Source organism: Phalaenopsis equestris, unplaced genomic scaffold, assembly GCF_001263595.1.
Source record: "Phalaenopsis equestris unplaced genomic scaffold, ASM126359v1 Scaffold000773, whole genome shotgun sequence".
NCBI classification, from domain to species: domain Eukaryota; kingdom Viridiplantae; phylum Streptophyta; class Magnoliopsida; order Asparagales; family Orchidaceae; genus Phalaenopsis; species Phalaenopsis equestris.
This window is the reverse complement of record NW_018165213.1, coordinates 1-69495: the sequence shown is the minus strand read 5'-3', so window position 1 is coordinate 69495 and position 69495 is coordinate 1. Positions and strand designations below refer to the sequence as shown.

Below are 69495 nucleotides of genomic sequence, written 5' to 3'. Positions count from 1 at the left end.
CCCAAGTTGATTCTCAATATTTCTAATTGTAGCTCCTTGACTTTGTAACTGATTTCCCATTTGTAACACCGCTTCTTCTATAGATAACTTATTCTCCTTAAATTGTGGATTACTGTTGAAACCTGAAGGATAAGTAGATCTATAATTATTATTTCCTTGGTTGTTCCAATTTCCCAATGAGTTTACTTGATTGTTCTTCCATTGCTGATTATAATCATCCGTAGTATTATTCCAATTGAAGTTGGGATGGTTCTTCTAACCCGGGCTATAATAATTTGAATATGGGTTATTTTACTTATTATTTATGCAATCCAAAGTTTTTAATGATACTTGAGAATCTATCATTTGTTCTAATAAATTCTCTTCAATCATAGGAATTGGTTGAAAAAAATTCATTCCAAATTGGTCAAACTTTCTTAAAAATACTGCAACTTGATTTGCTAGCATGACAAAAGCATCAGTTTTGTGCATATTGGATACTTTCTTAAGATTTACCCTTTCAGAAGTCCATTGAAAATTATTTGTAGCCATCTCTTCAATTAAAGCATAAGCGTCATGAAATGGTTTTGATCGATAATAGATCTAAGAGATCCAACTAATCCATTATAAAAAATTTGAATTATTAACCAATCTGGTATAGCATGGTGTGGACACTTTCTTAAGAGTTCTTTAAATTGTTCCCATGCTTCATAAATAGATTCCCCTTCAAACCTCGCAAAAAGATGTAATATCATTTCTAAGCTTCACAATTTTTTTATGGCAGAAAATAATTAGCAAAGAATTTATGTGTTAAATCACTCCAAGTTCTGATAGATCCAGGTGATAACAAATGCAACCATATCTTAGCTTTATCCCTTAGTGAGAAAGGAAATAATCTAAGTCTTATACCATCATCTGATACACCATCATATTTAAATGTAGCACACAATTCTAAAAAATTGGCAAGATGTAAATTTGGTTCTTTAGCTGGTGCTCCCCCAAAGTGATTATTTGATACCATTTGGATAATAGTAGGTTTAAGCTTAAATGAATTAGCCACTACAGCGGTTTTTTGAATACTACAATGAAGTTCATCCACCGTAGGGTTTGCATAATCTCTTAAAGGTCTAAACTCTTCAACATTTTGATTATTTTGATTTGCCATTTCTTGAATTTTTTTAGTAATTTTTAATTTTTTAATTTTTCTAATAGTTCTTTCTAATTCAAAATTGTAAGGCACAAGTCTTGTGGAACTTGAACTACACATACATTACTATAAAACACACAAAATAAAATGAAATAAAAAATAAAAACACTCAAACAAGAACTTTATATAAAAACTACACTACAACATTACTAAAATAAATCTTAAAGTTTAAATAAGTCTTACTAAAAATTTTGTTTCCTAAAAACTTCTTTTGAAAATATTTTTCCAAATTACTATTATATTTCTACTCCTCCCTCGCAACGGCGCCAAAAACTTGATCCCGCTTTTCTATATATATATATATAGATGTAAAATGTGATGTATGCGATTATATGATTAATTTCCTTAATAATTATTCTTAATTTACAACAAAGCCAAAAAATTGATCCAGAGCAAAAGCTAGGTAAATTTTTCACTATGAAGCAAATATGGATGCAATTATAATATTTCAATATGGGATACTACGCAAGTATACGTATTGTTATCAAGTAATATAGAACTTTATGATTAAGTCTCGAATATTGAAACTATAGGAAGGACTAAATTTAGATAACAAAATTTTACTTAGAAATATATTCGTACTTAAACTTAAGATGCTAAAATAAGAATGAAAGTTTGATTCTTTTTGTAATTTTTGATAATTGAAAATAAAGTAAGGAACTAATTAACTTAACTAAAATACTTGCAAGATGAAGGCAATATAAATAAAATATCTTTTTCTTTATTATGAATCAACGATAAATATAGAAATTCTGTTGTGGAAGTATTTTAAATGTGTTATGTCAATGTCAAATATGAGCAATAATATTATTTACCCTTACTAGAGATGTTGTAAGGAACTTTGGCTAATCTATAGTTTGAATAGTGTTGAAGAACGACTAGGCAAGGAAGATAGTAGCTCTCACTCTAGAGTCCCCCCTTCTCCCTCCACCTGGGGGCTAGCATCTCGTACTAAAATCTTAAACTATAAATCAAATTGGTGGTTTTAGCCGATCACTTTAAACTCCTCTAATTCTACACCATTGAAAAGTCTATTTCCCAATTTATTTGCACTCAACCCCATGAACTACATTCTCATTCATAAAATTAATATGTGATTCAAACCATTTGTTGACAGTGACAATGCTATCTCAGATCTTTCATGTTCTCACAACAGGTGTTATTTGCCAAATTAAGAAGTAAATTAAGTGCAAAGTTTCGAATCATCACAACTTCTTCCAACAATGAGGTCTAATACTTCACACAACTTCCTTTATATATTTAATCACTTATCATTTTAAGGAAAAAGATAAAGAAAACTACAAAAAATTCATGGAGAATACACAACCACACATGAGTTTAAAAGTAGAAATCATGCACACAAACAAGAAATCTAAATTAAAACCAAGTGTAGACACAAAGATAAACACTTATCTCAAATTCTCTCCACTAAATGTCTTGAAGTTCTATCAAATTCTCTTCCTTCTCTCACAATACAAACTAACACTCAAAATAAAATAAAATAAAATAAAGGTGGACAGCGGAGGCGGCGATGGTGACTGTAAAGTTTGATGGGTTACTGGCCTCTTTCTTAGAAAATCTAAGCCTTTTTTTATAAAAACCCAAGGGATGTCTTGGTGTCTCTTGGAAAAGGTGTCTCCACTCAATGAATTTTCTAGAATTTGCCTCCTCAAAAGCCAATTGAATGAATTTTTCTGTCCATGAGCTATTTCCCACGTTTTTATCAAGGGTTGCTTAAAACATCTCTTCAAAAGTCCGCTCCAATTAAATAAATCATCAAGTAACTACTTATGTCGCTTAAGCATGGGGTACCTACCGCTTAGACATGGAGCCTCTGATGTTTAGGCGTCACACTTGGGCGCTTAGGCGCCCCAGTTAATTTTTGCACCTTTCTTAATTTTTGCTCCAAACTTGACCCTTTTTTACTCCTTTTAGCATTTTTCATCCATTTGATTGCACCTGTAAGAAAAACAAACAAATATCTTTCATTAAGGTACAATATCTAAAAAATAGGTATAAAAATATGTATAAAAATACTATATATTTTAGATGTATCACCCCTCCAAAGCCCTCCCTTTTTGCTGACTTTGATTTTAGAGGTCACTTTTTTATGACACTAAAAAAACGAAGGCTCTGGTGCTTCTATCCTAAGACCTGTTTAGTGGTGAAGGTGTGTTTAACAGGGTACCTAGCCACCAACCCTAAATTAAATTGATGAATCTATCAATAAATATTAACCTAGCCGCCAACCCTAAATTAAATTGATGAATCTATCAATAAAGATCTATTGCACCTGCTACTCTTGGAAAGCATAGCCTGAGATTGACACTACACTCATATAATAAGCTAGTTGCATCACTCCTTGACTAAAGGGACCCATGAATTACAACACAACAATGAAGGGCTCAAGAAGGAAGTTGTTGAATTAGGCCAGTGAGAAGTCAAACAAGGTGTGATCAAAGAATCTATTTAAGGAGAAGCCTAGGATGTAGGTTGAGCTGACTAGGGTTTAAGATTTAAAAAAGGAGCATAAGAAGACCTTCAAGGGCTTTGTTACCAAATTCAAATAGATGAAGGTCAAAGAACACATGTGGTCAACTTTGACTGAAAACGTCATAAAAAGATAAGGAAGACCAACCAGTGATTGATGGACCGGTAGATAACATCTTTAAATTGAGGAAAGAGTTGGAGGACAAGTGGATGCAAGAATAATTGTTCAATTTTCTCCTTGAGATGACAACTTACTTGCATCTAGTACAGAAGAACATCTAGGAAAGAGTGCACTTATGTCATGATACGTTAGTTATAAGTGGTAGGATAAAAATTTCTTCAAAGAACTTGCCGAGGGGCCTAGCCGAGAAAATGGAGAAAGTGAAACTTCTTTGAATACTTGGCTTCTTATTTTTGTGTCTTTAATTACTTGATCTTCTAATATAAAACTATGATGAATAAAAATTGGATAGTATCTACTATTTGAGCATGGATAGTTATCTTACTCAAATCACCTTTTAGATTATTCTTATTCATATGTCCGTGTCTTCTGATTTGTTTAGATTCACTGTGAAAGCTATGCAAAATATCCTTTTAACTGTTGTCAATGTGTCTTTTGGATTATGTTCAACATGTATTTTAAATGTGTCTTCTGATTTGAAGGCTATGCAAAATATCCTTTTAACTGTTGTCAGTGTGTCTTTTGGATTATGTTCAACATGTATTTTAAAAATCACTTAGTATATTTTTAAAATTTTTTCCAAAGTATTTTCTGTGTTCTTCTCACATTGAAATTTACTTCAACAAAAATTGTTGAATTCTAATTTGTCTGGCTTACTGAATAATGCTTAGTAAGTCTCACGAATCCACATTAATTTGACTTACTATATTTCCATTCATTCAAGTCCTACACCATCCTTGAGCTTAATAAGGATTCCAAGTAAATTTCATCACCTTTAATAGATCATGCCTTACACTAAACTTATTAAGTGAATATTGTTATTGTCTTCACGGAAGTAACTATTTCGATTAGTCTCATAAGGTGACTTGCACTCTTTTCATTGCAATCTTCATGCAAAAGGGGGAGTTTATCCACCCCAGTTGGACATCTAACCAAGGAATGTGATAAGCATACAAAAAAATAATCATGGCTTGAATGTTGAAATGAAGAAAACTAGAAGATATACAAGATTATTTCCAAAATTTTCCCGAAAGATCATTTATCTGAAATGTTGTTCATAAGATCACCCAGTTTTTAATTCATATAATGGATTTATAGTTCCAATCATGAACACGACATAATCAATATATAAGAGGTGGCTATAAAAAATCCCATTTCTAAATAATTTGATTTTGATTAAACCCTTTCATAATTTAGGGTTTGAGTGAAAAAAATGATTGCATATCTCTTGAATATGATTGCTCATAATAATCTCTTAAATAATGGATATGAAAGGTCTCTTCTTAGAAAAGACGATTTCTCTTTATGAAATAAAAATCTTCATTTTTGTATTCATGCATCTTTCTTTTTTATCTTGAGTATGTAGGATGTTTTGGTTTTTGTTTTCATTAAACTCACCAAGCTGATTTTGGCATCGCACAATCATTCGTTGTTTGATCTTCACAAATTTGGGTTTAGGCTCTTGTTTAACTAGTGCTCTCAAGAATTTTGACTTTGTTCAAGCAAGTTCCCCATATTATTTGTATGGCAACTTATGGATATCTAGAGATTTCAGGAAGGTTAATTAGTTCCTATGTATAAATATATAATAAGAGAATAATGTTGAATGTTGCTTACATCTTTGAACATTACTTTCAGTGTCTTCCAAAGTTTACTTAATAGTCTTTCTTATTCTAAATAATTTCTCTTAGAAAAATGGAGGAACTACCTTAAGTGAAGGCTTTTCTCCACTTGAAGGGTTTTCAACTCTCCTACAGGTTTTACCTTTTTTAGGGCTTTTGAGTTACACTTGTAAGGATTTGTTGCTTGGGGGCTTTCAACCTTCTTAAGGGAGTAGTCGACTAATTTTAGCTTAATATTTTTTCTTTTTCATAATTGTAATGATTTATTTAGATAGAATCTAGGCAAAAATATACAATTCTTAAAAAACTTTCCAAGCATATGAATTGATAGAGTAATAGACTACATGGATTTTTTTTCTTGTTATAAGGGTAGAAAATCTTCAAGCCGCCCCCAAACCATATTCTGGAAACTTCTTTGCCGATATGTGTAAGTAGTTTTTATGCTCTCGATCTGACTTGTTATTTGATGATATATAGCCCAATCCATGAAGGATTGAGTTTTTTGAGTGCATGATTGTGAGCTGTAGCATCAACTTTCTTTAGTACTGTTGACCTCACTTTTGGTTGAGGTCTAGTTTTTCCTCTTTAGTAGCGTAGGATCTATCCATAAGACATTCCTATTGACTATTCCTAGAAAATTAGAAAAGGAACCCTCACCATCAGAAATTCTAAACCCTTCTTTGCTCAACTTGAAGTTCCATATATTAGTCCTAACCTCTAGCACTTAGTAGGTGGGTAGTATGGAGGAGCTCAAGGGGAGTCCCCGATAGAATGGTTAGACCTTAGGACTAACCCTGGGTGAGCTGGTTTTTGTGGGGCTAACTTGTACACACTACACTTTTTCACTTACCCCAAACCCTAGGACCCCTTAGATTGGTCTTTTGACTTCTTTTGGAGAGCTCATATGCATGAACCTATACTCCTATTCTTTGGCTAAGAGGGTTATAACCAACATATTGAGACTCCAAAATGAGTCTTCATATGACTCCTATTGGTTTAGTATGGCTTCATGGCTTGTTGGCCCATTCTGGCCCAAAAATCACCAAATTACCAAAATACCCCTATAACTCTAATTTTTGCCAAAAATCCCAAAATTACCCAAAATAACCAAAATTTCCCAAAAAAAATCTCAAACCCCTCACCACTATCTAAATTTATCAAAATTCACCAAAATCACCAAATGCCCAAGATACCCCAAAAAATTACCAAAATTACCAAAATGTCCTTCATGACCTAAACATTTCAAAAATTTCCAAAATTCTCAAAAATTTCAAAATCATCCCAAATATTCCCAATTTAAGTTTTTGATCATCAATTTCACCAAATTTGACCAATTTTACCCAATTTTACCAAAAGCCCCAATTTGCCCTTAAATGCCCAAATGTCCCCAAATTAGCCCCAATCTTAGCCCAATTGACCCCAACCAAATTTCAATTCCAAATTTAGCATCCCCAATCATAATCTAAACAAAATTCAAGCCCAATTTGGTCCAATTGCAAGCCCAATTTCATTCAAATCAAAAAGGCCCAATTTTGACTATATGCCCAAATCCACTAATTTGGCATATCAATTCAACTTAAAATCATTTGAAATTTTGTCAAATCCTTCATGAAATTCTCCTACACCAAATTCAACATTCAATTAGCCCAAAAATTTAGCCTAAGTTCTATTTCAATTTTAAAATCCCAAGCCCACCACATTTAATTTTAAAAACCTAAATCCAAAGCCCACATGACAATTCTTTCTCTTCATCATCCGTTTAATTAAACTCATTTCTAAACTCCTAAATTCAGAATCAAATCATTCCAAATCAAGAATCATGCCAAAATCCACCAAAATATTTCATAAATTCAAAAAATTCCTCCTCATGAAAGTTGATCAAGCCAAGGACAAGCCATGGAGCCACTCCTAAGCCATAGATGTGCCATGAGAGCTATGTCGTATCACCATACAATTAGTGGCAAGAGGCCAAACTACTTTCAAATATCCTTAAGATTCTTTTAACCCGTCCCATGAATCACCTAAACCCCATACTTAACCAAATCACTTGGATTGGGACCTTACTAAGGATTAAGCTGAACCATTTGATTTCCCCCATCACCCAAGCCAGCCTTGGTGGCTGAACCCAACCCAAACCATGCTTTGACCCAATTTGACTAAAAATATCCCTTCCCCCATACTATTTCAATCCCATACTTTTACACATGGCCAACCACAATTGACTTCACCAAGACCAAACCCTGACCTCTCTACCCTGACCTCTCTGAGTCAGATGGTGACCTGAGCTTGGCCGATCGCTGTTAGGCCGACCACCTAGGCTGCTTGAAAACCCAAAATAAAAAACCAGACCCAGATCAAAACTCAAAATTAAGCCCATCCAAGCTGTCTCATCCCAATTGGATTTTTGCACATTGTTGGCATCCACATAAGCAACTTAAAGCACCCACCAATTGGCAAGCACCCACCAATTGCCCCTGGTGGCCTCTCCTTCCCCATCTATTTAAACCCACCCTCTATGGCTAAACCAAGAGAGCTTCAAATTCCTTGGGGAAACTCTACCAAATTGCTTTAAGAGCTTTCTTGAGACCTCTTGAGATTAACCCAACCACCCTTAGCCACTCAAACCCACTACTCGAGCTCAATTTGGAGTTCAAGTTCAAGGCCTAAACAGGACCCCCCCCAAACCTCTATCAAATTCAAATTAATTGCACCCACACCATCCCCACAACAAGAGAAGAAGATCTCCCACAAAAGCCCCATCAACAAAGAACCCTAAGGTGGACTTTGATCGAACCCCCAAATTGAATTTAGTCGAAATCATATCTAGGCGATTCACCATAGCTCGAGGCTCCATCCCTAGGCTCTTGGGATCCTCATGAAGTTTCCACAAGCATCCAACGAAGGTTCCCCTCTTGGACCAAGGTATTGGAACTTAACCCTAAACTGAGCATCATTTCACTCTCCATGAGCATAGAGTTGATTTAAGGGTTGTAAGGGTTGATTAAATTAACCGCATGGATATATTTTCCTAGTCAATATGAGTCTATAGGGACAAACCACATTTGATTTGGTTAAGAATTGAGTGCGATATTAACGTTTGAAAATGGATGATTTTAGTGCATGGGTCATTGGGGCGATGACCACGCGCCATCTGATGCAGTGTGTATCCATCAGACGGTTGTGATCAAGTTGGACGATCTGCGGTTCGAAAAGGAGGATCTGACGTGGACGGAGGCGCCCAATCCAGTGACGACGCTCGTCCATTCGATCCATTCGAGGATCCAATCCGCGCTGACTGGTTTAAGTAGGAAATTAGAGGATTTTTTGGATTTATTTAAGTGCCAAAACTTCTAAAATCCATAACTTTATGTAGAAAAATCATAAAAATAAACTAAAAATACTCTGTTGCTCAGTGAAAAGATGAGAACAATATGGAAATATTTTCATGTCCATTTGAAGCATGTATGATTTTTAATTAATTAAATGGTGTTTTCCTTATTTTGATTCTCCATTTGTATAGACATCTCACCATGATTTGATTTTTGGGGCTTTGATTCTTCATGTTATGAGGATGCTTTCTCTGATTTTTTAAGGATAAAGGAGATTTTTAGGCATAGATATCTAATTTTCAAATTAATGGTCCCTGTTTTGGTATAAAAATTATAATAATTAAAATACTTATCAGAAAAATACAAAATTTATTTTAGTAGGTTCACTGTGGTCAGAGGATCCTAAGAAAAATATAAACTTTTTTTAACTCATTAAAAATAATCATAATTGTCACTAGCCCTAAAAATGAAGAGAAACTTAATTTGGAGTAATTATAAATGTAAATGGCATAAAAAACTATTCCACACTGTAATTTAATGTTAGAGGAGCTTCTCGTAAAAATGTCAAGTTAATTGGAGTTAATTTGACTATTCAAATGGATTAATTAAGTGATCATATTTTTGGCATTAAAATAATTATAATAATTAAAATATAACTCAAAAAATTACCAAATTGAGTTTGGGAGCTCCTTATAACTAGGGGAACTTAAGAAAAATAAAATTGGAATTAAAATAAATATTTCATCTTTAAGCTATTTTTGAACCTTTAAATAATTAAAAAATGAATTAAAAGTCATAAAAATTGTAAAGTTGTAAAAACACACTAAAATGTCACATTTGACTTGCTGATCACCTAGAACCAATTAAAATAATTTTCCCAATTTTCTAAGTCAAGATATTAATTTCTAAAGGCTTAAAACTAAAGGCTATTTCTAAAGGCTTAAAATGAATTTTCTCTAATTTATTGCTAAAATAATTCCAATAATTAAAATATAAATTACAAAAATATGAAATCTATTTCTTTGATTCCCTGGACTCAAATATCCTAAACTTAGAGAGATTTAATAAAAAATATAAAACTTAATTTCCACTTAAATAATATCTTATATTTAATTAATGTTCAAAACAAACAAATAATTCTAATAATCAAATTAAATCTCTAAAAATCATGAAAATGGGTCCAAGCAGTCCTCTCACGTAGGTGAACCTCTAATAATTTTTTTAAGGATAGAAATTTTATTGTGATTGAGTTATTAAATTTTCATTGAAAATCCTTATTCTTGCATTAAAAATAATTATAAAATTAAATAAATTCAGAAAAATCACATTTTCTCCTCTGATCTTTTAATTAACCCATGAGTGAGGTAACATAAAACTTTCAAGTCATATGAGTCTAATTTATTGAATTATAGGGTATTAAGGCCTTAGGGGCAAAAGGGTAATTTTGAAATTTAAGGCTTAATTAATATTTAGGCTAAACGAAAGGACTAAATGGGCAACAAATGATCTTAATTGATATGTTTTGATGATTGGAATATATAAGGAGTAAGTGGTAGAAACCAATTCCATTTTGGTCTTATAAAGGATAAATTTCTAATTTCTTAAAAATTAATGAAATTTGGAAGAGTATTTAAATAAGGAAATACTAAGATAAGGGCTTTGATTTTGGAAGATCATAACTCACTAATTTTAAGACATAATTAATAGTTTTAAAATGATTTATAATTCATGATAAGGATTAAGAATATAAATATTGAAAAATATTTTTTTAAAATTTACAAATCTACCCATTAAATCTTAAAGGCTTAGTAGTGAGCTGGGCTTAATCAAAATTTTTTCTAATGAGGTTTAAAAAGTAACCTATAATTAATTTAAAACCTTTCAAAACACTACAAGCCCATTCTTTAAAAATTAAATTAATTAAATTCCTTAATCGAGTTGAGTTGCCCCCACGGGTCTTTACATATATAACTCATAAATGAGACATCAAGTGATGATTACCCTACTTAAGGGATAATTCAAACATCAAAATTCACTGAGCATAAGGGCATTAACTGGATGAACTATATAATAAACATAATAAGGTCAAAATGAACTCTATAAAATTTCAGGGACTATGAAATGTCTAGGGTATTACCCGAGACTTCTTCCTGATCCTTTGGAAAGGACATATGTACTTATTATGATTTGCTTAATAGAATCATCCTCAAAATTTGGAACCACCAAAATATGACGTAGGATCTGGTAGACACATCTCAAACCTGTATTTTCTACTTTCCTTTATAAGCATGTTTTAATTCCTATAACATTATATATATATATGCCTTACAAAGATACTAAAGTTTCAGATGGAGGAACAAGAAGACTCGATAGGCATGCTTTTACAGTTTACAGTATATTATTTTCTTGTATTTTTCTTACTGCTCATTTTATTTCTTGCTTACAAACTTGCATGTTAACAACGATGTCACCCTGCATGAAAACAAAAAATCTTTAGGATAGCCACAAAACTAAAATCAAAACTAAAATCAACCAAGATAAAACTCACCGCCACAACATTCAAAATCAAAATTTAATCACAAACATCACAAAACAACAATTGCAACTAAATTAAGACGTCTCTATCGGATGATCGGGAATCCCTCGGAGGAGGTAACCTATGGTTGCTAACGAGGTTTCCCACGATCTAAATGAATATGGGACTCATTGAGTTGAGTTTAGTAAATTCATTTGGACTAAGTGAATCCGATAGAAAATAGTGGTACCGTAACGAGGGAACTGTAGGATCCTAATCGGTTTCACTCTAATCAACTTTCTAATCAACTTTAACATTCCCCATAGTATTTAAAGAACCATAACCATAGGGATACTTTTTATGATATCATAAATTGACACATTAGAAAACTTAAACTTGTCATGACAATGAGCTTGGAGCTAGCATTGTGAGCAGCACGACCATCTTCAACAACAAAATGTGTCTGCACTGGCTATGTGTCTTCACTGGCTAAACCATTCCTTAGAATTAAACAACAAGCTATAGGATTTCGAGATTATTTGCCTAGTGCGACATAAATCCTCAACATCTCTTTAGGCCTTTGTATAGCTTTGTTCTACAATCTAAGCCTTAACTCATCTTAGGATTCTGAGGTTGTCGTTCGTTACAACATAAATCCCCAAATCTTCCAGGCTATTTGTGCGACTGTCTCGTATAGATGTAATCCCTAATCAATAAAATTTGCAGGATGAAACACTTGAATAATTTCTCTTCTAAATTGAAGCCAAATAGTAGGATAATTTTGGAAGTCACCGAGGTTCTCCTCAGGATCTATGATATTCCATAATTCTGCCTCCTTTGGATTCTATAATAAATGTTCCAAATTTGAACAATTCTCCTTTCACACATCTTTGTCAGATCTCTTTGAAAAGACTTATTCCTTTAACCTCCTTGAAGATAATATCCCCTAATTTTTATCGAGAGTTTTCTTAGGTGACTTCAGTTATCTAGGATGTAATTAACTATAGGGGTTTGTAATTATAGGAAGCATTCCCGAACCCAACTTAATATAAACCCTATTTAATTCTTCGTATTAAATAGAGATATTTGTCGGTCAACATAAAATGGTTTCGCAGACTTAAACGGATCTCATACAATCTTTAGTTTATTTAATCGAGCCTTCACTAGTAAGTAATATATCTATCCCTTGGGATAAGTGCACTACTTGCAGTATTAGGCTCATTTATTTAAACTACTGGGGATATGAGATCGGTTCGGTCTTGTATTTTAAAAAATTTAAAATATTATTTTTTCCAGATTATATATATTAAATTAAATTAAAACGAGTGTTAGGATATCCATCATAGCAGCCGACAACTTAACAACTCCTTAACCAAAATAGTGCATAAAAGTACTAGGTCGCCAACTTCAAATTATTTTCTTTGACCTGTGTTGTAAAATTTATCCATTCTTTTCTTTATTTCTTCTTTCTTCACTAATGATTAAACTTTGTGTTCTTCTAACAGGTCAAATATAGTATTAAGTTCTTCATTTTTTATTGTTTGCCACACTTCCAATTAGTTTTATTCAAAATTCGTAGTAGTGATAACTCTCTAACTTTGTATGTCATATTCTACTAGTAACATAGCTTCAACCCTATGGGATAAGAAAAAAGAATTTCTCCAATGAGGGTTGAAGAAGTAGCTCTAAGTGCGCATAGTACCGAGGGTAGCAATTTAACCCATTTACTTCTAAAGCCTTTTATCTTTTTTTAGTAAATTTAATATGATCATATTGGTGGCTTCCACCAGTTCATTCATTTTGGGATGGTGCACTGATATGAGCTTCAAGTATATTTTTGAGTTTCACATAAATCTTTTACCTTTTATTTATGAATTGGGTTTTATTATTTATTATAATTACCATGAGCAAACCATGTCTACAAATAATATTAGACTAAATGAAATTGCAAACGACATCAACAATGATTTTGGCTAGAGCATTTGCATTAGGGTTTGTTTAATTAAGTGAATTAGTGGTGTAGTGTAATTCTTTTGCAGGGATTAAAGAAAATCATGTATTTGACATGAAAATTTACAAATATAATGTAAAGTTTGGATGAACTTATGTAAAATGTAGTTCATTTTGACTTAATTTAGAATTTGGCCAATTTGGTCAAATTTGAATTACATCATTCATGTAAAATGTTATTCGACAAGTTGTTATCGCCCGCCACCACCATCGTTGTCGCTGCCACCGCCAAGGTTCACCACCACCTCCTGTCGATCTAAATGATTGCCATGTTCTCTGGAGTCAATCTAATTCAGAATACAAATCATTTCATTTTCTTTTACATATTGAAGGTATAAAGATGTTACTAATTTTCTAAGCAGCTGAACGTTCATGATTATGTACTGCACAAATTTAATTCTAAACATTCTTAGATCTTCAACTCTTAAAGGGATGATTTTTGTCTCCAAATAATATTTAATTTGATCAACTAACTCAAAGATGATTCATCTTTAGTGCTTAGGATTTCACATTCTTCTATGGTTGGGTGGTTTAACGTCATGAACCACCTACTAATGTAGGTTTCTTGATTATATAAGTGGTTTATGAATTTAATGGAATATATTCATGAACACACTGTCTATGAACAAGATCTATAACTTCTTGTCATGGACATGTATTTCTTTACTTTTCATTCCCTTTAAGAAATCTATCAAAAAAATGATGACTAGTTTGGCCTTTATTTATGTTCTAGACATGTGAGATATTTCTATTCACTTAGTTCCACTAACTATTTGAATAACCTTAAGGTGATGTCGTTTGGCATGTACTGATTTTAGAGGATGATTGGTTATAAGCTGAATTGGATGAACGTAGTGCTCATGTGAGTTTTTTTCATTATTATGTATCTCAATTATGCTCCGCATAGGACCTTACTAACATGATATATGAAATCATTCTTCTTGTTTTCTTCTCAAACTAGCACAGAGCTTACTGCTTCTTTACTTACTCCCAAGTAGGTGAATAGGTCCTCTCCCACCCTTAGACTTTGCATTAATGGAGGTGATGATAATAGAGTTTTGAGCTGCCCGAATGCTTGTTCATACTCTTTTATTAAAGTAAAATGCTTAGTACTTCTGATAGCTTAAAAGAATGATGAGCATCTATCTAAGAATCTAGGGATGAATCTGCTAAGGTCACTATTTCGCTCAATCAGAATTTGTGACTCTTTCATGTTTTTTGGCTATGACATATCTAAAATTACCTAAACTTTCTCTGAATTTACCTTGATTCTTTAGATGTAACCAGGTATCACAAGAACTTTCCCAAGATGGCTCCGAAAGTAGAGTTCAAGTTGACAAAGTCGACACACATTCTCCATTTGCTATTCATCTTTAAGACCATTACACCATTTATTAACTAGTCCAAATATTTATACTTTTCTAATGAAATGGACATCCAATAATTTCTGGACTTCCCTGTCAAATAGCTTCAGCCAAGGCAGTTGATGCAGGCCTCATCTTCTGCTTGATTGGTCTGCCCTTGGATTGATTTTAAATTGGTGACAGGCTACATCAATACTCATGCCAGGCATTTTGTCTAGTGTCCATGTGAATAAGTTTGGAGGCTCTCTCAAAATTAAGTGATCTTTGTGTTCTTCACTAAAACTAGAGCTAAATTGGAAGGTCCTACGCATCTTCCTTAAGAACAGACACCTGCTCTACAATCTTAATTGCTTCTAGGATGATTCCTTTATGCATGTCAGCTGGAGGACATCTTCCTATACGCTTTCTTAAGGGTAACACGTATGAGACTGCATTAGGTCTCCTCAGATAGTAATAACTTTTCTCCCTTCTAAGAACTTTACAACTACATAATATGTGGAGACAATGACCTTGAAGTTGTTTAACGCCGGCCTAGCGATGATGGATTTGTAAGTGGTAGGGGTATCTTCTACAATAAAATCTGCCAACACAATGATTTAGCTTTTTCTCTCTCCCCAAGTCACTGGTAAAAAAGTCATCCTGCAAATTTCCGCCCTCTATCTAAAGATTCATAAGTGGACCGAAAGTCGGGATAAGCTGCATATTTGACATGTTTATTTTCTTAAAAACTCTCTTGAACAAGATGTTGATCAAGTTATCGGTGTCTATGAGGGCGCTCTAGATTTGATAATTTGTGATTAAGGCACCAAACCTATAAATTTGTTGAAAAGATTGCCCCCAATGGGAAAATTAACATCTGTAAAATTAATGAGGGGATGGGTTGGAATAACTAATCTGCAAGAGTTATTGACTTATATATTTATCCACTTTAAGCTAGATCGACATGGAGCTTCATGTCCATCTCTTTCGAAGATGTTCAGAACTACTCCGATGATATGCATGACTCTTGTCGAAACAGGCTCATTGCCTGCTTCCTTGATGGGGGCTTTTTTTATCCTCTATTGTTCATGTATGGGGCCACAAACTTAAGCTTCCCAACTATGGTTCGTTCCTTAATTAGATTTATAAGGCGCTCACACTACTTTGTGATATGGTCATGATCCTTGTGGTAAGAACAATATTTATATGGATCTATGTGACCTCCCAATTGTATTGGCATGGGCTTCCTAAAAAATTTCTTGTTCTGGATAGCTTCGACGATCCCTGTCATGAATATCCTTAATGATAGAACTTCTGAAGGATGATATCAAGGTGATTTAGACCTTCTTTTTTACCTTCATCCAATCATATATTATTAGAATATCCCTACTCCGATTTGCTAGTTCATCCTTTTATGAATGCCTGTGTGAATTGGTCTCTTCGCACCTACGATCTTTCAGGTGCCATCATCTGAATCAACTTTTTGGTTCTCAAGTTCAAGATGAACTAGACAGGGAATTGTATTCTTCGATCGATATATGGTTGTTGACAAAGTCCAAGAGTTCAAATAAAATTTTAGGCCTGTTCTTTTTGCAGGGCTTGAGCTAGCGCTGCATGGGCAACTTCTGGCTCTAAATCTCTCGCTTCTAGCATCTCTCATTAAAATCTAGTGATAATGCTTCTCAAACTTTTGGAAGCCTCTTGACAAATCTTCAAAATGTACATTGAATACTTCAATGACTTCTGTGCACCGGTAAAATGTGTTATAAACACTCACTTGAGCTAACTAAAGAATGTAATGATTCAGACAGGCAAATTGAAGACCAGCAAAGAGCTAACTCTTTCAACATCATAAAAAATAATCGGCACTTCAATGTGTCGTTAACACGTAATAGGCATGCAACTGATTCAAATGAAGTTGAATGGTCAACTAGATCCGTTCTTCGCTTATAAGACTCCAAGGCTAGGATCTTAAATTTCGTTGGTGTCTCAACTTCTATAATTTCTCTTGAGAAAGCATTTTTCAATAATTTACGATTCCTTCTCTTCTCACTTTTTCTCTCTATGTTTTTGTTCAAATATGCACGCATTTCATCCTCTGAGATGTACGTTGCATAAACTTCCTTTTCAAGCATCGATAAGAGAGATCTTCTTGGCATCATCCTTAATATTTCATATATGAGAATCATAGATTCTGAGGAGGACCCTATGTGAGTCCTAGAGTGGGTAATGAAGACAGTTTCTCTTATCTTCGCTATTATCGTCGTCATTTATTTCTTTAGTTAACTAATTGTTGCATCATAAATTCTTTAGTAGAATCCAGTGTTCTCTTCTAGTGTTTTTTCTCATACGAAATGTGTCTTAATTTGAGTATGAATTTCATGCTCACCACAAGTTTTAGAATATAGAATCCTTTTCAGACTTTATATCCCAAATGGTTCGTGGCTCACACAACCTAGGCTAAACCTGTGAAGGACGAAGATGGGAATGGACTGCCCGACGACTTTGCAAAGAACAAGAATAAACTCTTTCAATCAAGAGAAAAGAAAGATGATAGAAAAAGGATGTGACCCCTTAAAGGAGAGAGATCATATCAATTTATAGGGCTTGAGATGATGACTCTATCTCATCAAGTTACAAAGAAAATGTATTAAACGATTTTAATATAATATGATGTCTATCCACATCATGTGTTGATGTTAAATTGTTACGGTATCGATATGAAATGATCATAATTAGACACGACATGCCATCTACTTGTTGGTAGTTGAAACCAGAGAATTGATGTGCAGTAGAGGTGCTCAGCCTGTAAGACTGGTTGGTCAACCCGTCCCAACAGCTAGTACGTAACACTAGCAGCTGTCAGGTGAGTTCGACAGGTCAACTCGACAAATCAATGCGACATTTGGCCCTCATCAGGTGTGTTTGGCATGTCAACTCGACAGTCGATAGACAACTTTGTTTTGAAAAAATAGACTTTCTGAGCTCATGTGACCTGTTAAAAACCCCCTTCAGCCTATGACAACCATTTGTGTATACAATAAAAAACAGACTTCTGAGCTCATATGACCTGTTAAAAACCCCTTCAGCCTATGACAACCATTTGTGTATACAATACATAATAGGAAAATGTCAACGGTGCTTATATGATCAAATCGAATAAATAGTTAATGATTCAACGTGGTTCAGAGATAGTATGCTGCCGATCAAATAGGAGCATAAAAAATAAAGAAGCATTGAACTTAATTGGATTACAATTACAATTTAAGAAGTGTTGCATAGAAGAACTAGAAGGGTTATGAACTCACAAACTAGGATACAACAAGATATACGCTGTTCTTATGATAAAAAGGCATATATAGTCCCGCACATTACACAAATGAATCAAATATTTAAGGCCCTCTGGGTTATGTTTTATAATCAGGTGAATTGGAGAGCATGTTATATTTCAGTCGCAATGCATTGACATCTATTGGGAAAAAAATTTTGGCCCAAATCTCATGATTATAGACCATCAAAATCGAGAGGCAAAAAACATGGTTATAGTTTGCTTCATCACAATAAAAATTAGAAAAAACAAACTGTGAAATTGAACAATAATTTGAACAGAGATCCAAACCATAACAGTCAATAGTTTTGGTAACCAATGCCACAACCCTCTTACTGATAAGATTGTCAAATGCATCATGAAAGGCTTCATTTGATAATGATACTCCCAAAAAGACACAACAAATCTATAAACAACAAGCAGACAAGAAGCTCTCGGTAACAATTAATAAATACAGATGATATAGATCACAAAGCTGGAATCAGTCTACAGATGCAAAGCAAGGATACAGCCTACAAACTTGTTTTATGTTAATCCGCACGAGATTGACCAGCCCGAGATGAGAGGATGATGCCAACAATGAGACCGTAGAGGGCGAGTGCTTCGGCAAAAATAAGAATAAGTATCATGCCTACAAAGAGTTTTGGCTGCTGAGCATTAGCCCTGTGTCAATGAACATCATTAAGCCATAAAAATTACTTAGTATTAAACAAAAAAAACATTATGTATTTATTCTTGTGAAAAAAAGCATTGCTCAAAAATAAATTAAAGAAATCTAAAAAGATATGAAAATAAAATCTATATTTTCTCTCCATCACTGTGTGAGCCCGAAAAACGCAAAAAAAAACCATTTGGTTCTCACGTCGCGGCGGCGGCGTTAAAAATTTTCATTAAAATGCGGCCGCAGGTTCGACCCCACGGCCCACATTTCTTCTCTCACGGCCACGAGCGTATTTATCCGCGACCCCTGTTCTCACATTACCCCTCTCCCGCGAATCTTCTGCCCTAGGTAGATATCTCGCGTGGATCCGATGGCTATTTTCGGTTGTGAGTGGGTATTCCGGTGACCCTTACATTCCAATCCCTCTCCTGTTCTTTCCTTCCGCTAGAATTTTGGTGGTTTGTGCACTTTGTGCTCTGCGTGGTAGAGGTAGTCCTTCGTTTTTATAGATCATTTTGGGTGGTGGTTATTTCAGTTGGTGGTTATTCCGTTGAGGTGTGTATTCTCTCATCCCCTCCCCCTTTTCTTTTTCGGCTCGGTTTGGTGGTTGTGCGGTGTTCCCTCTTATTCATGTCTTCTCCACTCTTTACTTCTTTTCTCTCTTCTCTGCGTGGTTGTGAGCACTACGCTGGTTGGTTTCATCTCTTAGCTCGGTTTAGATGGTTCTTTGTTTGCTCATTTCTGGTGTTTTTCGGTTTGATATTCTCGATTATGTGTTTTTGATGTTTTATGGTGATCTTTGGATTTTTGGTGGTTTACCTTGTCAGCAATGCTTCGGGTCCCCATGTAAGTGGTCTGTTTGATTTTTTGGGAATTTGGATATTTTTATGAACTTTGATATTTCAGTGGGAAATGGATAATTGGATCGAATTTGGTGATGAAATTTTAGGTGGTTTTCGGTTTTAATTGGTGCTTTGCAGTGATCTTTGGATTTTTGGTGTTTTACCATTTAGCAATGCTTCGGGTCCCCTGTAAGTGTCTTTTTGATTTTTTTTTTTTTTGTGCTCATACTGTGGGTAATTTGGATATCTTTATGAACTTTGATATTTTAGTGGGGAATTTGAAAATTGGATGCTGGATGGAATTTGATGCTGGAATATTGGCTTGGAGTATGTGGTGTGGTGTGATTTGTGTTGTGGAAGTTGTGTTGTGGTGCGGTGGTGTTGGGCTTAGAGTTTTTCATATGGTTTGTGGCGTGGAGGTTGTGGCGTCGAGGTTGTGGTGTGGAGGTTGAGTAGTGTTGTGGTTTGTGGTGCGGTGGTGTTAGTTTTAGAGTTTGTGGTGTGGAGGTTGTGGTGTGGAGGTTGTGGTGTTTGGAGTTTGTGGTGTAGTGTGGTGTGGTTTATGGAGTGGAGATTGTGTTGTGGAGTGGTCGTGTTGGGCTCGGAGTTTGTGATATGGTTTGTGGTGTGGAGGTTGTGGTGTGGTGTGATTTGTGGTGTGGTGGTGTTGGGCTTGAAGTTTGTGGTGTGATTTGTGGTGTGGTGGTGTTGGGCTTGGGGTTTGTGCTGTGGTTTGTGGTGTGGAGGTTGTGCTGTGGAGTTTGTGATGTGGTTTGGTTTGTGTTGTGGTGTAGGTTGTGTTGCGGTGGCGTGGTTTGTGGCGTGGTGTGGAGGTTGTAGTTTGGATTTTGTGGTGTGAAGTGGTTTGTGGTGAGGAGATTATGGTGTGGTGTGGTTTGTGATGTGGAGGTTGTGGTTTGGAGGTTGTGGTGTAGTGTGGTGTGGTGAGGAGTGTGTTGTGGTGTGGTGTGTAGATGTGTTGGTGTGGTGTGTAAATGTGTTGGGTGGTTGTGTGGTGTGGAGGTGCTGGTTGTGGTGTAGATGTGGAGGTGTGGTGTAGAGGTGGTGGTGTGATATGTGGTCGTGTTAGTTTATGGCTTGGAGCTTTGGGTGATGATATTGTGACCTTACGATTTTTCTTTATTTTGAGATATTGTTCCATTCTTATTAATGTTAAATAGTTCTTTTCATCATAGTAATGCAATGATTAAGACCAAAGAGGCTGGTGCACCTGCAATATGGGACAAAGAAACAAATATAATATTTTGTGACATTTGTCTCAAGGAGATCGATATGGAAAATAGGCCTACAACCTATTTCAACAAGTTGCGACCTTACGATTTTTCTTTATTTTGAGATATTGTTCCATTCTTATTAATGTTAAATAGTTCTTTTCATCATAGTAATGCAATGATTAAGACCAAAGAGGCTGGTTCACCTGCAATATGGGAAAAAGAAACAAATATAATATTTTGTGACATTTGTCTCAAGGAGATCGATATGGAAAATAGGCCTACAACCTATTTCAACAAGAAAAGACGGCAAAATATTATCATAAAATTTATGAAAAGTACAAATAGAGAGTACGATATGATGCAATTAATAAACAAGTGGGATCAGCTCAAGAAGGATTGAAAAATCTACAAAAAATTGAAACGAGGGTCAACAGGCTTGACGTGAGATCTGGTAAAGTGAATGACTGATGCTTCCGAGGAGTTGTGGGTAGAAAGACTTACGGTCAGTATATTTGAAATGTCTCCTAATTTTGTCAATTTTTATTTTGTTTTTAATTTGAACTAGATATTATATGAATTTGTAGGCAGTGTCTGCTGCAAAAAAATTTAAACTCAGTGGAATCAATCCTGCGCATATATTTGGGGTTGTTGTGGCAACGAGCAACAATACATGTGCCCCTAGTGAGATAAGGTTTTGGTAACACCCCTGACAGTTTGGGAGCCGACCAATCAGGTGATTTTGCCCAAGGCTCCAGCTCAGACCTCTATGAACTTTTCCATGAGTCATTCTAAGCATTGACGGGTTGAAAATAAAAAGAAAATGGGAGCTATTTTCCTTAGAAACCAGATATTACAACTGGTGGCTTCATGCAACAATGAACTGAACACATCTAAAGCAGCTTCTATTAACGAGGTTCTGCAAATTTTGAATGCAACTCCGAGAATTTTGAGTATTTGTTGTAATTGTTTTCGATGGAGTTGCTTAAAGATTTAACCTGGAGAGATTTTTTCATCAAGACGCCAAATGACTGTAGGTGGCGAACCTATTATAATTTTATGAGCTTCTAGAACATTTGAGAGACTTTTTATTTACAATCGTATGAGACATTTATATTTGTTTATTGTTCTTCATTTTGCTTTGATATTTCAACTGCTTGGAACATGAATTATATTTATTCATTGATGCTTATATCTTTATTGTGTTATTTGTAACCTTGTATGATTGTAGTTAATTCATTGATGCTTCTCTATTAGCCACTACGATACCGATCTACATGGATGTAACCAGAGAAATACACAGAAGGAGAGTTGCAGCTATCGTATGATTGATGTATGAATTTTGAAACTCATACATAGAACGCTCTCCTTGCATGACATTCTCATATACTGAGGACAAATGGGTTGGGGAGTTTCATGTGGGCCACCAAACGAGATTTAGCGATATGTTCCACATGACACAGGTGATATTTAATGATCTGTTGGAGGAACTACACAGAAAACATGGACTACATGGCTCTTTCAGAATAACTTCGTCAAAGGTGTTGGCGATAGCCCTATACATATTATCGCAATGATTTCAACACACCTTCAAAATAATTTATAGATACTTCTCAATAGGGTTGAATGCACTTTTAAGTTTTTCTTCACAAGTCATAAAACCAACAAATTTCACGTTCAGACGACCCCCACAGAGATTTTACATGATGCACGAGACATGTTCTTGAAGGTAACTTTTCCAAATTATTACATTAAATTAAAAAAAAAACATCATAATCATGTAACCCCTTCGTTATCTTTTTAGAATTGTATCAGAGCAATCGATGGAACACACATTAATGTGTATTTTCCAAATAATGAGAAGATCGCATTCATCAGTCGTTGTAGGTCCCCGATGTAGAATGTCATGGCAGTATGCAACTTCAACATGTGATTCACATCATGACCAGTTAAGAGGGCAGTATACATGACAGTCAATTTTTCAAAGCCGCAATACGGAATAACAAGTACAACTTTCCACATCCACCTATAGGTATACTTGAGATTGAGCTACTCTCCTAATTCATTTTTCTCGCAATCCTAATACAAGACTCAATAGTATAGTGTGGTAGAAAGAGCTATATATAGTTCTTTCTACCACACTATCTCAGATACTTCTGATTCCACATTTCATTTCAAACTTAAATAGAGTTTAAAACCCTTTCATTTCTTCAATCATTGAGAAAAATGAATAATTCAAGTTTCATTCAAATTAATCATTTTGGCTGACTGTTTTGACGTATATGATAAGTAAAAAGAATACAACTCATTTCAAGTAAATACTAATTAGTTGATGTTGGATATCCATTGCAGCGAGAGTAGCTCAAACCCTATCCTAATACGAGATACCGCATACCTGACTTTGAGCGATCCAGCAATGTAATGCGAGACAAAAAATGTTCAATAAAAGACATTCATCATTACAAAGTGTTACTGAGAGGATTTTTGGTGTTTGAAAGAAGAAATGAGTTATACTTCGTGATATGTTATCTTACCTGTTTCCCAAACATGTGAATATTGTGATCGCCACAATGGTTCTCTACAATTACATTCGGCGGCTCCTTTCCACAACAACATCGACTTCCATAGGACGTACAAGGATCATGAGCATGTCTCTGTCGATGCATTTGAGTATTGTCTTGGACATTTATTGTCATAGCTTGAGAATGATGCTCCCGAGACTTATAATAAAGATGGGGAAGGTGTACGGGAGATGACAGAGTTGATGGAACGAATTATGAATGCGACAGTAGGAGGGTAGTAGGAGGGTAATTTGAGTATTCAATATATTATTATTTGCATTTTATTCAATATTATTTGTATTTTATTAAGTAAATGTTTATTTCATTTCCTATTTTATTTGATATTGGTTGTTTATATTTTTTATGTTATTTATAAGTGTGTTTTTTTTCATTTGCATTTCTTTCGTTTTTTTTATGGGTTTGAGAGGACCATGATGAGACGTTTGATTTATTTCTTTTCCTTTGTGTTACATGTGAAATTCTAATTAAGACAACCAAGTTCCTCTTTGATTTTCGGTGATGTTGTTTTTGAGATTCTTCTGGATGATCATTTTTGGTGATATGCATATGTGATACAGACGAGCTTGATATTATGTAGATCAAATGCAACTGATACACCAGAAAAATGTGCAATTTTATGTATACATTTTATGCTTAAATTTAGTGATATTGCACTTTAAAAAAAAATTTCATGTTTTATTATAGGTATATTAATTCTAGGTATTTGGAGCAAAAAACAAGCAAAAATAAGGAAATTCGAGATCAAAATGCACTTGCGCCAGAATCTAGAGAGGAGCGTTGAACTCCAGTAAACAGACGCCAGAAGCCCCAGAGACGGTTATGGACAATTTTTTGGCAGTTTTGACTATTTTTGAGATGTTCTAGAAGACTCTAAGTAATTAAAGCGCCCCATGGAGTGGTTTAATGTATCTAGACATATAGAGAAGGCTCTTGAATGAAGAGATATGTCTCTTGGATGAAGGGATTTATCTCTTGGTGTGAAGAGATGTGTCTATTAGGAAAAAGGAGGGATTTTTGAATTTCTTTAGAGGAGGGGCTGGCGCCTCTTAAAAAAAAGGAGTCTTGTGGAGTCTTTGAGGGAATAGTCTAGTCAAGTCTTGTGAAGTCTTTGGAGAGTCTTGTCTTGGTCGAGTAGAGTGAGTGAAGAGTCTAGGGTTAGGTCTTGTGTGTGGAGAGGATTTTCTTCTACAGTTGTAAGAGGAGAGGGAAGGTGTGAGGTTTCTTTTTCATTACACTTCCAAGAGAGAATTCAGTATTGATTGTAAAAAGAAAAAATGCTTCAAGGAAATATCAAGGGATTTGTTTGAGGATGAGTCTGATATAAGTTGAATTTTTTTCTTTCTTGTTTTGTAAACTTATTTTTATATATAAAATATATGTTTTGTTGTATCTTTCTCATGAATTCTGAGTAGCTTCTTTGTTTTTTTCCCTACTTCCCTACCATGAGATGATTTTTTAAAGAATTAATATTGTTGTGCAAGGTTTTAAATGTCAAAAAATTGTGATGATTGAAACTCTGGTATTCATTTACTTTTCAATCTGACTAATTGAAATGTTAAAACTTGTTGAAAAATATAAGATCCGAAAGAGCTATATTTTCTATAACAAAGTGATAATCACATTCAATTTCATGGATGAGAATGTAGTCAATGGGGTTGAGTGCAAATAAATAGAAAAATACAATTTGATGGCGTAGTATTTGAGATTTTAGGGTGACTAAAATCCCCAATTTGGTATAGTTATTTGGAAACTAAAGCGAGATGTTAACCTTCAGGCGAGCGGAAGTGGGAGCTCTGAAGTAAAAGCCAATATCCTCTCAGTCTAACCACGGATTTAGGGATCACTCTGGATTAGTCAATAATCTTTATGCACTCGATAGAGGGTAAAAAAATATGATTTCTCTTATTTGACACAATACAAATTTATATAATTTTAAATAATTTTAATTACTTCACTAACCATAAACTCATTGTAAATGGGTAGAATGTTTTCTTAAATTTGAACTCTTCATCACAAAACTTCGTTTAGTCTTAGTAAATTTAACTTTGAAGTTCAGAAGATAATTTAGGCAACTTAGTTCTTTTAGTTACATTACCATTAACACACATTAAACTTATTTTTGACCTGTTTTTATTGAGACTTTATAGTTTGAATATTGTGTTTTACGTTATTATCATAAGAATTTCCACCTCCCTGTGGGGTCGATACTTGGGACTCCATTATAGCCCTTTATTACCTAAGTGATATGTATACTTGTGTTTGCAAAGTAGTCACTATTTTAAATTGAGAATATACATTAAATCACTAGGAATGGTGGCTCAAAGATTTTATAAGATAAAATATAATGAACTGAAGTAACTATTATTGTGATTGATATGCATATTTTCTTGTTTAGCTGCCTTGTGTGTGCTGAAGTGTTAAAAGACATTTACAACACATACACATAGTCTTCGCCAGCAAGTTTTCTTTTGTGTCGCATCAGCAAACAAGAACCCTTTTTTATAAGGTCTAATGTCTTATTGTAGTGATAGATTCGATGGTTGATAAACTGAGTTTTCTATGCCCTCACACCAGCACAAAACTGCAATTAATTACTTCTTTTATTAATTTTTATTTATTTTAATACTAATGGATTGTCTTTTAAAACATTCAGGAAAGATGAGCTCGAAGATTTCTGGTACCTCCCCAGGATTGTTGTGCCACTTTGGTAAGTCACGTCAGCCACATAGTTACAAGAGACAGTTTACAAGTGCCCACGGAGAATCACGGTTGTGACTTCTTCCGGTGAGCGGATAGGCAAGACGATTCCACTGCCGAGATGATAGGATGGAGAGCATCCCAAGAGAACGACCTTACTCATGACATACACCGTCTGCATTTTAAAAATAATATTATCATATTAATAAATATTATTTTAATAGTCTTTTTTATTATTTAGTAATCATGATACTCACTGCTAACTGATGTGTATATCTTATTTTTTGTACTGTTTCAAAAAGAATTTTTCCTTCTAAAGTATGAAATATATTGCTATGACAGTTCTGCTGTAAACAACATTACTACAGGGGCAGAATAATATTTGTCCAGAAATAGTTGCAACACAGCTGTTTTCAAACTGTAAAAAACAAACAGTCAGTCAATTTATCCGCAGCAGCTTCCTGTGGTAGCTTCTGCGCAGCAGCTTATTAATAAGCTGCAACTGCCCCCAACAAACCCTAAATCCTATATAAAAAGCTAGAGATTATTTACTTTAAATGTCACATCCCGAACTCAAACCTATAGCTTTTATCATGAGAACTGCATAGCATGCCATTTTGAAAACTCTTTACTTAATACTCAAATTTCAAAGGAAAAAAAAATTGTTCATTATAATGTCTTTGGTACAATATAAAGCTTCAATGATTTCAATTAAAAAAATCACCTAATCTTATTGCGGCACCATAAATGATAACCATTAAGGTGAATCATACTAAAATACACCAAAAGCATCCAAGGATCGCATTACTCTACTTTCTACGCCATTTCGGCTACATTACCAACCGATAAGACATAGACACCATGAGTTGCAAGCACAAGTTCTTAAAGGCTTGTCTCATGAGCTCGCAGGTACTATAATAGAGAGAAAACCGATAGCAAAAATGCCACTAAAGCCATCATATTTCAGCTATTTTTTCAAGTTATCATGACAAGTATTTTTTTGATCTCGTTTTTTTTTACTTTCTGCCCATAGAAAAATTGCCACTGTAACTCTTTAACCAATAAAAGCGTAACAATGTTGACAATCACAAACTATAAGAAACTCACAAAAAGAAACAAGCAGCTCACTAAAAATTTTTAAGGATCAAAACAATAAATACAATGCTGCCTCTAAATATGTAGACATGCGGCCAAAACAAATGATTGACACACCAACAATAACACTACAAAAAAAACCACAACTAATCTCCTTTTGATAATACCCCGATATACGATTATTTGCCTATTAAACTTCAGTTCCATGCATAATCACAGTTATTAAAGCATGAAATATCAATATCCCGTAGCTTCCAAAAAGATGATTGAGGGTATATTAATTAACTTTTTAATAAAAGCACAGAACAACCATTGCCAGTCCCACAATGGACCAAAAATATATACGAAAATTAATGTTAGATTGATAGCTAATTATAAAACATATACCAAATCTCTTGAAGTGAACTTTTATTTAATATTTTATTATTCTCATTCCTTAGAAGGGACGCCATAATCAAAACATGTTTCGGCAAGAAGTAGGTAGGAGTTTCCAAGGAAATCAAGTGTGAATGGCTTGCCACAACTTGCTCCTATTGTGACATTTAGATAGGCCAATTACGGCATGCCTCTCACGTGACAATCACTAGCCCAATAGTAGTAAAAGGTACCAAGGGTAACTAGACTTAAAATAATATAAAAACGATCATATGGAATTTAGGGACTTTGAAATGGGATGGACAGAGAGTTAATGAAAAATATGATAAAAATTGAGAATTCATAAATTTGGACAAAACTAGATGAAATATGTAAAAATACACAAGAAATTAGGGGAAGATTAAAAGCTATTATAAGCTAAGAAAGTTAATGACAGTATAATTGTAGATAGAGAATTTATATGTTAAAATTGTTGAGGCAGATAAAGTCGGTAATAAGGCAGCCTAATGTTAGTAACATTAGCATCAATAGAAATATTAAAAATATATTTATTGCTTGGGCTCCTCAAACTTGATTAGGAAAAAGTTCGAAAAAGTTATTTTTAAAAACAGATGGATGAGCTAATACAAAATGTAAAAAGGGAAAAGAGGATATCTATTGCTAGTAGGGCTGTAATTGAGCCGAGTCGAGAATTATATCGATTGAACTTGACTTGATCGAATTATAAGTTGTTCATGTTCAATTTAAGCTTGAGCTAAGCTTTCACATATATTCTCATACTTGTTTAAAATTATTAATGATCATAATTAATTTCTACTTGATTTGTTTATCTTAATTGAAAAAAAAATAAATTCAAGTGAATAATTAATTTTTTATATAAATTTAAGATTTTGATTTGTCCTTAATTTTTCATATAATGATAGTAAACAAATTAAAAATTTGAACGAGTCCTTGATTTTTTCTATAAAATTATTAACAAATGATTTTACAAATATAAGTAAAAAACAAATAAAAAAATATTAATAAACATTTTATTGGTTTATACCAAATAAATAAAATAATATATAACTTGTAACTAAGCTTTCTTGTAATTAAATAACGTATATAATTAAAAAAAAATTAGTTCATTGAAAGAAAAAAATAAAAAAATTGTATTAAATTTATGTACATAATGATATTAAATTATGTTACTGTTAAATATATTAAATAAATTCTAGTTAATTAAATTTTATTTAAACAAATTTTAGTTAATTAAATTTTATTTAAATAATATATCATATAAGTATAGAATATTTAACAAGTTATTTTTTTAACAACAAACGAGTTTGTTCAGAAACAATAATAAACGAGTCAACTATGTTCAAATTTAGTTCATTTAGAGTTTTAAGAAAATGTTCAAACTTGTTTAGTTACTAATTTGAACAAACATGATCTAGTATTAATCAAGTTGAGTTCAAGATGTTCATCAAGTGCATTAGTTTATTTACAACCCCAATTGCGAGTCACTAAAAGAAATATATAAATTTTAGTAGAATAAACTAAAGATTCACAATACATTCAAAAAGAGAGAAAAGTAGTATGGGAGAAACTACATCTGATTTTGTGGTTGCATTAAATCATCCAGCATTGAAGACATACTTTAAGAAGCAAGACGAGTGTTAATTTATTTTCAAATGTGCAACCACCAAAATCTATTTGCAAAAAGTATAGAGAAAGAAATAAAAAATAAATGCCCGAGAAAATGCTGGAACTTGAGAGAAGAAAAACATTGAAGATGAGTTCTTGAAAGACAAACTAGAAGTCTATAGTTGGAACAAACTAGACATGCAACAAAAAAACTAGTTAGGTTATGAAAATTACAGCTGAGGTTTAAGAAAAGTCCATAAATAGATCATAAATAAGGAAGCTAAGTGGTGGAGTGAAATTGAACAAAAGATAACCAGGGCAAACAAATGTACTCTTTGAGAATAATAAAAAGAATTCAGCTGAGGCTTTCTGATATAATAAGTATAAATATGATAACAACCGTGGATGCATTGATTGGATTTCAATTCTATACCTGAATGGATGCCACGGTCAATTATGTAAAGGACTAAGGCTGTCAATTTGGCTCGTTGTTAGCGAACAGCTCGTGTTCTGCTCGTTCGTTAAGCCTAACGAGCAGAACACGAACAAATTTTTAAGCTCAAAATGTAAACGAGCCGAACAAAACACAAAAAATTGTAAATAAAAGTTTGTTTGCTCATGTTCAGCTCGATTTGGCTCGAAAATAAATAAGTAAATAAAAATAGAAATAATAAATATTCGTGAAATTAAATATTATAAATTTTAATTAATTAATTTTTTTAAAAAGATAAATTGTCATATTTTATAAAATTAAATCCAATAAATAATTATAAATAAAAAAAAAATTAATAATAATATATTACTATTTCTTATATGAGTATCTAAACATGTTATATAGTAATACAATATAAGTTTTATAATTAAAAAAATTTTATATACTATCTAAAGAAAACCCTAACCCCTTCGGTTGCCTCTCCCTCTCGTTCTCCTCTCGAAACCCTTTCAGCCGCAATAACTTAGGTTTGTCGTCTCCGTTCGGCTTCTAATATCGACTTCTATTTCTCTTCGGATAGTCAGTGTTGGCTTGATTGCTCGGTATTCTTGCTTGGTCGCTCGTTTGGCCACCTAGGTGTTTCTTTGAGTATCTTCTCTCTAATAATTCATATTTATCTTTGAGTTCGCCTTTTATCTTATATTTTCTTAAATTTCTTTTTAATTTATTTAGATTTTATTTGTGAAACCTAACTTTGTAGGGTTTTGGCAGTGCAGTCTCGAAATATGTATATATATATTCAATGGATGAGATCTGATATAAGAGTTTTGTTGTGAAAATTAATTCAGTGTGCGTTTGTGCGGTGATTCATATTTGATTAGCCTCTTACCTATATATCAGATTTTTTTTTTTTTTGAGAAGAATACAATGTTTCTTTCCTTTAGTTTATCAAAATAATATCTCTTTTTCAAGCGTTATGTAAGATGTAATGAAAAATTTCGCTACTCCTCTCCTCTTTTATCTCTTTTCAAACATAAATATATGTACAAGATAAGCCATAGGAGAGATGATCCATACTAGAGGCTATGTATCATCACAAAAAAATAGATGTGCAGTTATGATAGTTAAATATATTAATTAAAAAATTTATTGGCATGCTAAGATGATATTCCAACAAAAATATGTCGAAAAACGGTTCTGTGTAATAAATATTATAGTAAATATAGCTGATTTTGGAAATTAAATTTTCCAAACAAATATGTGAATAAAATTAACATTGAAGTAACTTCACCAACTTCACATTAAACCAAATCTAGAAAATATACTTTGGATATTAAATTGATAGAAGGTTCAAACATCTTGATTCAACCAGTAGATATTGGCATTTCTTCTAATTGAACTTTGGACATGCTTTGTTGATGGGATTATAGTTTAGCTGGACCATTTGCAGATGTATTTGTTTTTTGGAGTGAAAAATATCTGAACTTGTATTGCTAAATTTTATGTTTGCTCTAAGCTTTTATTCACGCAGGTTGAAGATGTTTTGTAGGAACTTTTATGCTTGCTAATTTCTATAGGCTTTTATTCATGCATGAAATTATATTTTAGCTGAAATTTCATTCATGAACTTTTATGCTTGCTAATTGCTAAAAGCTTTTATCCATTGAGGTGTTTATTGTGTTTTTAAGTATTCTATAATGGTTAATCATCTTTGGTTTTCTTTTTAACTTTTTAAAATAGATTGTTTCCTCTACAACACTTCTTCAACTACAACTATCTTATAGGATTTATGCAACTATCCTAATTTAGATTCTTTGGAGTGAAAATTATCTTCCATTGATGTGTGCAAAGTTCTTTTGGGAAATTTGCATGGCAATGGAAAGAATATAATGGAAGATGTTTATTCATGTAGATGTTTTTTCATTTCAAATTATTCATTTTCATAATTTTGGAAGGCAACGCAAGTTTGCAACCATTTTAAGATAAAAATATAAAAAGTTGCCTAAGATGATTATTTTTACACTTAATTTTGGAAGGCAACACAAGTTTGCAACCATTTTAAGATAAGAATATAAAATTATGCCTAAAAATTAAGACGATTATTCTTACTCTTAATTTTGGAAGGAGTTGCCTAAGATGATTATTCTTACTCTTAATTTAGAAGGCAACACAATGTTGCAATCATTTTAAGATAAGAATATAAAATGTTGCCTAAGAATTAAGATAGTTATTCTTACTCTTAATTTTGGAAGGCAACATAAGTTTGCAACTATTTTAAGATAAGAATATAAAAAATTGCCTAAGTTGATTATTCTTACTCTTAATTTTGGAATGCAACATAAGTTTTCTGTGTTGTTTAGTGTCTATTGTAGGGATATTTTTGTTCTATCTGGCCTCAAGCAGTTTTCAATAATGAACAAATTGGAGAATATGGCTTTGGGGCTCCGACTTCACAACTGTTGCAAAGCAAGATTCTAACTTTTATTTTTGTGAAAAGTAATCATAATACTAATACTCATTTCTTTCGTACATATATATTTGTTATGAGTCCTCCAATAAGAAAAACGAGACATGACAAAGCCCTCTAGGATGCACTAGCGACAGGAATTTACAGCACACAATTCTAATGTATTTATGTAATACATAAGAATTGTGTGCTAGGTATGTAAATTTCTCTTAAAGATTAGCTAAAAATAGATGATCTAGTTGAATTACTTATTTTACCCCCCTAACGTTTTATTATTGTTTTTTTTTTTGTTTCAAGTATAAGCAACTTGGTAAGGAAGTTGCATCAGCTAACAATGTCTTTTCCTACACTTCCTATGAAGGGATAATTGACATTGATAAAATAATAGACCCGGTAACATAATCAAGTTGTTATTTATTCAAATTTTAATATGATGCTACGTGTCTCACGAAAGCAGATAGCAAATTTTGAACAAATGTCGTCACAGTTATTTGCTGGCCCTCATTTAAAGAGGAAACCGTTAGCTGAAATCCTAAAGTTGCAGGTATATGAATCATTTCATTTTATCAATTGCAAAATGGCTTAACTATATTTCATTTTATCAATTGCAGGGTTGCCTCTTAGCTTGTCTACCTTTGGCTTATCATTATCAGATTCAAAAAATATTTATTAAGAGGATACCACTCATTTTCTCTATAGTGGAAACATAGCTAGTCTTGTCATGATGATATTCACTCTTCACTAAGATGTATTTCTACTTTTAACCAGGCTATTGATGTGTTTGTGGCTTTCTTGCCCACATTTGAAAGTCGGTCATTGAGTGTCAAAGAAATTGCTAAATTATGGGGTGTTCCTCCTGAAAGGGCAATGTTATGCTCTTCAAATAAGCCTACCATACATGTTACCCTTTTAATTTTTATTTTATAATGGTTGCATATTTTGATTTGTTTCACCAAAAGAACCTTAGTTCTGATTCTTCTTTGGTCACAGATGCAGCTAGCAAGTCTTCAAGTTGAGCGAGTTAGACTCCATTGTATTAAGAGAAATGTGTGTTTACGAGTATGTTTTATGAGTATGGTTTTATGAGTATGTCACTTTGTTGTTGTGCAATTTTTTGTTTTCCATATTTGTAATTGTTTTTTTTTGGTCCAGGATATTCTTAATAGGCAGTCTTTTGTTATTATTTGTAGTGTACTACGGTCGCTTGAGTGTATTGCTTGTTCCGTTAAGTACAATGAACCTGTTCTTCTAGTTGTTTGAGCTGTATATTTTTTATGGATGTCTGATCGTTGTCTTAGTCTTAAACGAAAATAATCAATTTTGCCTTGGTTCTATTTTGTAGAATCTAAATCGACTTTTGATCTGGAAATCAAGAAGAACAGAGTAAATGTGGCCGTAATGGTAATGCATCTTATCAGGTTATGCTTCAAAGCTACGTGTTTCAACTTTTAAGCTTCAAAGCGGCGTGCTTCAAATTTAAATGCCAAGAAGTTCAGAGCATTTAAATACATAAATTGAAACAAAGAGCTCATAGTAGGGAACAAGAGTTTGATGCTTGATTCTTGTAATTTGTAAAAATGGTGAATAAATGCGTAAAATAGTTTTTATTTTGTTAATTTTTGTACAATAATATTAATTTTTTATTGCAGAAAATTTTGTCTTCAATTTGTGAAATAATATTAATTTTTAGAGTTCTTATTTTGTCTTAAATTGTGTTCAATTTGCGGAAAATTGTCTTCAATTTAACTTTTTTTTAGTTAATCATTTTTTTTTTGTTAATAAATATTTTGGCCTTTTGTCTCAAATTTGCTCTTCAAAAATTTTACATAAAATTCTTATTTTATATTAAAAAATTAAATATTATTTTAATAATTTTATATTCTAAAGGGATAATTTTTAGCCGAACACGAACAGGAAAATATTATTCGAGCCGAACATGAACACACTGTTCACGAGCCATTTCGAACACGAGCCCATTTCGAACACGAGCCAATATCGAATGAGCCGAACACGAGTCGACCTGAGCTCGCTCAGGCTCAGCTCGTTTACAACCCTACAAATGACCACAGCATCACAACATCAAATGACAAAAGCGTCATAAGATCATCATGATCAATCACAATGGCAACATTTCAAGAGTATAATGATTAAGGTAAGTTAAAATGATTTTAGATAAAGCTAGGATGGACAAGAGCATGCTTGAATTTCCCACTTCAAATTCAAACTTGGTTGATCTTCCTTCACCAATCAAGAATGGACTTAAAGCTTCCTCCACAAATTTGGCATATTTCCACAATTCAATGAAAGTTCAAAAACTCTTTGCAAGAAACATGGCAAGTAGTCATCAGCTCCTCCCACTCTCGTATTTTGAATTTTAGTTAGCTTCCTTTTAGCTTGATTTAAATTTCATATAATCTATAAATAGACATTAGAAGTATCCATAAATAGAATATTAGCTGAAATAATTTGGAGCAATATTCTATCTAGCTTGGCTTAATGGCTGAAATTTTCAAGTGCCTTTGGGGAGAAATTTTATTATTTGCTCTCTCGCTTACAAACTATAATTCTATATCTCCTCTCTCCGCTAAACCATAAAAGAGCACTAAAAACCCTAGCTATCTTCTTGACCTCACCAACAAACCCAAAACACTAAGAGAAACCTTCAGATTTTAGGCCAACATCTAACCTACAAATCCATTCCAACTCCACCCATAGCTTTTCTCTCCATCCTAAAGGTTATAAATCCTAAATGATCAGGGGAGCTTGGCTGACCCATTTGATCTCTCACTCGAGCTCTTCTTCCCAAAAAAGCCCAACAAAATAGTTCCCTTCACAACATTCCACCTCTCAGGCAACTAAATGATACATATAAACCCGGATTTTGTTATATCATAACCCTTCCACAAACCAATTCACAAACTTGCCACACAATGACAAGGAAGACTGCCAAACAACCCGCATAAACACCACAACCACCCCCATCAAGTTTCATATCAGAGCGTTGGTTCCACTGGTGCTTGTAGATAAGGCATCAAAAGATTTAGAAGGCCCCATCAAGAAATCAATAATTAAGGTAATTCCACTTCTCTATGAATCATCAAGTTGTACTGGTCTCCATTAGAAAGAAAAGTTGGAACAAAACCATTTGCTTATGTATGCTATTATCAGTTGATAACCATGAATAAGAGCTAAGAAAAATTTAAGCTTTTATATTTGATTGTTTGAGGATTATCATGACAGCCAATGATACATGAAGCATTGTCTTGAAAATTTCAATATGATGGGAGATGAGTAATAAAATAAACTCATTATGATAAAATATATAGAAAATCAAGTAAGAAAGTTAGTAAACTTAATGCATAAAAGCTTTCTCATCATCGGGACTATCAAGACTCGACCCGGGGGCTAAGATTTAATCAAGGCAGGAACAAATTATCGGGCGGTGAAATTAAATTTTTTATTATTCCAATTCTATCATCACTAAAAGTTTACTATCTAAATATTAATTGAAAAAGTCACTGAAGAAAATAATTAAATTGATGAAATAAAAATAGTTACCATTTAGGTTACTGACCTCACTTTCTTTACATATTAGTTTGTCTTCTATTCATCTAAATCAAAACCTTAAATTTGAAAAAAATATTAAAATAACATGAGTTATCTAAAGATAACCCAAGAGGAATCACACTTCTAAACTACAATAATTCATGAAAAAAAAACAATATGCATTATGGTCCTTCATATTTCACTATATGAGATCTTATAATAATCTAATATAGGTGTTCATGATATTTATTTAATAGAAATAACTTGAACTTCTATATGCGTTAACTTTAACTTTACTTTCCAAAGTTTAGTCTTTAACTTTACTTTTGCTTCACACAATTAATATTCATATGTGTCTTAGAAGCATCGTCAAAATATAACCTCACACACCCTTGACTGATATTATCCCATCGGCACAACAGTTCGTGATTTTACATGACTATCTAAGGGGGAAAAGCATCTACTAGCCCTGGCTGATATTCTTCTGTCGGCACAGAGTTTAATAATCTAAACATCACAATTGTCTGCGATGATAGGATAATATTACACACGTATCTAAACTGGCATCCCTTGCATGTACCATAAAGGGGCAAACACCTCTTAACATGCACATATAAACAATCATATATACAATATTTCATTTTTAATATATACATTCTTTTCATATAAGACAACGTGTATTTATCTACAAGAAATAATGCAACTTTACTATAATCTAAGAAAATGTGATAATTAGATAAATGCACTTTTAACAAAATTCTTACGGTCGGGTAATAATATACCTATATAATTAGTCATGCAATTAAATAACATATACATCTCTACTAGAACATAAGAGTCATGCAATAATATGATGTCCTTCTAAAATAAACTATTATGCAACTATTAAAAAAATAATATTTAACATACATACTTCATAACTAACGATATGAAGAATCATGTGTGATTTAATTTCATTGATATACGACATAAAAATTGTAAGCATGAATATATTTAAAAATAAGAAATAATACTGTAATAAATGTGTAATTACTTGTCTCTGTCTTAAAAAACTTCTATAAAAGATTATTCCTCCACGTTACTTTCCCTCACTAACACACATATCCAATAAAAGTGCATATATAAGGTTTACATTTTCTCCAAAATATAATTCATTAATTAAAATATTTCTCCTCAATTATCTTACGAATCAAATACTCTTACAAATCACTCATATACTCTATTTAATGAAGTTTAAAGAAAATCACATACATAAATAAATATATAAATCTTTACCTCTTACTTCCGTGCGGACACCTTTTATCAAATTCCAATCTTAAGTACCCTCCCTTTTCTGCTAATATAAATAAATAAAATGATAATTAATATATTCAATTGAGTATGCAGGATCCTAAATTGAAATTAACCATCAACTTACTTTAGTTATCTTGTTTTCTTTTGCACAATTATTGACCTCTATCTTCCTCAAATTCAAGCCTTATATAGCTTCAACCTTTGATTTAATAAAACTTACTATTAATATTTCATAAATAAATAAATATTTTAAATTCATGAAACACTAAACCATGACATACCTTAATTAAACTCTTCAGCTGCACCACCTGCATACAAGAGCCACCTCCCCTATCTCATACGTGCACAAGTCACTATTTCTTCTTTCATATGAGAGTTCCTCTTCCTGGATGCTCGACAACACGAACACCAGAGCCTTCCTACATGTAAAGCCTCTCCTTTCTTCGTGTTGGATATGCAAGTAGCTAACTTCCAAGGTGATGACACCCTCCTTCCTCCTCCCTAGGTTGCTCAGCTAGGATTTTCTTGCCCGTAATCCCACAAGCGGCACATCGCCTTCTTCTTCCACTACCTTCTTCTCATCAGAGCCGCTCGACTGATCGTAGCTTCCTCTTAGAAGTTGCTCGATGTTGTAATCGGCATCGATTTCTCCTACAAGCATCGTGGCTTGCCGCCCTCTTCTTCTCCTAACGCACAAAACTTTCGGCGAAGACTACAACAAAGGTTGTTGATATTCTAGTAAGAGAAAATGTGCGATCCTTCCTTCTCTGCATTCCATCTTCGCTCTCTCAAGCTCTCTCCTTTCTATTCCTCATTTGAATGAGACTTCATAAAAACGAAACTATCAAGATAGGAACCCCTTCGAATCAACCCATCCATTAGATAAGAATTTTTAATTAATTATCTTATTTTATTTTATTTTATTTTATTTTATTTAAATACGATTATTACAATCTCTCATAAAATTTCATCTTCAAAATTCATGAATTTCACGCCAACTAATCATTATGAAGATAAAAGATAAAACAATAACAAAAGTCTATTTCCTATTAAATGATAACTAAAGCATATGTGATAAATCTAATATCTAAGATGAGATTCAACTAAACAATCCCCAAACATCTTAATCATAATATAACTAACACAATACAAGATAACTAGAACAACACCCATTAGAAAAATTATCCATCAAACTCTATGAATCAACATCAGTAGAAACATGTTTTTCAGGTTCCTTATGAGTTAAATAAAATACTCTTGGTTGACATTGGTTGTTCCTTATGAGTAAATATACCAGCTTCAGTCATCCTCTCCAGACTACTTTAATTAGTAGATCTCTCCTAAATATTCCTCTAAGCTGAATGCATTTCTAAAATAGCATTTGATGTGAATCTTTGAGCAAAATTACAGCAATTCCTCATCTGATGTACAGACTGTCTGCATAAATAACACATCTTCAAACCAACTAGACATTCACCACGATGTTACTTCCCACAATTAACACATGGTTTTATAATGTTGTTGCCAGCGTGATTAATCATACTCCATCAGTGTATGACTTTATCTTCATCCCATTAGACTCTCAAAAATGAACTTTTGGTGTCACTTCTCTCAAGTTCTTCCTCTTGTGTGTGTTTTTATGCTTCAGAGTCTGCTAAAAATCAATTTTTACCCGACTAGCCCTCTCCACTAGCATTCAATAGTCTTTTATCCTATATGGCAATGGCGCCTACCTAATTAAATCCTTTAGCCCAGACAAAAGCCTATAACATTTCACATTAGTATTTGGAACCAACTGAGGTGTGTACCTTGAAAGCATTGAGAACTCTGCCTTGTACAACATTATTGAACGAACACCATGTACCAGTCGGATAAACTTGTCATACATCTGCCTCTTTGTTGATAGTGGAGCCCAGCCCTAGACAGGAAGGTCACACAGCGTTCGAGTGCGGGAAGGAGGCAAAGCGGAGGAAGTGTGGCTCTGTCAAGAAGGCGCTACAATGTTGGCACATTGGTACGAGACCAAAGGAGTGGAGAAAGGAGATCCGAAGCTTTCATGCGTAAGGTTAGATTAATTAATGGTTATAAGGTATATTTGAAATTTTAAATATATTAATTTATATATTATTATATTGTATTTGTGCAGGCGTGTGTGTGTGAATGTTTGATGCAAGGTTTTATTGAATAAGGATCGAAGTTATTTAAATCCCGAAATTCAAGAGTGAAGAAGCACAAACTTCTTGTGCAAGGAAAAGAAAGAATTTCGAGCAGACGAAAGCTTACAAAGGCATGTTAGAGTTTTTAATAAACTATTTAATGAATTTGATGTGTGTGTGTTTTTGTTAATTATATAATGTTAATAGGAAGTCAAATTAAAACAGGATTCTTTAAGTGAAGAACTTAATTCGTATGATTGGGAGGTCGTAATTATCGACTTCATATATTAATAAGAAGGTAAACCTTGAGATTTTATTTCTAGTAAGTAAAAAATTGAAAATATAAATGCTCATGTGATGTTTAAATCAATAAGGAATCGTAGGCTCATAAATCCTTGGGATTTGAGAAAGCAACAAAAATTAAGATTAAAAGAGGTTAGTGTTTTTAATGATAAAACTCTTACATATTTAAATGCGTTAACAACATTTAAAACTTTCTTTTAGGATGTGAGTCTTATAGGTATCTGCACTTTTAATTAATTTAGGTGTTAGTCAAAAAAAAGTGAAGTGATAAGTATTTCAGAGGTCTTTTAAGACAATTGTGAGTAATTATTTTTTTTTATGCATTAAATTAATACTTTGTTAAACAAAAAATTACTTTATTAAATGATTTAAAACAAATATTTCATTCATGTCTTGCATTTTAAAAGTTTAAAGTGGTATCACAAATGGAAAAAAAATAACGAACATGTGAATGTATATTTTAACGGATTTTAAATTTATATGAAATGAAATGTAAAAGTTTAAGTTATATAGAATTACCCCGGATGATGTTGGTAGGGAATGCAATGTACCCGTGCACGACAAATGAAATGATAAAAGTGCACATTCGAGTATAATTTTTTAGAATACTTTTGAATACATTATTTAAAGTACCTTCAAATATATTTTTGAGGATACTTTGGGGTATGACGATAATTCTGCTATGACTCATAAAGGTTAAAAAAGTAAATAATTAAGTTGAAACGGAAAAGAATAAAATTTGAATTGAAAGTTCACTGTTTTATAAAATAATGAACTGCATTTCTTTTGGTCATTCATGCATAGCATTGACATAATAATTTAATGCACGTTAAGATTATAATTGTTCACTAAGTTAAACTTACTATTGAAACTAATGATTTCTTTCAGGAAAAGAAAAGTTGTAGGTTGATATATCTGACAGTAGAGACTTAGTTTACATGATGAGGACTACAGGTGATAGACATCATGCTTACAACGTGTTTGCAGTCTCTTTTTGCACTGTTTTCCTTTGGATAGTGAGAATGTTGTATCGATTTAAATATTTTACTTGTAGATATTTTGATTATTGTTGGATGATTTAAATTTCTTATGTATTTGTGTATTATTAGTGGCTATTTTATATATTAGAAGTAATATATATATATATATGGAAGGAAAATAAAATGTTTATACCGTCTAATCGCGATTCTTAACTTAGTTAATTCTAAGTTATCAAGCCAGATCATGACCGAAATAGTTTCAAATACTTGCATATTTGGCCTCCCCCACTAGAACTCGCATAAAGTTGAACATACAATAAACTAAAAAATAATCATTTGCATGTTGATGTTTCATATTGCACCATATGAGATATTATAAAAATTTAATGTATATGTCTATAACATTTACTTGATGAAAATAACTTATACTTCTATACGCATTAACTATAATTTAACATTCCAAAGTTTAGTTTTTACTTTTACTTCATACAATTAACATTCACATGTCTTAAGAACATCGTCAAAACGTAACCTAACACACCTCTGACTGATATTATTCCGACGCAGTGGTTTATGATCTAAATTATACGATTGTCTAAAGTGGAAAGATGTTTACTTGCCCCTGACCGATATTCTCCTATCAGCACAGCAATTAGCAATTTAAACACCACAATTGTCTGGTGTGATAGGAAAACATATATACATATGGGTACATTAGAATCTTTTACATGTATTACAAGAGAATGAACTCCTCTTAACATGCACATACAAGCATCCATATATACACAATTTCATTCTTCAGACATATATTATTATTATATAACGCAACTTGTATTCATCTACAAAAAATAATACAACTCTACTAGTTTCTAAGATCATTACATAATCTGATAGATGAACCTTTACTAGATATCTAAAGGTCAAATAATAATTTGAATTATACATCTGGTCATGAAATAAGCTTTACATATACATCTCTGAAAACTTTCTAAAATAAACTATTATGCAACTTTTAAGATAACAATATTTAATATGCATACTTCACAACTAGCAATATGAAGAATCAATGTGATTTAATTTTATGATATAGGTGATTTATAATAATGAAAAAAATGTAAGCAAGAATATATTTAAAAATGAATAAAATTATTGTAACTTAAAAGTATAATTACTTACCTTTGCCTTGAAAGTCTTTTGTAAAAGTTTATTCCTCCACTTTACTTTCTCTCACTAACATCTATATCCAATAAAAGTGCAAATATAAGATTCACATTCTCTCCAACATATAATTCATGAATTTAAATATTTCTCCTCAATTATCTCATTAATCAAATACTCTTACATTTCATTCATAAACTCTATCTAAGGAAGTTTAATTACAATCATATACATAAATCTTATCGCTTACTTCACTGCATTCACTTCTCAAATTCCAATCTTAAGTATCCTTCCTTTTCTACTAATATAAATAAATAAAATGATAATTAGTGAATTCAATTAAATATGCAGGATCCTAAATTTAAATTAACCATAAACTTACTTCACTCATCTCTCTTTTTCACTATTATTAACCTCTATCTCCCTCAAATTCAAAACTTCTCTAGCTTCGATCCTAATTCAATTAAACATAATACTAACAATTCATAAATAAACATACATTTTAACTAATAAATTAATATACTAAACTCTAACATACCCTAATTAAACTCTTAGGCCCCACTTCCTGCATACACAAGCCACCTCACCTATCCCGTACACGCACGAGCTGCAATTTCCTCGTTTGTAAGAGAGCTCCTCTTCCTGGAAGCTCAACGCGGTTTGACAACACCAACATAAGAGCCTTACTGCAAGCAAAGCCTCTCCTTCCTTCGTGTTGGATACACGCCCAACTCACTTCCAAGGTTGCAACACCCTTCTTCCTCCTCCCTCAATTGTTTGGCTAAGATTTTATCGCACGTAATCCCGCAAGCGGCACCTTGCCTTCTTCTTCCTAGACTTTCTTCTCATCGAAAATGCTCGATTGATCCTACTAATCATAGAAATTGCTCGATCCCGCAATTGGCATCAATTACAACTGCAAGCGTCCTCCCCTTCTCCTTGGGCAGAAAAATTTCGACGGCGACTACAACAAATGATGTTGATAATCTGGTAAAAGAAAATGTGTGATACTTCTTTCTTCTCTATGTTGTCTCTCGCTCCTTTGTTTCTCGCTCTCTCCGGCTCCCTTCTTTCTATTATTTGGTTCGAATGAGGAGTCTCGTAAAAATAAAACTATCGACATAGTAACCCTTTTGAATCTACCCACTCATTAGATATTAATTTTTTAAAATTAATTATTCTATTTTATTTATTTTAATTAAATACAGTTATTACAAGGAGCACCAATAAATTTCCCTCTAAACCTCTTGAAAAGACTCCACCAAATCCATAAAAAGTTACGTTACATCTATTGTGATGCTTGTAGATAATTTTCCACCTTTTAAACTTGCCTTATATGTTATAACATACTCCACATCATCAGTATGTCTCTCACAATTTCAATGGCTCATTACGGTCTAGTTACTACTATGAATCCTATAATAGAGTTAGACAGTTGCAAATGTGTTCAAGCCAACCCACTTACAGAAGCTGAAATCCATTCAGTACTAGTTAACTTCTCTCAGTATCGAAGTGCAAAAAGGTTTTAACTGTATGAAGTACGACTCTTAGAAATGGATAGAATTGATTTTTAAACCATAAACATGATCAAGCTTGTGGATACACTTAAAATCTGATCAAGCTTGTGGATACACTGAAAATCTGGATTTTAAGCAAAAAGGTTTTAACTGTATGAAGCACAACTCTTAGAAATGGATAGAATTGATTTTTAAACCATAAACATGATCAAGCTTGTGGATACACTGAAAATCTGGATTTTAATTCCTTAGTTGAATAGATGGTCACTTCCATCATATGATAACAAAATTATCAAGATCAGTCACAACATTCATCACGTAGTATGTGAAGATTATAACGATCAAGGTATGTCAAAATGTTTTTAAATATAACTCGAATCAGAGCATGACAATTTCCTGTTTCAAATTCAACCTTGATCAATTACAAATCAATGGTTGGTATAACGCTCTTCTCCAAGTATAACGCCACTTTCCAAATATCAAGAGGGGTTGTAGCAACCTCAATGCATTATCTATGCGAAGTTCGCTCCAGCTTCTCCCTCTACTATTTTGAATTTTAGTAAGCCTCTTAACTTGATTATTTTCATGGAACATACAAATAGAAATTGGTATCATTAATAAAAGATTCATAGCTGACATTATTTGGAGATATTTTCTCTCTCACTCTCAGTTTTGACCTGTGAGGAATTTTATTGCTTACTCTCTTCCAAACCCTACTCCCATGTCTCCTCCCACTAAAACCGATTAAAAAGTTTTAAAAACTATAGCTCACCTCTTCGCCTCACCAACTAACAAAAAAAAAACAATTCTCTCAAAATTAGGCCACAATCTGAACCTGAATTCCACTAATTTTACATATGAAACATGGACATGGACACGGACATGGTGACAATGACACAACAAACAAGACAAGCTCACAACCACCTGACACGAATATAAAAAATAGGGCACGATACACCATGATAAAAATATTATATTTTCTAAATTATTAATATAAAATGCAAATTTTAGTATTTTCTATTAAAAAAATCACTAGGTAAAGTACAATATCATATACATTGACTTCACAAAAAAAGCTTAACAATAAAAAAAGAAAAATACAGTTAATAAAAAAATGTTTAATCTTATGTAACAAATGCCATTTGTTAACAATGCTCTAACTTTAGTGTTCATTAATAATTGAAAAAAATATCATATTTTATATTGCATTTTAATATTGCATAGAAAGTTCATCCCAAAAGCACGTGTTCTTACAGGAGCCATGTTTGGCACCGATTGGGCCATGTGCGACCCTCATTGTAACCTAATTATCCTAAATAAGTATTTGACAAAATTTTGATTGTCCAGACATGGGTTAGAATATGTTTGAGAAATGTTTTGTGTCTGACACGAAGACTAAAAGAAATTTAGAAGTGTTCATGCTTACTATAAATCCACCTATAACCTTCCCACAAATATGGGCGTTCGACTCACCCATTAGAATCATCACTCAAGTACTTCCCCAACAAAACCCAAAAAATAATTTATTAAGACTTCTACCTCGGCTAGGGCTGTAAACAAGTCGAGCTTGAGCGGGCTCAGGCTTGGCTCGTGTTCGGCTCGTTCGAAATAGCTCGTGTTCAAAATCGGCTCGTGTTTGAAATTGGCTCATGAACAGTGTGTTCGTGTTCGGCTCGATTTAAATATTTGTGTTAGTGTTCGGCTCGAAATTGACTCGGAAAAATTAAATTGAAAAAAATAGATATAAAGTGTGGGATTTGAACATGGACTAAATATATACAAAAGAAGACACTAACCACATTACCACACGAGATGTTATGATTTAAACCTAAATATAAATACATATAATATATTATTTTATGAATAATATATGTAATATATTATTATATAAATAATTATATATTTTTTAAATTTCGAGCTAAAACGAGCTGAACAAGAGCGAACAAAGAGTTGTTTGTGTTTGGTTTATTTATAATTCGAGCTTTAAAAACTTGTTCGTATCCGGCTCGTTTACTTAACGAACGAGTCGAACACGAGCTGTTCGCGAACAATGAGCTTTTTTGATAGCCCTAACCTCGGCCAACTCAATATTACACATAAACCCTAAAATCCAATCAAAAGTAATACGCTCATTCATATAATCAAGTTATGAGAGAAGATAAGAAACATTAGCATAGAAAAAACACATCAATACTATAAAGTCAATTTTATTTTATGTCAAGATGATCCATTATGATTTTTTTTTTTTTTTTGCTAAATTAATTAATGAAAAATCATTGAGAGTAAACATAGAGTCTTTACATATAAATTTATTAATATAAAGAAGGGATATAACAAATAATTGAGTCTATGCAAATTAAGGGAACAAAAAGTTCACAAATATATATATATATATGATGAGCATTAACTAGAATTAGAAACTGTTGTATGATGAGCAAGGAATTTCATGCTATAGTACACGATTCATCAAGACTAAAATTTTAGATCTTATGTAGAAACTTAAAAAAGAAAAGGTTAAACTTATTATGATATATTGTATTTAAAGAAGAGAATCTTAATAAGTAAGATTTCTATTGAAACAACTAAGAAATTAGAATATTTATGAAATCTTTTTATAAGAGGTATAAAATTAATAGGATAAAAATAGAATATTTTGGTGCATAAAAATAATAATAGTTGTCAAATATTATTGGATTCGCAAGACTAATACCAATATGTGATAGAGTTATTTTCAACTACATAGAAGAATTAAATTAAAGATGAAGACCAACTTTTAGCTTTAAAATTAAGTGATTAAAATTGACAAGTGTCCCATTAGTACTATATCGATAGGAGAATGAAATGAGAACTTAAAGATTAATTTATAAAAATACAAACATAACACAAGTAAAAAAATTTAGTATTAAGCTATAAAGAAGTCGGTGAAACTAATGCGAATCAGGGCCAAAATTAGCAAACAAATTGAAAGAAACGGATGGGAAAATCCAAATTAGGTTAATTTGATAAATCTCGAAGCAAATAAATAAGTATAATAGGAGATCTACAATTTGAGAGGTAGATCGACTCTCCACAACTCTAAATGCCGCTAAGAACAAGAAAAAGAAAATTGCAGATATCAAACAAACAAATCCTAGGTGATTTGCTTTAACAGAACACCCCCCAAAACACATTCAAAGTTTCGCACCCCCCCACATACATAAACAGAGACTTAACAGGCCCCAGTCAGAGACAAAAACCCAAGTAGGACTTAGGGTGTTAGCCCCCTTAGGACTTGGTTGGGCTGACTGATTTGGTTGTGCCTGTCCGGTGTAGGAGGGACCAAAATAATAATACTCCCCTCCCAAAGAAGTGAATTGTCCTCAAGGTGGAAAGATGGAAACTACTTCTAGTTCAGTTCATAAGGCTCCCAAATTGCTTCATAATCTGGCGGATCTTTCCACTTAATCAACACCTCCTTTGCCCCAGTCACTCCTCGACACACTTCTTCTACCTCCAAAGGTTCCAAAACCACCTCCATGTTCTTTGTTAGTGTGGGAGGTAGTGAAGACAAAGGAGTGTGGTATCTAATAGCACATCTCATTTGTGATACATGAACTACTGGGATAATGATGATAATAGTAGTAACCTCTGATGGTATGCCCTTGCCATAATGCCTCCCACGATCTCATAGGGTCCAAAATATCATGGGGAAAGCTTCTTGCTCCTCATGGCCAGTGTCTTTTGCAATAAGGTCTCAGTTTCAAATAAACCACATCCCTTGGCTCAAATTGTACCTCCATCCTATGTCCATCAACGTTCCTATTTATGATCCATTGGGCCCTCAGTAGACGTTTCTAGAGCTCCACTGATATCATATTTCTCTCCTCCAAGTACTAGTCTATACTGGATACTGATGTAGTGTTATGCCCAGAGTGTATTATGTGAGGTGGATTCCGCCCATACAAAATCTAAAATGAGTGGTCTGTGTTATAGTATGATATGAAGTATTATACCAATACTCAGCCCAAATAATCCACTTGCCCAAAGCTTCAGCATATCTAATATAAAATAGTTCAGGTACGCATCCGCACTCCCGTTGACCACCTACATCTGGTCATCTGCTTATGAATGATATCTTGTACTCCTCTTTAGGATTGTGCCTTGTAATCTGATTAGTTCCTTCCAAAAATGGCTGAGGAACACCTATCCCTATTTGATACAATGGATTTTAGAACACCAAGCAAACAAACCATCTTTCGTATAAACACGGTAGCTACTGAGACAACAGTGTAAGAATGTCACAATGAAATGAATTGTGCATACTTTCTTTGGCAATCCACTACAATCAATATCACACTAAATCCCTCTGATCGTGCCAACCCCTCCATAATCATCATCTCCTCCCAAACCTTCTCATGTAAAACTAGGGATTGCAGTAACTCTCATGGTGTCATAGTCAAATACTGTGTCGTTTTCACACATCATATTTTGCCATCATGCCATCTACATCTCTACACATCCCCACCCAAAATAGTTCTACAGATAGTCGATTGCATGTCTTTTGTACTCCTGAGTGCCTCCCCAATCGCGTTGCAGTATAACTCCTGTAACAGTTTGGGAATGTACCCCGATGTCCTCGATAACACAAATCATCCCTGGTAGAGTAGTTGTTGTCCTCTCGATGCATATCCTGGATGATTGTTCGGATCATGTAGCCACTCTACCCCGATTTTTCTCAACCCCTCATCGTATTCACTATCCTGCCTCAAGACTTCCCTAAGACCATGGGTACTAATAAAACTGTCAATTGCGACTCCTACACCTTCCTCGATAGTACATTTGCAACCTTATTCTCCAATCATGGGTGATACTAGATCACAAAATCATATCCAAATAACTGGATGGCCACCCTGATGCTCCTCAGTCATCCTTTACTCCAATAAATAGTTCAAGTTCTTTTAATCTGTCTTGACTATAAAGAGTCTCCCCAATAGATAGAGACATTACTTCTGAATGACCAAGAAAATAACCATCAACTTCCGCTCATATACAGAGTTGAGACTTGCCCTGACAATGACTACCTGAGTGAAATAGGCAATAGCCATTAGTCCTACATGAGTATTGTCACCAATCCATATCCTGACACATTCATCTTTACCACAAATGACCTTCTAAAGTCTGTGAGTGCTAATATTGGCACATTGGTCATTGCCCTCTTCAATTGTTCGAAGGTATGTGTTGCACCTTCCCCCCACCTAAAATTGTCTTTCTTCAGTTGCTTCGCTAGCGGCCATACAATCGTGCCATACCCTCTCATGAATTTCTAGTAGTACCCGATGAAACCTAAGAACCCTCTTAGCTCCTTCAAGCTCCTAAACAAAGGCCAGCCCAAAATAGCCTCAATCTTGGATTGGTCCGCTGCTACCCCTGTTTTGGTCACCACATTCCCTAGGTACTTCACTTGCAACTGTGCAAAAGAGCATTTCATCAATTTGGCATACAACTAATTCTCTCTCATAGTTTCAAGTATTGTTTTTAGGTGTCCTGTATGCTATGCATCCATACAATAGTAGATCGAAATGTCATTAAAAAATACCAATTCAGGTAAAGCTGGAAAACCTTGTTGAAGAGAGAGTGAAATGTGGTTGGAGTGTTGGAATCGAATGACATCACCAAAAACTTAAAATTTCCGTCATGATTCTTGAATGTTATCTTGTGCCAATGAGTTGGCTTCATCCTAATCTAATGGTATCACAACTTCAGATCAATCTTCAAGAAGATGACTGTTCCAAAAAACTCATCAAATAGTTGATTAATCACCGGAATAGGAAAATTTTCTAATACAATTTCCTTGTTCAGAGCCCTGCAATCTACAAGACTAGGCTGGAAGAAGGGCTCATAATAGACCTGATAATCCTGTCTCGAGCATCTCTTCGATCAACTTCTCTATCTCATTATTCTGAATTTGGGATACCGGTATAGTCTGATGTTGATCAGGGGAACCAATTCCTTTAATGTAATGTGCTCCCTCAGTGGCAGTAACCTGCTACGCTGCTAAAGGATGAAAAAATTATTGTAGAAGCTATTGAACACACTTGTGGAACTCTATTAACTTTGAATCTTGAATCTCCTTTAGACTCTGCAACTCCATCAAATAGCCCAATCCTGCTCCCCATATCGCATTGATCATAGTTTTGAGTGAGACCATGCTTCTGCAAAAGCTAGCATCCCCTCTCAACTTCACCTTCCTCCCCTCAACCATAATCTCCACAGTCAAGGTTTTTCAATCCACCCTCGTCTCTCTGATAGTATGTAGTTACTCCATCCCTAAAATCACATCAGTACTTCATAAATCCAAGGAAATGAGTCTTACACCACTTATATGTCATGTAATGTCAACACCAATCCCTACAAATTTCCTAGCTTTTCTCCACCTTCTCTATCCCCATCATGACAGCAAAACATCTTGTATCTACTAATTTTAACCTCAACTGCTCACGGCCTAATTTGAGATGAAGTTGTGAGTGGCCCCACTATCCGCCAACACTACTACCAACTGCTCCCCAATTTATTCCCTCACCTTCATGGTGGGATTAGGATTAAATCCCACCACTAAGTTGAGAGTCACATCCACTACATTCAAATGTATGTGCTCCTCTCTCTTCACAGTTTCTCCCACCAATTCCTCACTATTTGCCTCCTCCACATCACAAATTGTAAGGACCTGGAGTGTTTGATCCTTGCATTGGTGGTCTGGTGCATACTTCTCATCACATCGAAAACATAATGTCTTTGCTCTTTTGTCGTGCACCTCTGCATTCGTGAGAAGCTTAAAGTTGACCCTTGGACAGGCCCCCATATTTCTCTCCTTCGGCGCCTCCCTCTAACACGACACCATTTAGATCCTCAGTGTCGTGACATCAAGATACTCTTGTGAATACTCCCATGGTGCCGCTTCTACTGACCCTCTCCGCCTAGTTCTTGTCTTCCACTTTCTAGGCTAACTCCATCTCCCCCAATCCCCGCGGTCTCAATAGTCGGAGGACTGCATGTATGTCAGGCTTTAGAAATTTCATGAAATTCTCCTCCAAAACTCCTTCAGAAATCCCTCTCAGCTCTCAAACATCCCAGCAATAACTTGAAACTCTCTCTATACTCTATGACAGTCTCATCTCGAGTCAAGTTAAAGAAATTGGGGAGCACAATAATCTTCTGCTGAGTGTCGTTAGGTTGTAGCTTTATCTGAAATTTTACACTAAAAATATGGCCATGTTAATTCTGAAGGGATATAACGATATCGAAGGTCTGCCAGATGCCCGAAGGTCTGTCAGAAGATCGAAGATCTGTCAGATGACCGAAGGTTTGTTATACAATCGAAGGGGTGTCATACGACCAAGAACCTAATGCCCAAAAGGTCCAAATACACAAAAAAAAGCCAAAATCAATTACAAATATAAAAATACACAATATAAGACAATAATATCCTGTAACCCCCTTAATAAAGTAGGGTCAGAGAAGTAAATTTTCACCTTTAGCCCTCTATCTCCTATAAATAGGAGGCCCATAGCAAGTATTAGGGGGTTTTGGGCTCTTCTCTCTAAACCCATACTCTGTTAGGAGAATTCTCTCACCTTCTCTTTTGTGAGAAGGGACCTCTAATTTCTATATATAAAATGGTTACAGAGCGCAAGAGTACCCTAGTTCGCCCGTATGGGGCAAGTCTATGTGTGCTCTTCCCTTTCTTTTTCTATCCTCAATGATTCCCGTCACTTTGATCCTCACGAGACAAATCTGGATTTAACATCCTAAAATATGCGATGAGCTTGGAGCACGTTGCCTACAAGAAGGGAAGCAACACCAACGAGATGAAATGCACCCCAAAGACATTCCTAACAGGGATCACGCAAAGGGGTTCATGCAACAACAAATTTGGAGCCTAAAACTTTGTTTTCTTCATCTTCCTATAGGCCCTCGCTAGTAGGTGAGTACCACAAAACGGATGGTTGGCTCCCAACAGTCGAAACAACTGGCTAATCGGACCTGCGTATTGCTCGGACAATTCAGGGCAACTAAAACCTTACCAAGCTAATAAAATAAATATGACTTCAAAACATATCTTGTGTTATGAAGCAAATTTCTTTAATATTTTTTCAGGCCCAATCGACACTTGGGGAACTGAATCCAAGAAGCAGCGCTGACAGCAGCCACAAAGAGGTTCGCTCAGCAAAATAGCCCACAACGCTCCTGCATTGTAACTCTTGGTCCCCATACTTGAATCAAATAAAGCTATAGAGGTGGTTTTCAGCCCAGTAGCAAGAAACTCCGCGAAGGGTAAAACGCAAATAACTTCAGCAAAGAGTCTCGGCGGTTACCCTTGCGAAGGCAGCAACAAGATGCACCTAAGTCATTATGAAAGCTGAGGCCCGTCCGAGACGACAATCAAACTAAGCAACCAAGACCTTGAAAAGTGTAAAAAAAGAGGCAGGTGACAATTACATAAAATAATAAAAAGGACAGGGTGACACTATAGATGTCTAATCGACATCCAAACAGCAAATCTGAGCCACAACGCCAAACATCAAAAAGCCAATCTCAAAGCTTAATAAAGATATAGCTCTTGAGGTAATTCTCTGCCCGGCAAAGACAAGCTCCACGAAAGGTGCAGTACAAATCAACCCAACAGTGAGTCTCAGCGGTTATCCAGGCAAAGACAGCGACAAGATTAGCCTAAGTCCCAACAAGTGATGTGGACTAACCGAGGCGATAAATCCGACTGAGCAAAAGATACAAGTTATGTTAGACTTGTGTCGGGCGGTGGCATATAAAACAACGACCAATCAACTTTCTGAAGATCCAGGTGATCAACCAACACCAACATTCATCACCAAATAATTATCGCAAACAAATAGCGTTGTAGAAATGAGGATGACCGAAGGTCAGCCAAACGATAAAAGGTCAGTCAGATGACTAGGATCAAGTCAGCCGACCGAAAGCTTTAGGAGACCAGCTCGGAGCTGGCAAGATTGAGCACAAAATGATGCTAAGATCGAGGAAATATCATTAATGACTAAAAGGTAAATATGATCACATTTTTAACTTAAAAAATTCTTATAATTTTATAGCAACTTTGCCTCTAAGAAGTAAAAGAATTTAGAAACTTCATATATACATTAAAAATGTATCATTGTTTATCTTAAAAAAATCTAACAGTACCGAAGGTCTGTCAGACAACCGAAGAGCTGCCAGACGACCGAAAGAGCTGTCACACGACCGCAGACTTGCCACCCAAAAGATCCAGGTAAACAAAAAAAAAATACTAAAATCAATTACGAATACGAAAAGTCACGACAAAAAAAATTAATGTCATTTAACACTCTACCAAAGCAGGGGAAATCATGTAGTTTTCCACCTTTACTAATCTATCTCCCATAAATAGGAGGCTCATAACACGTACTTTTTTTTTAGACTCATACTCTGTAAGAAAAACTCTCTCCCCTTTTCCCTTGTAACCTCTATTTTTCATATATATAAAATGAGTCAGAAAGGCCGAGAATACCCTAGTATGCCCTTATGGAGCAAATCTGTGTGTGCTCTTCCCTCTCTCTTTCTCTCATCTCTGGTTCCTACCTCTCCGATACATGGGTATGTCTCACAGTACAAAAATTTGGATTCAACAGAAATGATAAAAGATGATTCTCCATTTTTTTATGTTCTCAATTCGTTTAAATTTTGTCCTAATAAATTTGATCTTGATAAATCACTCAATATTAAGATTTAAGATATATATTAACTAACAAGCTAAAATAATTTAAAAAGAAAATTATGTGTATATGAGAACATTATAAAAATTAATAATATTAAACACATTTTTATTTTTCATTAATGGAAAATTTATAAGAATATCAAATATATTTTATAGTCTTTGTTTTTAAAATCAGAAAATTTATTTGATTATAAAAAAAATTGAAATCAGAAAACTCAAAAAAAAAAATATCAAATATATTTTCTTTTTACGTTAAAACATAAACAAAATCAAAACAAAACAAATCAAAAATGAAAATAAAAAAAATAAATAAAAAGGACAGTGATCCCAAACGCGCTTTTAGCCAAAAAACCCTCAGTCCCACAGACAAAAAGATAACTGAAAATTTTGCAAGATAAAGACAGAGAAAATCCAGCAAAAGTTAAGAAATTACCTCACGCCAGCATCACCAACGATCCCAATAGCCATGCCGGCTGATAGCCCAGCAAGACCACATGCAAGACCGGAAGAGAGGTGAGCGTATCCATCAAATAGATAATAAGACTTGGCCTTGGGATTAATTCCCGTGCTAATAATAACCGCAATAATCAATCCATAGATACCGAGAACACCAGCCATGACCACGGGCACAATTGACTTCATAACAAGCTCCGGCCGCATGACCCCCATCGAGGCCACGCCTACGCCGCTCTTTGCAGTTCCGTAGGCCGCCCCCATACCTGAAACAGAAGATACCAAATATAAAACGATGAGAAAAACAGTAACCCTACCGAAGAACTAAACAGAGACAGTATGTGCTTACAGGAGAAAACAAGCGCCGCTGCGGCGCCAAGGAACCCGAAGAAGGGAGCAGTTTCATCGCCGCTAAAGCCAACCATTCTTTCAGAAATACTCGAACCTGGAAATCCTTTTAACTTCAAATTTGAGCTCTTCCTGATTATTCCTTCTGATTCCTTTGCGCGACGAAGAGGATGGAAGTAACCTAAGAACAAAGACGAGATTTATTCGGAAGGAATGGTCAGTTTCTTAGCCGACGGTTGTTTGGTTAATAAACTGCCAGCGTTGTTGCGGATGAGGTGAGATGGTGCCCTGATCTGCATTTCCTCCCGCAATTAACCGAGTCAAATAAATAATTAAATAAATAAATAATGCCAGCGCTGATTTTATTTTATACTAGGGTATTTACACGAAAAATATTCAGTGCAATTCCCATGAATTTATATATGTAACCTCTAAATTTAATTTATAATATTTATCATATCAAAAATATCGTATTTTTACTTGCACACAACCTAATATTTCATATATAACAAACTAATCACCCAAACTTCAAATATTTAAAATTAACCACCCTAAACCTTTTAGCCAAGGAGATGTCTCCCTCTATTTACAATTGTTCGCCCACTCTTCCCCGCATTAGGATACGGCTTCATCTCCTTCCCATGTTATGCTCCCTCTCCGTTGCCTCATTCTCTCATCTCTTTCCTACTTAAATGCCTCTCTTCAAGATTCATAAAATGTCGTGGAAAACAGTTTTACGGCGGTCATCGTGCAAGTCAAACTTAGTTCTAAAATTGCCTCATTCTCTCATCTCTTTCCTCCATAAATGCCGCTCTTCAAGATTTATAAAATGTTGTGGAAAACAGCTTCACGGCGGTCATCGTGCAAGTCAAACTTAGTTCTAAATCATCTATTTTGTTCATTACAAATATGGGAAAGTTTTTTTTAAGAATATTGGTTATGGATGATTGTGAATAAGTTTTTACTATAGAGATTAGAAGGAATTATTTATGGATATGGAAATAAAGGGCTTTTCTAATTTGCTTAGAAATACATGCAAAGAGATTTTCCTCAAGATGATAATGGAGAATCCAATTGGGATCACAACACGAAGCATGGAGATAACGATAGCTTGGTTTTGTTCATCAAAGTTCAAAGTTGAATTATCGTCCCTTGCATGTCATAAATATAGCCCATCAAAGTTCCTTCTTTTTTTGGATAAATATAGTTTTGTTTTGCTCATGTTGATTGTTGTTTGATTCTTATGTTTTTGCTTTTTTTAGATAAGTAAAGTGGTATGTGTGAAAATATGAAAGTTTAGTTGTGAGATATGTAAATAAATAAAAACTTTGTGTTATTTATGTAAGAAGGTTTCTACTTTTAACTTTGAACTATTTTGAACTTTCACATATATTGTTGTGTCTCTAAGTGTTTGCATTGACAGTTGGAATGCTTCTACTTTTTCCTTGGGTTGGCTCTATTGTATTGATCCTTTGTTTCTTTTTTATATGTTAGTTTTAAAAACTCTTATTTTCCCTGTTCAATTCACCTAATTCACTTTTACATACCAATCAATCAAATCATTAATTTGAAGCACTAATGACTAGAAGTTTGCTTTGCATTCCTTTGTTCTTTTTTTTTTCTTGGAGGTTTCACATGTTGATATTCCTTAATGGAGATAAAGGGAAATACGCAATCTACTTAACATTGATAGTTAAAATTAATAATTTTAAATTTGAAAAGAGAGTTCAATTTTATATTGAGATATCAAATCCTTAGAGGATAGATGGGTTCAATGTTAGGTTAATTGACAATAATTTTTATTATATTCTGTGTTTATGTTTTTTTTAATTTGATATCATATTAGATGTAGTAAAGCAGTCATAGTTTTTATGTTTTATGCTTTTGCCGCCGCAAATGAAAGTTTATTTATTGGATCAAAAATATTTTAATTATTTAGTACTTTTTTTCTTAGATGTGCAATATTAGCTTTCTTATATGCATATTTCGTATATTACACCCTGAACAACCATAATTTATCCACTTAAATAAGTTTAGTACATTATTTCTTTATGATTATATAAAGCTTCTATAACATTTTACTAATTGTATTTTTCGATGCAGATACTTTAAAGTTCATCAAGTTGCATGGTAGTGAATTAATTGAGTACTATCAATCAAGCTCTGTCAGTACAAGGAAATAAACATATAAATTGAATGATTATATGGATAGATAGTTAATCAGTCTAGAGTTTAGTTTCTTAAATCCTTTGATCTGCCTAATTAAATAGCATCTCCCTAAATGTTAGCATGAGCTCAATGAAAATATTTTTATTCTAATGAGTTTATGTGGTTAACCCCTTTTGTTCCACCGGGTATCCTTCCAGATCTTATAGTTCACAAAGGATGTTAACATTCCTATAAGTTAAACAGAAAGCAAATGAAGCAAATCAGTTAAACCAATACTATTATGATAATTCACAAGTGAATCACATAGATAGTTTCAATTACATCCTACAAACATTATATTCAAGGAAGAAATAAGGGATTGCTCACTTATCATTACAAAAACCATCAACTCAAACTTTGAATTAATCATACACCAAAAATTTCAGAGAAATTTAAATTAAAATCCAAACTAAAAGTTAACTTGTCTCCTTCTTTTAAGAAGCAATGTGGAAGAAATGGAAATAAACAGTAAATACAATTTTTGATCCTCTCATATCTCTTCTTTCTTCACATAAAAACTTCTTGCAAAGCCTCTTTGACCTTCCTCTTAAGTGCTCCATGCTCCAAAATCATTAAAAAGACCACTCTTCTTCAAATCCAAAATTTTTATACTTCTTCCAGTGAAGAGTCGCGTTCAAACAGTAGAAAACCATCAATTCATGTGAACTGGTGCGTAGATGTTGTTGTCGTGCAGCTTACTTTCCAGTCTCTTATATTTTTGCTCAGAATAGTTTGTTTCGAGCATCTAGGAACTTCTTATGGGTGCTTAGGCAATGCCTAGTTTATGTTGGTGTCTTCTTCCTATATCCTGGCACTTAGGCACCGGTGGCACCTACTTTTTGCATCATGACGCTATTGGCGCCCTTTTGTCCTGCTTGCACTTTTTCATTTTTGTTCGAAGGTAAGTCTCTAACTTGTTTATCGTCGTATAATCCCTTCTCCAAGTAAACTCTCTTCTCGATTGTATGATTTGGAGGAGAGAGGAATCGGAAGGCAAGGATATATGATGATGAAGGAAAACAAAATAAAAGCATGTGGAGGACTTTCGAAAGAGAACTTCGCATGGGTAACTCCGAAGCATACTTTTGAAATGAGATCAGATCAAAAATGCATTGGAAATATTTCCATGAAAAGTACCTTATAGAAGTGATCCAAAACCAAAAATTTAGATTTTTGTGTATATTCTTTTCTTCATCCTATAAGCGCAAGCCCCTGTAACTAATAACATCTTAATTAATTGAAGCCACTTAAGAAAAATCTCAATTAAGACTACATTTTCATCCTCAGAAGGTTGAGCTTATCTTTATCACGGAAGAGTTTTAATAATTTTCCCTGGTTTTATTAGGACTTATGTTGCATGACATACGATCATGCAAGAGCCTAAAAGTGAGGATTTATGTCATAGTAAACGACCAACCTCGGAGTCCTAAGGAGAAGTTCATTAAGAAAAGTTAAACTTCAGAACCTTATCCTATGTCATGGAACAGATCTACAAGCCTACCTGAAAAGGGCTATAGTCTAAGCCATCTAACCACATTCAAGAGTCTCGAGGATATAAAACTAGGTAGGTTGTTTATCAGGATTAATAGGCCTTATTACTTGATTATTATTTAAGCTGCCTAGATAGGTATGACATGCATAATGTCCTAAGACTAATGTGAAGATATTTTAAATTTTCAAAGTTAAATGTTCTTAAACCTCACCCGGCACAAATATTTAAATTCAATAGGTGCAGAGTGCATCGAAGCAAGCTATACAATGGGATATGCAATTCCTTGATGTTGAATGCATAGAATATCTATTTAAAAGGCCAATTGGTATGCATGAGCAGAACTCACTCTATAAGGTACTAGTTCTCGTAGTTCAAACCACCCCTTTCTATAGTGAGGATCTGAAGACAAAGAACAAAAGCAACATGTCATGCATATATCTACAGATCATGTTACCGTTCATATTCCTTCAGTTTTATGTTTGATGTCAATCAAGGTTTCTTAAATGCATGATGCTTTTATAGTTTTGAATGCAACAACTTTTTTTTAATTTTGGTTACGAATTTCATTTTTGAAAAAATTAAGTTAAAGTTACTTAGGTTGGGGTACAAGGTTTTGTTTTTAGGTGAGCCTACCATTAATCCAGGCAAAAGGCAGAAATGCAGACATCTGTCTATAATTTGGATAGACATATCAAATGGATAGAGACAAACTGACATTTGTGGGTGCCAACCTTAACTTATGTCAGAATCATCAATCAACATCATTTGAACTATCGTTGATGGTTCAATTGAGGTTCATCCTTTACTTTGTGTTTTATCCTCTTGTTGATAGTTTGGATGTTTATAGATAATTCACCATAACACCTCCTAACTCTACAAATGAAAAGAAGTCCTGAAGGAAAAGAACCTAGGATACTGTAGCATTTATGTCAACACTGCAAAATAGAGTTAGCACACCCTAAATAACATGTGAAGTAAACCTAAGGTGGCATTTTATATGTCATCCCTACAAAATAGAGTTAGCACACCCTAAATAACATGTAAATTAAATCTAGAGTGGTTTCTTGTAGGTTGTTCCGAGCAATCCTGCAAAATAAAGTTAGTACGCTTCATATAAGAGAGGTAAATGTGTTTGTTTGGATTATTTATCATTTTATATGCAACCAGGTCATGATGCCCATGGCTTTCTGTTATCACAGGGTTATTGGTTTCCCTGATCTACTTAGTTTAGAGAGGCAGTCAGGCTAACTCCGACTGGAAGATTCCTGCCAACAACCATGGGTTACATTGCCCAAGAGTTCTTCATAGATTTGGTTGGCAGGGTTAAAATTGAGTTTGATGATCATTTTTCATTATGGTTTCATTTATGTTTTAATATCTTTTTCGGATTTTATGGGGTTACAAATTATAGGTTGCTTAAGACTTCTTAGTCAGTTGAATTTCTATTTCAATTTTTGTTTTTTGGAATGACCCGATCGAGATTCCATGGTTTAGTCATCCTGGGGTCATTAGATTTGCAGGTTGATTAGTCATGAGTGACTGAAAGGTACTTGTTAGCAGCCATATGTTACCTCCTCCGATATTCCTTCTTAAATCATGTTACATTTTATGGTAAATTTTATGTTATATCTTTTCTACTTATTTTGCATTTCAACTCATATTGTCTCGTGGATGTCATAAGTGTGCTTTTATTTTCTTATAAGAAGTCGAACACTCTTTAACTTAGGTCACTTGACTTTAAGCTAGATTGGGTTGACCCAAAATTGATCTATGTTAGCTTGGGTTATCCCGAGTTAGGTTGGATTGAGCGAAGTTCATTTTAAGTTGGTTTAGGTTAACTCGAGTTAGATTGGGTTGATCTGAGTTTAACTTAAGTTGATTTGGGTTAACTAGAGTTAGGTCGGGTTGACCCGTATTTGTTTTAAGTTGATTTGGGTTAAATCGAGTTAGGCTGGGTTGACCAAGTTTTGGTTAAGTTGGTTTGAGTTAACCCCAGTTAGATCAAGTTGGCATGAGTTTGTTTTAAGTTGATTTGGGTGAACTCGAGTTAGGTTGGGTTGACCCAGGTTTAGCTAAGTTGGCGTGGGTTAACTCTTGTTAGGTCGGGTTGACCTAAGATCGATAAAGGTTAATTTGGGTTAACCAGAGTCAAATCGTGTTGACCCTAAGTGGGTATGGGTTAACTCGAATGAGATCAGGTTGTCCCATTTTTGGTTTAAAGTTGATTTGGGTTAACTTGAGTTAGGTGGGGTTGAACCTAAGTTGGATTAGGTTTAACTCGAGTTAGATTGGGTTGACTTGAGTTTGTTTTTAGTTGATTTTAAATAAACCTGAGTTAGGTGGGGTTGACCCAAGTTTGGTTAAGTTGGTTTGGGTTAATCCGAGTTAGTTTGGGTTTACTCAAAATCAATTAAGGTTGACTTTGGTTAACCCGAGTCAAGTTGGTTTGACCCAAAGTGGGTTTAGGTTAACCCTAATTAGGTCTTGTTGACCAAGGTTTGGTTTAAATTTGATTTGGGTTAACATAAGTTAGGTTGGGTTGACCCTAAGTTAGTTTGAGATAACCCAAGTTAGGTCAGGCTGACCGAAGTTTGTTTTAAAGTTGATTTGGGTTAACCCGAGTTAGGTCGGGCTGACCTAAGTTTGTTTATGTTGGTTTGGGTTAACCCGAGTTAGGTCAGGATGGCCCAATATCGATTAAGATTGATTTGGTTAACTGAGTAAGGTCGGGTTGAGCCTAAGTGGGTTTGGCTTAACCCAAATTATGTTAGGTTAACCCAGATTCAATTTGAAGTTGAATTGGGTCAACCCGACCTACCCAAGTAAGGTCGGGTTGACCCTAATTTGGTTTGGGTTAACCTGAGTTAGGTCGGGTTGATCAGAGTTTATTTTAAGTTGATTTGGGTTAACCTGAGTTAGGTTGGGTTGACCCAGGTTCAGTTCTATTTGTTTCGGTTAACACGAGTTAGGTTCTATTAACCCAGATTCAATTTTAAGATGATTTAGGTTAACTCGAGTTAGGTCAGGTTGACCCCAGATTGTTTAAAGTTGATTTAGGTTAAGCAGAGTTAGGTCGGGTTGATCCTGGTTCTATTTTAGGTTGATTTGGTTTACTCGAGTTAGGTCGGGTTAACGCTGGATTGGTTGAAGTTGATTTGGATTAACCTGAGCAGGTTAGGTTGCCCAGATTCAATTAACATTGATTTAGGTTAACCTAAGTTAGGTTGGTTTGGTTTAACCTATGTTAGGTTAGGTTGACCCCAAATTGGTTAAAATTGATTTGTGTTAAACCAAGTTAGGCTTCAAATTGTTTAAAGTTGATTTGGTCAAGTCAAGTCTAGGTTGGATTAGACTTATAGGGTTTAGCTAAATCAAGTCTAAATTGGGTTAGATTTGGGATAGGTTGTAGTTTTAGGGTTTGGTTAACTCAAGCCTAAATTGGGTGAGTCCTAATTCAAGTTTTAATTTAGTTATGTCTATGTTAGATTAGACCTAAGATAGGTATTAAAATTTGAGTTAAACTAAGTCAGATCTAGGTTGGGTTAGACCTAAATCAAGTGTTAATTTAGCTAGGTCTAGGTTAGGTTAGCGCTAAGATAGGTTTAAAATTTGAGTTAAATTAAGCCATGTCCAGCTTTGGTTAGACCAAGCTCAAATTAGAGTAAAAGTTTGAACTAGGCTAGGTCTAGGTAGGGTTAGACCTAAGTTAAGTTCAGAGTTGAATTTAGTTTGAGTTACATTAGGTCTAACCTAGATTAGACTGTGGTCGAATTTAAAGTTGGTTCATTAAAGTGATTTCATAATAATGAGGTTAACCTCTTAATGTCTTGATTAGGAAGTGATCAGAAAGTTTTCTAAGTTAATTTTCATGTTTAACATAGGTTTTGGAGACAATTTGGGCAAAAATGGAAAATTTTCAATTTTACACATTTACCCTTAGCATTATAATTTCATTTTTAGATTTTCAGAGGTGAAAGTAGCCATTTCAATGCTTAGAATTACTGTCATAAATTTTCTTTTTAATTTCCAATATAATTTATATTTTTCTAATTTATTTTTTTTAAATTTTTTTTCAAAATAATTATAATATTGGTAGGAAATTAGACATTTCGAGGTTAGAGATGTCCTCTGACTTTGAAAAAATAGGGGACATTCCTAATGATAGAGGGCATAATCCCTGAAAAATTCATATTTAATTTTCTTAATTAATGTACTTTCAGAGGCATTTAATTAATTAAAATTTAAGCATAAGATAATTATTTTATTTTTATTTTTAATATTTTCTACTGTGTTATTGAGTTCAAGGGTATTTTTATTTTATTTTTATGATTTTTCTTTGCAAAGTTAAGAATTTTTTAAGTTAGAGAGGATTTTTTGGATTTAAATAATTCGAAAAACCTGAATTTCATATTTAATCCAGTTAGCATTGCGCCAGCCTCGTACGTGATGAACTACCACACGGTGTCATCGTTCAAGTTTATCTTTTTTGTTTGTTTTGAATTGATGGAAATAGACGACATCCGTTCATCATCCCTGTATGCAGAATACCAAAGTCCATCCACAATCAAACCTTAAGATCTCTATTTACACACAACTAATTTACATGGGGTTTGATTTTCATTTTCTTTATAAAAGGCCATACTAAGAGCTATTTTAGGAAATTCGATTCATTACCTTATCCCAAGAGGTGAGGCCTCAATTAGGCTTCACAGAGACGATTACCTTGATGTCACGAAGCTTCCCCTCACTTTAATTTGCTCTTAAATTGTCCATAGCTATGATCTAGATTAAATGGTGGTTTGGGTTGGTGTTGAAGTAGGGTAGGGAGTGCAGAGAGAACAGATTTTGATTAGGGGTAAGGTTTTAGAGCCTTATGAAGCTAATGAGAGCGTTAGATTGAGGTTTTGATGAAGTTGATGCCAAAGTCAAAAAATACCTTGGATTTGAATGGTGAAATTAGGGCTATGTGATGGTGGAGATGGCCTGAAGATTGTGGGGGATGGGCTGCTTTGGTTTGTGGGAGTATTTTTTTGTGCTGGGAGCAAGGAACTTAAGTGGCTGGCTAGAGAGTTAGGTGTGTGTGTTGAGCTCTTGGGCTACCCTTCTTTAATAGCCATGAGTAGTCCATGGTGGTGCTCTGGCCTGCTTGGGAGACACTGATGGCTCGTAAGAGAAAGAGCAGAAGAGTTACATGAGCTCGGGCAGTAGAACAAGAGCTTTTCCCACTTTTGATGTCTTAACCAAGGTGAGCTTCAGTTATGGTGGAGGAAGCATGACCAAATCATGAGAATTGGAGAAACTTTTAATGGGGTGGTTGTGCTCAACAATGGTCTGGTTTGACCCAGCCATGAAATGATTTGGGTGGGGTTGCTAGGTGCCATGTGGTAGTCTCCCTTGGTGAACAGTGCATGTTAGTCCTTTTGTGCATATTTTATGTCTAATTTTCTTTTAATTAATTTTTATTTAAGTTGTGGTGTCATGGTGGGTTGTGGTTGACCTATGTGGAATGGGCCATGGAAGATTGATGGGCTCCTTCATAATGTCTTAGACTTTTAGGAATAGGCTTAGCCTAAATATCTTTAGGTTTAGCCTAAATGATTAGGTTTAATGTGTCTCAATAATTAGCCTAATTAAAAAATTAGGATAATTTTGAAGGTTTCCTCCCTAATGCAACTTTGATTCTTGCATGGTTTTAGGTCTTAAACACCTTGAATCAAGTTAAGTTTTATTTTGAAGGGCTCAGTTGTTCAATTTTTGACTCAAGCAAACTTAGGCCCAATTGAATTTTGGGACCCTTAGTGATTTCAATTTCTTAGGGTTGAGTTGATGTGTTTGGGGGTACATATCAATTTTAGGGTTAATTGGTGTTGGGAAAGCTATAAGTGAGACTAATGATTGACTTTAGTGAATCACTCCTTGATGTGGGGGGCATATTTAGTGTGAGAATTTTGCAAATATTTTTCAATATTACAAAGTTACACATGGCAAATATATAATAAATATGCAATATAATCCCAACAATAATACTTTTTTATAAAAATAATTTATCTTTTAAAACTCTTTTTAAACTGTCAATTCCCCTTTAAAATCAACGCAAGTATACGTATCACTCAAGTAATAAAGGGCTCTAATGGAGTCCTAGATATCGATCTCACAAGGAAGTTGGAAAATCCTAAAAGTAAATTATGAAAACTATTTTATAATCTAAAAATACAAAAATAAAAGTAAAGTAAAGTGCGAAGATTGAAAATTAACTACTCAAGTGAATGCTATTTAAAATGCAGATGTAAGGCTACAAAAGTTAAACTAAACTAAATACTAAACTTTCAAAAGTAAAATTACGAAAATTAAACAAAGTTTTGTTGTGACGGAGAGTTCAAATTTAAGAAACATCCTTCCCCTTTATAATGAGAATATGGATTGTGAAGAAATTAAAATCATTTGCAAAAATATATATAAACTGTTTTATGCTAAATAGGAGCAATCTTATTCTTTACCCTCTTCCGAGTGCTATAAAGAACATTGATTAATCTAGAGTTTGGTCCCTAACTACTCCATATCATACTCCGAGTGCTATAAAGAACATTAACTAACGTTGAGTTGATGTGTTTGGGGGTACATATCAATTTTAGAACATTGGTTAGGCTGGATGGATACCTGCTACCACTCCATAGCTCCCACTACTCCATCACCTTAGGGCTAATAATCTCGTATTAGTTTCCAATCAACTAGACCAAATTGGGGATTTTAATTTGTTACCTTAAAATCTCCAATTCTGCATCTAACAAAGTATATTTCCTTATTTATTTGCACCCAATCTCATGGATGACATACTCTCCCACGAAATCAAATCTGATTCTCCCTAAGTGTTAGAAATCATATATCATTTAAGAACATATGTCTCTCAACAAGTTTTAACTTTTCAATTGGCCAGATAAAAAAGTAAATGAAAAATTGGAGTTCAAATCCTCACAAATTACTAACATTTAAAATTATAGAAAATAAAATCTATTCTTCACAAAATCATATCTCAAAGTAGGGAGAAGATAAATAAGACTACTCAGAATTCATGAGAAGGATATGACAAAACATGGATTTCATATATAAAACCAAGTTTACAAAATAAAAGAAATAAAAATACTACTTATCTCACAATCCTTCCCAAGCAAATCCCTTGAAGTTCTCTCCAATCCTTCTCTCTTTACAATCACTCCCAATTCTTTCTTAAAAGTATAATGAAGAAGAGATCTCTCACCTTACCTCTCCTCTTACAACCCTAAACAAAAATCTCCTCTTCTCTCTCTATCTCTAACTCACACCAACTTTCTCTCTCCCTCACACCACACACTTAACAAATGAGAATTCTTCTTCTTTTATTTTGGGTTGCCTTATTTGTAAAAGAATTCAAAATTCTCTCTAAAATTCCCTCTAAAAGTTAACTCTTTTTAATTCAAAAGATGTGTCATTCGATCCAAGAGACACATCTCTTCATAAAAGAACATTCCAAAGTGTCTAGATGCATTGAATTACTCGAAGAGGTGTGTAGAACAAGTGTCCTGAACAAGTGTCCTTTTGAAATTTACAAGTGTCCTTTTGAAATTTGTGCAAAAATTTGCCTGGAACTGCCTTAATTTGAAAAAGTCATTGCTAGCGCATCATGCACCAGTTCGCTGGATTTTGGTGCATCATGCGCCGATTTGGCGCATCATGCTCCAAAATCCCAAAATTTACTGTTTTGGCTCCAAATTTTGTCATTTTTTGTCATTTTTGCTCCAAATTGTTAAAAATGATATACTTATAACAAAATACAAAAATGCCCTTCTTTAAAGTGTAATATCATAAAAAATAAGCATAAAATAAGTACTTAAAACAATATATTATTTTGGTGTATCAAAATCCCCCAAACTTAAATGTTATTGTCCTCAAGTGACACTTTTATTACATAAATGTATTTGACTTAGGCTAGAGATTAACTTATAACTTCTATATTTTAGTTTAATTGACTAAGGATAGAGATTAACTTATAACTTCTATATTTTAGTTTAATAAATAAAATAGTAAAATTTAAGAAAAAACCCTTAATAACTTAGATTCAAATTCTAAGTCTAAGAATATTTAGTAATCAAATTTAAGATGTCTGAATCGCTATTCATTTTAAGAAATAAGGTCATTTAGAACATTCATATGAAATAGAATTTATGAAAACTTTACTAGGAATACTACTAATACTCCAATATAAGTTTAGAAAATGTAATAAAGCTCCTTCCTTATGTTGATTCAAGTGAAGCCAATTTTTTATTAGTTTTTCTAATCCTCAAGCTCCCCCTCCATTTTTCAACTACTTCTCCTAACTTATATATTTTTTCTTTCTTTTTCTTTTTCTTTCTCTTTTTTTTTTCTTTTCTTTTCTTTTAGGATCTTTTCAATCCTTTTTTTTTCTTTTTCTTTTCTAAGTGAGGATTACTATATCTGGATAGCGTTTAATAATTTTGAACTTCACTATCCTTTTCTTAAAGTCAAAACTCTATACCTTTCTTCACTTTATAAATTCATATTAGTTTATGATTTTTTATAGTCTCATTCTTTTTTTCTTACATGAAACTCTAAAAACCTTAACACTTCAAAAATACAATTATCTTTACTTTAAATAGAAAAACATAGTGTTATCATATCATAACAAATATCTTTAACTTTAGAATTGACCTTCATTATTAAAAACTCTTTACCTAAATTTACCACAATATTTATAAACGGAAGTATAGTCATTTAAAGTTAAATCTTTCCGTTCATTTTTCTCTTTTTAATTTTTAAAAGGAGTCGCCAGCTTGGAGGGGACAAATAAAATTTAGTTTTCTCCATTTCAAAAGAAAATTTTCTTTTCCCCCAAACTTAAATTTTTGAATGATTTTAAAAACATTTTAGAAAAAAATTTTAGTTGGTGAAAGAAAACAATAAATGCATGAAAACAAAAACTAACCTGTAGAGGATTTCTGATAATGAAATGTGCTTTGGTATATTGCAGGTACTAACTGTAAAACTACATGCAAGCTTTAAAGCATACTTTAAAGTATTAAATAAAAAATAATATATTCTAAAGAACTTGTTGAGAAATAAAAATTGAAATACAAAAACTAAAAAACTAAACTAAAAATACTAAAAATATAGAAAAAGTGAAAGTCTACAATTACTATTATTGATTCAGTTCACACACAACATAAAAGTTTTTACTACAATAAGTTTCAAATAAAAGTTCATCACAATACAATCACAAATAACAAACAAACATCAAAACACACTAAACTAAACACAAAAAAATCAATTCTCATCTCCTTCTTCTTCATTTTCATCATCATTAGAATTTTCTTCTTCTTCATCATCATCATCATGAACAGAAGCATAAGGAGTGAAATTGGGGCAAGCAGGAAAGTCCACATTAGGTTCACCCCTAAGATATCTTACCATAGCATTTTCAAAATCAATATGATGTTGAACTCTCCTCTGCTGATATTCATCATTATAAGCATTTCTTGCTCCTATCTCTCCCAACAAAGTTTAAATATTAACTATTTCTATCTGTTGAACCATCAATTGGTTCATAATACCTTCAAGTAATGCAGATTGAGAAGTAGATGCCCGTAGCATATGTAGAGGGCCTATCCATTCTTCCACTTTTAGATTCAACCAATGGTTCTACTCTCTGAATCATATGCCTTCCAATTGGATTTTGTGGCTATAATCTTTCTTCATTTCTATGGGATTCTACTCCTGATTATTCACATATAGTGAAAATCAAGGCAGGGTATCCCAAACCATCAGTAGTAGAACTACTAGCTATACTTCAAGCATGTTGAACTATAAGTGCACCAACATCTATTTCCTTCATACTTTGAATGCAAAAATGAAATAGTTTAGTACAGATATGTCTTCTGTAGCATCATCCAAATAATTTCTTGGAAATAGTCTACCAAAAATAAAGTGGTGCCATACTATTGACTGAATAGTCAGCATGGAAGCAAGGAAGTTAACTATCTTGTTATTCTTAATCTTCCACTCCCCTCTTCAATTAGTAAAAAAATGCAATCACTTCATCCAATGATGAATCAGTCATCACGAATGCAGTGTATTCATCAAAAAATACACCCATCAAACCATAAAAAGTATTAATACGATCAACAATAAATTCAACTTGTTTACCTCTAACTCGGATGTGATCTTCGTTAGTGAACCTCAAGTTTGCATAAAACTCTCAAACCATCGGGACAATCGCTACAGTAGTAAAGTAGCATAATCTTTCCCAGTTTTTGGTGAAAATCAGTCTCTTGACCTCGCCACCCGAGTTTGCAAACTCCCGTTCTTGGAAGTTTCCCTCTGAGTATTGTGACTATGTTTGGCTTTCAAACTAACAAATCTTCATGCATCTAATTCCTCGGATGACCTTCCTCTCTTAACTTGGGGAGCCATTTGAAAATTCTATGAAAATCTAAATATAGTCCAAATAAATCACTAATTCAAAAATCTAAATCCTTAAGCAAGATTAATCGATAAGAAACCTCTCACCATGAGTTTTCTTCAAACTTTTTCATCAAGAATCCCAAATTTTGGATCTCTGAAATACATGGTGAAAATAGAAAAATTTATAAGTAAAAGTGAAGCTCTTACCAAGTGAAGATAAAATCTATGATTTTTAGCCTCTGAATCCTTCTCTTTCGCCCACAATGTGATGTCGTAAACCAAGGTCTTGACGTAGGAGATGAATTAAGCAGTGACAATGGAGTTTGTATGAGCAATTTTGTGGTTTTCTAGGCTATATGGCAAAGGTATCATGCGCCAATCTGGCGCATCATGCTCCAAGGCTCTATAAATTGGCGCATCATGCGTCGAAGCTTAAATTCATTAGATTTTAGTTTTTGTGGAAATCTTCTCCGTACCGCTTTATGTCAACCTCTATTTGACTCAAATAAACCTTTATAAGCATATATAAACATCACACTAACATCAAACTTTCACAAACACCACAAAATTAATATTTATATATAAAACTCGCGCTATTACAAACTAACATTTTTCAAGCCAACAAACATCAACTTCAGTGTTCTTAAGCAAACCAACATCCTAACACTGAAATCTAAACATCAAAATTCAAAACATAAACAGAGATAATGTCCATTAGAAAGAAAGTGCAATCCAATTCGACAAAATAACTAAAACAAATAGTACTAAACAAAATGTTCAGTGCATAAATTAAGATCAAACATCTTCTTCACTATTGTCCTTCTGCATATCTTCCATAGATTGGTAGTGCACATACAAATTGTAGAAGGGTCGAAATGGAAATTCATCAGTTGAATTTTCCTCCTCAATCCAAGCATGTTTCTTGAACATACATACCAAACCATCTTCAATATTCCCAGTATGTTCAAAATGTTCCTTTAGTCTCCAATCTAGATGATCCAACATTTCAGTAATATTCCCAATCACATGCATGAGATTCTGCACCTCTTTTTCAATCTTCTTAATCTTCTTCAAAAGTGCACTCGAGTAGTAGTAGGGATGAACAGGTGATGAGGTTTGAGATCCTTGATCCATCAACACATTCATATCATTTTCATCTCCCATTCCAATGTAATTGCAATAGACTTCTGGATCCATCAGCTTCCAAGGAAGAGACACTTTTTCCCAACTTTCATAAGGTACTTGCGCTTGACTGCAGAGTAGGAAAATTGTGGATGGATGTCCTAGTCCAGTTGCAGATCCATTGAGAATCAAATCCAAAACCGATTTCACAATAATTTAAAATAACGCTCTCCTTTGTTACCATACTAATCTTCATAATAGGTAGTAATTTTGATGAAATAAAGAAGTGTCAGGCTTTTGAAACTAGATTTAAAAATGATGAGGGAAAACTTACATTTCCATCATCTCTGGCCTCCCAATTCACGTCTTCATGCGTAAGGTGGCGGTAGAGTTCATTCCTATGTTCTCTTGTAGGAGTAAAATTTGCATAATGGCAGATAGATACATTCTCAATCATAAACATTTCATTTATTCTTAAAGGAGTGAACTGGACAAAACTGCAATGCATGTAAATCATTCCTTGGTTGATCTCATGAAGATTTGCATAAAATTCTTTTACTACAAGAACAACAACAATGACAGTAGTGTAGCAAAGCACTTCCCAACGCCTTTGCATAATACTCTCCTGTACTCGAGTTTACGGCGTGTTGAATCCTCTATTCACAAATCCTCTTCACTACAGTAGTGAAGTAGCAGAATCTTTCCCAATTT

The 69495-nt window shown here is 33.8% G+C and overlaps 1 protein-coding gene across 1 annotated transcript; it reads right to left on the bottom strand.

Moving 5' to 3' along the window:
- Positions 1–18276: 18276 nt before the first annotated feature.
- On the bottom strand, positions 18277–53799 carry LOC110031130 (V-type proton ATPase 16 kDa proteolipid subunit-like). The gene is made up of 3 exons (XM_020734197.1): positions 53512–53799; positions 53143–53428; positions 18277–18667 (listed from the first exon to the last, which is right to left on the bottom strand). The coding sequence occupies exons 1-3, from the start codon at positions 53585–53587 to the stop codon at positions 18535–18537; spliced, it is 495 nt and encodes a 164-aa protein (XP_020589856.1). The 5' UTR covers positions 53588–53799; the 3' UTR covers positions 18277–18534.
- Positions 53800–69495: the final 15696 nt, after the last annotated feature.

Bases quoted from the DNA above. Each gene is read 5' to 3' on its own strand.
- LOC110031130 (XM_020734197.1), bottom strand. From the start codon at position 53,587: ATGGTTGGCTTTAGCGGCGATGAAACTGCTCCCTTCTTCGGGTTCCTT. The intron at 53,429-53,511 runs GTAAGCACATAC...CTTCTGTTTCAG, and splicing joins AGCGGCGCTTGTTTTCTCCT to GTATGGGGGCGGCCTACGGA. The intron at 18,668-53,142 runs GTAATTTCTTAA...TCATTGACACAG, and splicing joins GTTGGTGATGCTGGCGTGAG to GGCTAATGCTCAGCAGCCAA.